This window comes from Dipodomys spectabilis, unplaced genomic scaffold, assembly GCF_019054845.1.
Source record: "Dipodomys spectabilis isolate Male_0828 unplaced genomic scaffold, ASM1905484v1 ptg000127l, whole genome shotgun sequence".
In the NCBI taxonomy this organism is placed as follows: Eukaryota; Metazoa; Chordata; class Mammalia; order Rodentia; family Heteromyidae; genus Dipodomys; species Dipodomys spectabilis.
In genome coordinates, this window is record NW_024870804.1 from 3,165,506 (window position 1) to 3,236,498 (window position 70,993).

Below are 70,993 nucleotides of genomic sequence, written 5' to 3' on the forward strand. Positions count from 1 at the left end.
GGGCGCGGGGCCGGGGCGCAGAGCGGCCTGGCGACAGCAGGTGGCGCTGTGGCGTCGCTTCCCGCTCCGCGCGCTCCGCGGGCGTGGGGGGGGGGGGGGGGGAGGGAGAGGCGCGGTGCGCTCACCTGGGCAGGTGAGGGCGGGTCTGGGGGGCGGGGCGAGGGCGGGGCCTAGGCCCGGTCCACAAGAGCTCGGGGGCCAGACCCGGCCCGGGGGATGCTGGAGGCGAGAGGTCAGCAGAGGCGCAGCGAACCCCGGCCGAGCGAGCGTGCGTGCGCACGGGAGCCGCAGCTTCCCGAGGTGAGCCCAGCGGGGCCGGGTCGGGACCCGGGGCGCCCGGACCGCAGCTCGCCGGCTCCGTCCCGGGGTGACGGGGGTCCCGCTCGCAGGCACGGCCCAGGGCGGAGCCGACCCTTCCACCCCCCGCCCGGGGCCCAGGCTCTCCGCGATCCCCGCGGACCGGACCCCGACTCCGCGCTCCGCCCCGCGCTGGAATGCTTGCTTAGGGGGTGAACACGCGCGCGGGCTGGCCCGACTCCCGCCCGCCGGAGGGCTCCGTGCCCTTCGGGCCACGGGACCGCGCGGGTCTCCAGCCACGTCCCCGGGGGGTGGGGGGGGCGGATCGGGCGCCCGGTCCCCGGTCCCGGACCCCCGTCCGCCTCCTTATGGGGAACCCCTCCCCCGAGGAGCGGATCTCTCCTTTCACCCCCCCCCCCCCGCCCCCTGCACCTCGGTTCAGGGACGACCCGAGGGCGCGCAGGAGACGGGCAGGGTCCGGGTGAACCCCAGGGGTCCTGGAATCCCCACGAATCCTTCGAGTTCCCTCCTGCCGGCGGCGGCGCTGAGACTGGGCTCACCGCCTGGCACCTTCCTTCCTGCACCTCAGTTTCCCTCCCGGTGAAATGGAGATGGTGATGATTGCTGCTGAGTGCATTGGCGGCCAGGATTGAAGGAGGTGTTGGGCAAGAGGGTTCGGCGATCGCTGCCCGCGGGGTTGACAGTTACTGTCATTTGAGGAGCAGCCTAGCTAGGAGAGAGAGAGAGGGAGAGAGAGAGAGAGAGACAGACAGACAGACAGACAGACAGACACAGAGAAAACAGAGACATAGAGAGACAGAGAGAGAGACAGACACACAGAGAGAGACAGACAGACACAGAGAGAAAACAGAGACAGAGAGAGAGAGAGAGGGAGAGGGAGAGGGAGAGAGAGAGAGACAAGACAGACACACACAGAGAAAACAGAGACAGAGAGAGAGACAGACAGACACAGAGAGAAAACACACACAGAGAGAGAGAGAGATGGGTCCTGAGTTCAGTCTCAGCCCCGGGCACTTTTGCATGTGACCTTGGGCAAGCTTAACCTCCAGATGCCTCGGTTGCGTTTTCTGAAATGGTGGCGCTTACCTGGGAGGGTTAAATGAGGTAAAGCACTGGGAAGACTGTAAAGCGTTTTAGAAGACCCAGTGCTGGGTGGGAGTTACTCATCCCACAGCAAAGCCACAAACCTGTTGGGTCTGAAGCACAGTGTTACTTGTGTGAAGCCTTCTTTCCCTTGTGGCTGGTTGATTGATCCACAGGGGTTAGACTTAGTCCTAAGGACGGGATTAAAGGCAGAGGGACCCCAGGAACTGTCATCAATGAGAAGACTGAGAGTTCCAGATAGAAACTTCCAGAATCTCAGCTCCTGACCAACGGTCTCAATGGAGGAAGCCCCTGGGGATAGTGATTTTTATACAGGAAATAGAATCCAGATTTAGGTTGTGATCACAAACACATAGGAATAGGCAATATTTAAAAGGATTTAAAACAAAATGAATTCTGTTCCTCTAGCCAAGAGATGCTTTAAATGCCATAATTTTGAAGGTCAGAGATGAGAAAGATCGTTTTTAATAAAGTAATTTGGCACTTTCTGGACATCTCCTGTTATCATAAACCTGAGAGCACTCTCCCCTGCCCAGTGTTGCCCCAACTTCTAATTTCGGACCATAGTCTGAGTAATTCCACAAGTCTAGAATTTGCTTAAAGAATTTTGGCAAGCTGGGTGCTGGTGGCTCATACCTGTCATCCTAGTTACTCAGGAGGCTGAGCTCTGAGGATCATGGTTTGAAGCCAGCCAGAACAGAAGAGTCTGTGAGACTCTTACCTCCAGTTAGCTAGCAAAAAGCTGGAAGTGGAGCCATGGCTCAAGTGGTAGAGTGCCAGACAAGAAAAAAAGCCCAAGTACAGTACCCAGGCCCTGAGTTCAAGTCGCCCCCCAAAACTTGGGCACATCCAAGCCCTTGTTCCAAACACCCCAGCCCTTGCTCACAGGCATGGATGTCCATGCTGTAGTCTGAACCAGAAGAATGGCCAAGTTGACCTTTGCCACTGTGCAGGGGAAGGCATACAGGAGAGAATTCGAATATGCCTTGGGATAACATCACATTTGTAACTCAGAGTTTGCAAATCAATCTTACCTCCCCCTTAAGCAATTTTTATTGTCATTATAGGGGTGATGTACAGAAGGATTACAGTTACATAAGTCCGGTAAAGAGTCATTTTTTTCTTTTTGAACAATGTCATCCCTTTTCTCACTGTCTCCCAGTTTTCACTCCCATCCCCACCCACAAGTTGTATAATTCATTTTTCACATAGTGCCCACCACTGCATTGTCCCTCCTATCTGTGTTTTCCTCCTTTGTTTAATCCCTGGTACTGTTAATAATCTAGGTATGTTCAGGGAGCTTGCAGGAACAAGAGCGGACCCCTCAAAGACATCGACCACATGCTTAATGGTACAAGGTTCCAATCCCAACAGAAGGCTGTAGCTCAAGTCTGGAGCTCATTCTCCTCCTGTGCAAAGGGGAGTTGATGATCATGTACCTCATGGAGGTGTGCAGCCTCGCCTGAAATACACCCAGACTGTGGTATTGTTTACATAGAGAAAGCCAGATGATCAGATATATGTTATATATGCTATACATATAGATGTATATACATATGTGTACATATATATGTGTATATATATTATAAATATGAGTCTTTATATACATGATATTGTAAGTTTGTTCATTTCTCTCTTCCTTTCTTTCTTTCTTTTCTTTTCTTTGGCTTTTTTTTTTTTTTTTTTTTTGCTTATGTGGTGCTGAGGAATCAAACCCAGGGCCTCATGCATGCAAGGCAAGCGCTCTACCACTGAGCCACCTTCCCAGCCCATCATTCTTTTCTTTTCTTTTCTTTCTTTCTTTCTTTCTTTTTTGGTCAGTTCTGGGGCTTGAACTCAGGGCCTGAGTGCTGTCCCTCAGCTCTTCAGCTCAAGGCTAGCACTCTACCACTTGAGCCACTTCTGGTTTTCTGGTGATCAACTGAAGAAGATAAGAGTCTCAGGGACTTTCTTGCACTTTCTTGGAGGTAAGAGTTCATGGACTTTCCTGCCTAGGCTGGCTTTGAACTGCAATGATCAGATCTCAGCCTTCAGTAGCTAGGATGACAGGCATGGGCCACCGGTACCCGGCAAGGTGTTGGGTCATTTTTGTTGTTGTTTCCTGGTCCTAGGCCTTGAACATGGGCTTGGGCTCTGTCCCAGAGCTCCTTTTTGTTCAAAGCTAGCACGCTACCACTTGTGCCACAGCTCCACTTCCAGTTTTTGAGTGGTTAATTGAAGATAAGAGTCTGACAGGGTCTTCTCTGCCCATAGCTGGCTTCCAACTGTGATCCTCAGATCTCAGCTTCCTGAGTAACTAGCATTACAGGTATGAGACACTGGCACGTGACCAAGTTTGTTCATTTCTAAACTGAATATTAGCTCCTACTGCAAAGGTTCCATAGTTGAGATGCACCCTAGAAACTGATGAATGCAGTCCACTAGTTTTCAATACTCTCCCTGAAAGCTGTTATTAAATCAACATGCCTTTCCTTAAATTAATGGGTTTTGTTTTAACTTTGTTGGTGTCAGTCCTGGGGCTTGAACTCAAGGCTATCATTCTCCCATTAAGCCACAGCACCACTTCTGGCCTTTTGCTGGTTAATTGGAGATAAGAGTCTAAGGGACTTTGCTGCTGGGCTGACTTTAAACCACAATCCTCAGATCTCAGCCTCCTCAATGGCTAGGATGACAAGCGTGAGCCACCAGAACTTGGCTCAATGAATGATATCTTAACATCAAGGAAATGGAACTCAGTGGATGGGGAATATTCCAGAGTCAGTGTGCTTGATGAAGGTGGAGCTTGACTATGAAATGAAACCAAGCTCATTTCATTTGTAGGAAAGCAGCAAGGAAAAGGGCATGGGGGCACGAAGCCCAAGAAAGTAACCTGTTGCTGAGATATGACAGAGTCTGTCTGTTGGGGACACCTTGCTGAGGACCAGACTTGGAGCTAGGCACCAGGGGCTATAATGAGATAGAAGCTGGGCCCTGCAGGAGGGCAGGGGAAGGAGGAGGGATTAAAAAGTACTAAGCATGGGTTACAGTACTCCTTCCTTTTTTTTGTTTTGTCAGTCATGGGGCTTGAACTCTGGGCCTTGGTGCTGTCCCTGAGCGCCTCAGCTCAAGGCTGGTGCTCTACCACTTGAGCCACAGCACCACTTCCAGTTTTCTGGTGGTTCATCGGAGATGAGAGTCTCACAGATTTTTCCTGCCCAGGCTGGGCTTTGAACTATGATCCTCAGATCTCAGCCCTCCTCAGTAGCTAGGATTACAGACAAGAGCCATCAGTGTCTGGCCAGTGTCTGGCTAAAGTACTCTTTCCCGATAGAAGTGCTAGCTAGTCGTACCAAGGGCTCTTGACTTGGCCATCTGGGAAGAGGTCCTTCAGCCAGTCTAGCCAGTATTGACAAGTTCCACTTGTGCCAGTGCTCCCACAGAGCCAGGCCTGGGGGCCTGAAGAGGAGGAGGCAGCTTTTCGGGCAGGCCTGTGGTGGCCAAAAGAATAAATATCCTGGAGAAGGGGCCAAGGCCTGAGAAAAGAGGGAGGTGACTTTGAAGGCTATATGGGCTAGTTTCCCAGGCCCTAGCCTCCGGAGACCTGCCAGCCAGACATAGGGAAGGAGCTCATCTGTTTTTCACTTCTGTCTCTACAGTGCTCTGACCACGTCTACGTCCCATCCTTAACACCATGGCTCCTGGAGAGAAAATAAAAGCCAAAATCAAGAAGAATCTGCCCGTGAGAGGTCCCCAGGCCCCCACCATCAAAGACCTGATGCACTGGTACTGTATGAACACCAATACTCACGGCTGCCGCCGAATCGTGGTGTCCCGGGGCCGCTTGCGGCGTGGATTGTGGATTGTGTTCACACTCACAGCCGTGGCTCTCATCATCTGGCAGTGTGCTCTCCTCGTGTTCTCTTTCTACACCGTCTCTGTATCCATCAAAGTCCACTTCCAGAAGCTGGACTTCCCCGCTGTGACCATCTGCAATATCAACCCTTACAAGTAAGAGGGAGTGTCAGGATTTGAGGCTGGGGGCAGGGGGCAAGGGGGGCGGGGGGCGGGGGGAGCAGGGGGAGGGTCTAGCATGTTAAAGCCTAGGCCAGCTGGAAAACATATTGTCTAGAAATTGGAAGTTCTAGGGGCTGGGAAGGTGGCTTAGTGGTAGAATGCTGGCCTAGCATGCATGAAGCCCTGGGTGCAATGCTTCAGTACCACATACATAGAAAAAAAACAGAAGTTGGTGCTGTGGTTCAAATGATAGAATGGTAGCCTTGAGCAAAAGAAGCTCAGAGACAGTGCCCAGGCCCTGAGTTCAAGTCCCAGGACAGAAAGGGGGGGGGGGGGAGGAGGAGAAGTCATAGCCAGGCCCTGGAAAGCCTATGAGATTCTTATCTCTGGATAAACACCAAAAAGCTGGGAGCAGAGCTGTGGCTGAAGTGGTAGAGTGCTAGCCTTGAGCAAAAAGGCTCAGGGACAGCACCCAGATTCTGAGTTCAAGCCCAGCAGCAAAGAAAAGAAAATTAAAAGAAAAGAAAAGCCATTTCTAAGTCCTCACCAGTGCTGCGGAACTGCCCTTCCCCTGTCCCGAATCTGTACACATTTTTAGTCCATCAGGTACATGTGGGGACAGGCCAGCACAAGGAAGGCAGATCTAGGAAGATACATAGACCAGTTTTGCCTAGTGGTTGGGCCAAGAATGAGCTAGAATACTACCTTCCTCCAAAAGCTCACATGGAGCCGATCAAGCCATTCCTCTCCACTTTCCACACCCTCACTCTTCCCCAAAAGGGACACCCAGGTGACTTCTAGAAGCATCTCAGCGTCCCTGAACCCTCATCCAAGCCCCCTCAGCCTTATTAGTTGAGATGATCAGATACAAGCTTGGAACAGATCTTGATGCAGTCCTGCTGTCAATTGTAGGACTTGTTCTAAATGGGCCATCAGTCCTGCAGATTATGGAAAAGCCATCTGGGAGGCCAGGCCAGAGTCCACCAGACTCTTATCCAAGCAGGAGGCAGGGCAGAGAAGAAGGGAAGATGACCAAGATTATCCCAATGAACTCACTTGCTCACAGTCACCAATGAGTTGGTGGCAAAGCTCAAAACTAAAATGATCTAAGGCTCATTCTCTCCCTCCCTTCCTTCCTTCCTTCCTCTCTCTCTTTCTCTCTTTCTCTCTCTCCCTCCCTTCTTTCTTTCTTTCTTTCTGCTGGGAATCAAACCCAGGGCTTTGCGCCTGTTTGGCAAGTGCTCTACCACTAAGCTATGTACCAAGTCCTAGGGCTCACTTTCTTTGGCAGTACTTAGATCGAACTCAGAGCCTCACACATGCTTAGGTGGCTGCGTGGCTGGTGTTCTACCACTTGAGTCATCTACTTCCAGTCCTAGTTTTGGCTAGTTAATGAGAGATGCAGTCTGAAGAACTTTTCTGCCCAGGCTTGCTTCAGAGTATGAGCTTCTAATTCTCAGCATCCTGAGTAACAAGGATTACTTGTGTGAGTCACTGGCACCCAATTTCTAATACTCTTCTACCTGAGAAGTTTTCTTTTTCTTTTCTTTTTCTTTTTTTTTTGGTCGGTCGTGGGGCTTGAACTCTGGGCCTGGGCGCTGTCCCTCAGCTCTTCAGCTCAAGGCGAGCGCTCTACCGCTTGAGCTACAGCGCCACTTCCAGTTTTCTGGTGGTTTATTGGAGATAGGAGTCTCACCGTCTCTACTGCCCGGGCTGGCTTTGAACCGCGATCCTCAGATCTCAGCCTCCTAAGTAGCTAGGATTACAGGCGTGAGCCACCAGCGCCCGGCTGAGAAGTTTTTCTTTTCCTTATTTATCCCTCCTTTCTCCCCTTCCTCCCTTTTCCCTTCCTTCTTTCCTTTCTTCCTTCTGTTTCTTATCCCATTAACCATGCCCTCAACATCTTCATTATGTCCTGTGTGCTAGCTTCTAGGGCAGAGGCCTAAACAATCGAGTCTTTGCCCTGATAAAGTATGCAGAGTGAACTATTAATACACATAATCACACCACTGTACATAATAATCATGGCTACCTAATTATACATATGCAGGAATACTTGTAGCTGTCTGAGACTTCCCAATAACCTCATTTTACAAAGCAGCAAACTAGAAAACTGAGACAGACAAAGGTTAAGGGATGTATAGCAGGTCAGTCATGTAGGCCATGCTGGTATGGAGAACCCAAACACTGCTAGTTTAGCCCTGAGATTTACACCAGGCAGTATGTGATGTTGTCTATGCATAAAGTGTCAGGGATCAAGATGGGTGCAATTTTCACCAATTGCCTTATGATAGCCCCTGGTCCCTGAGACAATTAAGGTTTCCACCTGAGAGCGGGGAATGGTAGCAAAGAAAAGGGTAACTGTTAGATTCTAGGGATAAAAAATGTTAGACAGATAACCTGCTTCCCGCCATAGAGCTTCTTGTTCCCAAATTGCCCCACGTTCCTGCTCAAAGGATTCTTCCCACAGTGCCCTGGGTTCCTGCTCAAATGCCTCTTTTTCCCATAATGCTCTGGGTTCCTACTCCAATGCTGGTTCTTCCCATAATACCCAGGGTTCCCATTTAAACACTCCTTTTTCCCACAATGCCCTCAGCTTATGCCCAAATACTTCTTCCCATAATGCCCTGAGCTCCTGCTCAAATGTCTCTTCTTCTCAATGCTATGGGTTCCCACTCAAATGCCTCTTCCTATAACTCCCTGGGTTCCTGCTCAAACACTTCTTCTCAGAATGCCCTGGGTTCAAACTCAACCAATGAGAAGAGCCAGGGGAGGGGCTTACACAGCCATCAAGCAATCAGCACAAAGCCCAGGGGAGGAGCGCTGGGAGGGACACTGGGCTGTAATGGCAGCCCTGGAGAGGACACCAGGGGACTCCTCTCTGGGGCCTTCTCCTGATGCGGAGTCTTGCTGCTTTTCTTCTTGGCTTTCATCTCACTTTCAAATAAACTTACTCTGTTTCCAAGAGAAAGAAAAGGAAAGGGAAGGGAGGGGAGGGGAGGGGAAAGAGAGGAGGGAGGGAGGGAGCAGAGAAAAGAAGAAAGCTTTAGAAATGATATCCTGATGGTTTCTGCAGTGCATTCTGTGTTCATGGTGGTCATCAGATGCAGCCCCTCACCCCCCCCCCCAGCACAGACTGGAGACCACCCAGAAGGCTGAGCGTGTTGGGTAGAGATGGAGCCTAGGCCCTGGGGAGACTCTTATTTCCTTGGCTTCATGTGGCTGGTTTATGGGAGGTGCCCAACACTCACCCCGCCAGAAATGCTGGTTGGGGTGAACTCATGAACACCCCCCCCAAGAGCAAGCAGGTGGCAGTGGCAGAGTGTCACTCCAGGGTCACTCATGGGCTTTTCCTGGTGGAGAGGTTTTGCAGGGGGCAAGTAGCAGGCAAGGGCCTTCTAGGTCCCCATTGACCAAGGGAGTGGAGCGGTGACCACATTCTGCCAGAGGGGTCTCCCTTTCCTGACGCGGCCTTCCCACCCACCCAGGTACAGCGTTGTGCATGACCTCCTGGCCGATTTGGAAGGAGAGACCGAAGCTGCCTTGAAGTCTTTGTATGGCTTTGAAGAGGTGCAGCATCGGAAGCGCCGGGAGGCGGGGGACTGGAGCTCAGCCTGGGCAGGCGGCCCACCTAAGTTCCTCAAGCACATCCCTCTGCTCATCTTCAACGAGAATGAGAAGGACAAGGCCAGGGACTTTGTCACCGGCCGGAAGCGGAAGATCAGTGGAAACATCATTCACAAGGCTTCCAATGTCATACACGTTCATGAGTCCAGGAAGGTGGTGGGGTTCCAGCTGGTAAGACTTCCTGCCTAGGTTGGGGTGGGGCAAGGGATAGGCTGGAGACAGGGAGCCCCAAATCTCTCCTCTTGGGCCATATCTTCTTGTAGACCACTGAGGAAAAATGCACCTAGTGAAGAGTGATTTGATTGGAAGCAACTAAAATGAATGAAAGCTGGTTTTTTTGTTTTTGTTTTTACTAGAACTGGGATTTGAACTCAGGACTCGCACACTTGCTATATTAGCACACCACTTGATCGGCATCTCTAGCCTTTTTGCTTTAGTTATTTTTCAGATAGCATCTTGCATTTCTTCACTGACCTCAGAAAGTGAACCTCCTACTCCAGCGTAGTCTGGGGTTACAGGCATAAGCCAACACACTTGGTCAACTGAGATGCTTTTAAGCATGACAAAAATGTCTGGGGCGGTGATCTGTGGCCAAGAGGTTGGAGGGGGAGGGGGACTCTCAAAGGACAGAAATTAGGGAAGATCTACTGATCTAGGTATGAGGAAATTATGAAGTCGTTTTAGCTACTGCTACTAGAGAAGCTATTTTCAGTCTTTTTGTTAATGCTTAAGATTCTGATTCTATTTCAGCGCTCTCTGGTGGGAACCTCATCTCTTCTTGTCCAGGGAGGGCAAAGTTTTCTTACCAGACAGTAGGCAAAGAAAGCAAAGTTTCCAAAGCCAGGTGCTGGTGGCTCATGCCTGTAATCCTAGCTACTCAGGAGGCTGAGATCTGAGGATCGCGGTTCAAAGCCAGCCCGGGCAGGAGAGACCATAAGACTCCTATCTCCAATAAACCACCAGAAAACCAGAAGTGGCGCTGTAGCTCAAGTGGTAGAGTGCTCGCCTTGAGCTGAAGAGCTGAGGGACAGCGTCCAGGCCCAGAGTTCAAGCCCCACGACCGACAAAAAAAAAAAAAAAAAAGAAAGCAAAGTTTCCAAAGCATAGTGGGGTGCAGATAACAGAAAGAGTAGACATATAACAAAAGTCCCAGAGTTTCCTCTATCTATCTATCTATCTATCTATCTATCTATCTAGTGCCAGCAGTGGGGCTTGAACTTACTCTCCCCTAGCTTTTTCTGCGCAAGTCTAACACACTCACATTTGAGCCACAGTGCCATTTCTGTATTTTTAGTGGTGAATTGGAGATAAGAGTCTCACAGACTTCCCTGCCTGGGTTGACTTTGAACTATAATCTTCAGATCTCAGCCTCCTGAGTAGCTTAGGGTAACATGATCCGTCACTGCCCACTAGTGTTTGCCTTTTAGAGGTGCTATGGCCTAACTTTTTTTTTTTTTGGTGGGGGAGGTCTGGTCATGGGGCCTGAACTCTGGGTCTGGACACTGTCCCTCAGCTCTTCAGCTCAAGGCTAGCACTCTACCACTTGAGCCACAGCGCCACTTCCGGCATTTTTCTTTTTGCATATGTGGTGCTGAGGAATCAAACCCAGGGCCTCACGCATGCAAGGCAAGCGCTCTACCACTGAGCCACCTTCCCAGCCCCTGGCCTAACTTCTAATCTCTTCATTTGGCCCTATTTGAGGGGCTCTTTTAGAAAGCAGACATACACCAAAAAATGAATTCTATTACTTTTTCTAGGCAGCCTCCATTTTCTTTGAACCTCTCCAAGCCCAGCCCCCTTGCAACATGAGGCTTACTTGAACACCTTTGCCTTGGATTGCTGATGCAGAGGCTTGTGGCTTTGGTCATAAATCCTACAATATGGTTCTTCATCAAAGTCACTTGAAGCATCTAATCTCCCTAGTTTCCTGGATGTTTCTGAGACTCCTCTTGATGGTAAAGTCTATGATTAGACGTTGGTCCTCTCCAGGAGAGATTTCCTGTCCTGGGTGATGAGATCTTGTAGAAAAGAAGCTTCAGTCAGTTCTGGCCAGAATCCAGATTTCCAGGTTGTCTCTGTAACCAGAAGTAGGAGCAACTCAACAGCCTTAGTCAGCCAAACCCCGGATGTCTGGAGACCCTGTGGAGGCTGGTTTTGCTTTGTGCTGTGGTAGCAGCTGGTAGGCAGAAGTCCTAGGAGTGGGTCCATGTCCTTCCTCGCATACCAAGGTGACTTCTCCTTGCTCCAGGAGTAAGAGGAAACCCATCCCGGCCCCAGGCCTGATCGTAAGACTCTAGCAGCAAGCACCAATGACTCCCCCTCCCAGTCCTTCACATTGGTGGTGACAGGACCTCCGGCTCTAGCCTCGTGTCTCTTCTTATCCATAGTGTTCAAATGACACCTTTGACTGTGCTACCTACACCTTCAGCTCGGGCATCAATGCCATCCAAGAGTGGTACAAGCTCCACTACATGAACATCATGGCGCAGGTGCCTCTGGAGAAGAAAATCAACATGAGCTACTCCGCAGAGGAGCTGCTGGTCACCTGCTTCTTCGATGGGATGTCCTGTGATGGCAGGTCAGGAGGGGAGGGCTGCTCACTCAGCCTTTGCAAACTGCGGGCTGTGACCTCAGGCCCTTTGCACATACAAATGGGCCTTCCCATTGCCTCTGTCCTTGGGAAAACCATGCACATGGGAGCTAGCTCCTTCAATCAGTGAGTGACCTGGTAGCTTTGAATGCATTCAGCTAGACATCACAGCAGTGGTTGGCAAGCTACATAGAATCTGTGTGTGTGTGTGTGTGTGTGTGTGTTCAAGTCCCAACTCAGGGCCCAAGTGCTTTCCCTTAGCTTTTCTTTCTTTCTTTCTTTTAATTTAACTCAAAGCTGGAACTCTACCACTTGAGCCACACCTCTACTTCTAGCTTTTTAGTGGCTCTTCGGAGATAAAGTCTCACAGAATTTCCTGCCCTGGCTGGCCTTGAATCTCGATCCTCGGATCTCAGCCTCCAGAATAGCTAGGATTAGTGCCCAGTTTGCAGAGGGCTTTGTATAGAACTGAGTTGCAAACTCAGGTACAGAGAAGGGAAGGAGGAGAAGGAAGGAAAGAGGGAGGGAAGAAGAGCCTACGTTCACATCCCTGAGCCCTCATACCCTTCAGACTGAGTGACACTCAGATCCCGGAGCCTTGCTGGGCAGTGGGAGGGACGTATCTGAAGTGCTTACTCCATTGTTTATTTTTTTCTTTTGTGCTGCTACCAAGGCTTGAACTCAGGGCCTCACATTCTCTACTGCTTTTTTTGCTCTACCACTTGAGCCATATCTCAAGTCTGACATTTTTCTGGGTAACTACAGATAAAGTCTCTTGGACTTTGCTACTTGGGCTGGCTTTAAACCATGACCATCAAGGTCTCAGACCCCTGAGTAGCTAGGATGACAGGCATGAGCCACCAGCACCCAGCTTTCTGTTCTTTTCAAATTCTAAACCTTCCTCATTTTTCTATATTAGTAGACATATTGTCCCTTGTGTAAGTAAAGTACTTGGCATGATGCCCCCCTGTGGGTTGAGTTGTAAAGGCTCCTTCTTGGGGGCTCATTTCAGAGGCCTGGCCATTGAAAAAACTGTTACTGTTCAACAGGCATCCGTGGCTCATGCCTGTAATCCTAACTACTCAGGAGGCTGAGAGCTGAGGATCACGGTTTGAAGCCAGCCTGGGCAGGAGACTCCATAAGACTCATATCTCCAATTAATCACCAAAAAAGCTGGAAGTGGAGATGTGGTTTAAAAACAAACAAACTCAAGGAAAGTGCCAAGGCCCTGAGTTCAAGCCCCAGAACTGGTACCAAAGAATAAAAGTTACTGTTCAAGTGTTTGGGGCTGATCTGTGGCCTAAGGAACACTAAGTGGGAATAGAGCGCATGGGGAGAGGAGAAAGTTAATCCCAGGACTGGCATCTGCCCAGTGAATGGGCTTGGTTGTCATCTCCTCCAGAGCAGATGGGAAAGTGAGTCATGCTGGCATCCACCGACCCCAGAGAGAGCCAGTGTGGTGCCCACCCCGACTCCAGACTGCAGCGCAGCCCCAGCGCCCATGCCCAGCCGCCCTCTCACACCGCCTCTTCCTCCACAGGAACTTCACGCTCTTCCATCATCCCATGTACGGGAACTGCTACACCTTCAACAACAGAGAAAACACCACCACCCTCAGCACCTCCATGGGCGGCAGCGAGCATGGTAAGGGGCAGCCTGGGGACCCCTAGGCCCCCAGGAGTCAGCAGAATGATGGGTACCCCAAGCTATCCTTTCTCTCTCTTTCTTTCTTTCTTTCCTTCTTTCTTTCTTTCTTTCTTTCTTTCTTTCTTTCTTTCTTTCTTTCTTTCTTTCTTCTTTCTTTCTCTTCCTTCCTTCCTTCCTTCCTTCCTTCCTTTCTTTCTTTCTTTCTTTCTTTTTTTCTTTCTTTCTGTCTCTTCCTTTCTTCCTTCCTTCCTTCCTCCCTCCCTTCCCTCCTCCCTTCTTCCCTCCCTCCTTCCCTCCCTCTCTCTCTCCTTCCTTTCTTTCTTCTTTCTTTCTGTCTGTCTGTCTGTCTGTCTCTTTCTTCCTTCTTTCCTTCCTCCCTCCTTTCCCTCCCTCCTTTCTTCCCTCCCTCCTTCCCTCCCTCTCTCTCCTTCCTTCCTTCCTTCCTTTCTTTCTCTCTCTCTCTTTCTTTCTTTCTTTCTTTGTCTCTCTCTCTCTCTCTTTCTTTCTTTCTTTCTCCTTCCTTCCTTCCTTCCTTCTTTCCTTTTTTGTTGATCATGGGGCTTGAACTCAGGGCCTGGGCACTGTCCTTGAGCTCTTTCATTCAACATGAAAGAGCTCATTCTACCACTGTTTCTTGGGGGGGGTCGGTTGTGGGGCCTGAACTCTGGGCCTGGGCGCTGTCCCTCAGCTCTTCAGCTCAAGGCGAGTGCTCTACCACTTGAGCCACAGCACTACTTCTGGCCTTTTTTTTTTTTCTGCTTATGTGGTGCTGAGGAATCGGACCCAGGGCCTCATGTATGCAAGGCAAGCGCTCTACCACTGAGCCACCTTCCCAGCCCAAAGAATTAAATTCTTTTTTTTTTTTGTTTTGGTTGGTCACAGGGCATGAACTCTGGGCTTGGGCGCTGTACCTGTGCTCTTCAGCTCAAGGCCAGGGCTCTACCACTTGAGCCACAGCGCCACTTCCTCATTCTACAACTTTGAGCCAAAGCTCCACTTCCAGTTCTCTGGTGGTTAATTGGAGATAAGACTCTCACAGACTTTTTTTGCCTGGGCTGGCTTGGAACCACACTCCTCAGATCTCAGCCTCCTCAGTAGCTAGGATGACAGGTGTGAGCCATCAACACCCAGCTTCAGGCTATGCTATCTATGTTTCTGTCAGCTTCTATGTTGATTCTTTCTCTAGTTTTTCTGTCTCTTTTCCTTTTCCTTTGGTTGTAGTAGGGTTTGAACTCAGGGCCTCATGCTTGCTAGGCAGATGCTCTACCACTGAGCCATGCTTCCAGCCTTTTTTCACTTTAATTTGTTATTAGCTAGGGTCTTGTGTTTTTCATTTAGGCCGGCTTTAAATCCTCCACCTGTTTCACAACACAGCTGAGACAGCAGGTGGAATTTGTTATTAGATAGGGTCTTGTGTTTTTCATTTAGTAAAACTCTGTCTGCACAAAGGAGGAGGCTTAAGTAGGCCAAGAGGTTAGAGCAAGGCCCTGAACACACTCTCTGTCTGCTTAAGAGACCATAGCAAAATCCTCCATGATACCTGTGATCCAAGCTACTCAGGAGGCTTAGATCTGAGGCTCATTGTTCAAACCCAGCCCTACCAGAAAAATTCATGAGACTCTTTATCTCCAATTAACCAGCAAAGAAACAGAAGTGGAGCTGCAGCTCCAGTGGTAGAGTGCTGGCCTTGAGCATAAAAGCTCAGGGACAGTGCCCAGGCCCCCTGAGTTCAAGCCCTAGGGTAGAGGCGTGCACACACACACACACACACACACACACACACACACACACACACACACGAGACTTGGTTGCCTAGGTAACAGGCATTTGTTTCTCATGGTGAATTGAAATCAGAAGCCCAGGATCATGGTGCTGGCAAATTTGGTTTCTTCTGCCCTTGGGCTGCAGGCCTCTGTCTTCTCCCAGGCCCTCACCTGGCCTTTCCTGTCACTGCAAGTGGAGGGAGAGAGACAGAGACAGGCGACAGGCGGAGAGAGTCTGCTGGGATGTCTCTCCCTGTGTTAAGAAGGGCACACATGCTATCAGATTGCGGCCACACCTTTAAGACTCCCCTTAATCTTAACTCAAGGGCTTTCTCCAAACCTCCTCCAATTGGAGGATAGGGCTTCAATACAGGGATTGAGAGGACACAGCTCAGCCTTGCATATATGAAACACTGAGTAAGTGCCACTTATTATCATTCTTGTTGAGCACTATTAGCAGTATTGCTATTATACCGTCAGACCCAGGTCACAGCTGTTCTTTTATAGGGAAGTAGTGATAGAAGGAATTCTCAAAAACTCCTACACAAATGGAACGTGTGTGTGTGTGTGTGTGTGTGTGTGTGTGTGTGTGTGTGTGTGTGTGTGTGTAGAGGGGGTGGGGGTACTGGGGCTTGAACTGAGGGCCTGGATGCTTGCTGTCTTTGAACTTTTTGGCTCTTCCACTTGAGCCACAGCTCAACTTCCAGCTTTTGGGCTGGTTAATTGGAGATAGGAGTCTCACAGACTTTCCTGCCCAGGCGGACTTCAAACTGGGATCCTCAGCCTCCTTAGTAGCTAGAATTATAGGCATGATCTGCTAGCACCCAGCAAGTCCTGGGCCTTTCCATTTCTGGAAGCTGTCCAGTCTTGGGTTTGAGCTTCCCAATGTACCAACAAAGAGTGTGTGTGTGTGTGCACGCGCACGTGCACACGCTGGCACTGAGTCTTGAACTCAAGGTCTCACATTGCCAGTTTTTGTTGTTGCTGTGGTTTTGTTGTTTGTGGGCCTTGAACTCAAGACTTGGGCACTGTCCTTGAGCTTTTCTGCTCAAAGCTAAAGCTCCACCACTTTGAGCCACAGCTCTACTTCTGGTTTTCTGGTGGTTAATTGGAAATAAGTGTCTCACAAACTTTCTTGCCTGGGCTGGCTTTGAACCACGATCCTCAGATCTCAGTCTCTTGAGAAGCTAGGATGACAGGCGTGAGCCACCAGAGCCCAGCTAAGCTTAGCTTTTCTTGCTCAGGTCTGGCATTTTATGACCTGAACCACAACTCCACTTCTAGCTTTTTGATGGTTTATTGGAAATATGAGTCTCACAGACTTCCTGCCCCAACTGGCTTTTCACCACAATCCTCAAACCTCAGCCACTATCACTCAGAGAGAATGTTTCCTTTGACCCTGCTGGCTGGTGACCTCTGCGCCCTGTCTTGTCTTTCAGGGCTACAGGTGATTCTGTATATCAACGAGGAGGAATACAACCCCTATCTGGTGTCCTCCACTGGAGCTAAGGTGCTGATCCACCGGCAGAACGAGTACCCCTTCATCGAAGACGTGGGGACAGAGATCGAGACCGCGATGTCAACCTCCATAGGAATGCACCTGGTAAGAGAAAATTCCAGTCTACTTAGACTCAGAGTGGAGGATAGCTAATATGCTCCTGGGGGAAAGAATTTAAGGAAACACCCTTGTGAAAAAGAAAAAAATAAGCTGGGTGCTGGTGGCTCATGCCTATATTCCTAGCTACTCAGGAGGCTAAGATCTGAGGATCACAGTTGGAAGCCAGCCAGGGCAGGAAAGTCTGTGAGATTCTTATCTATAATTAACCACCAGAAAACCAAAAGTGGTGCTTTGTCTTTAAGTGGTAGAGCACTAGCTTTGAGAAGAAAGCTCAGGGGACAGTGCTCAAACACCACAACTGGCTAATAATAATAATAATAACAGGATAGCCAGGCCGCCAATGGCTCACACCTGTAATCACACACTGAAATCTGAGGATCAGAGTTTCAAGTCAGCCTAGGCAGGAAAGTCCCTGAGACTCTTATTGCCAATTAACCACCAAGAAACTGGAAGTGGAGCTGTGGCTCAAGTCAGGAAAGGCCAGATTTGAGCATAAAAAGCTAAGTGGTAGAAAACAGAAAGCTAAGTGGTAGCATGCTAGCCTTGAGAAAAAAAAAAAAAAGGAAAGAAAGCTTAGGGAACAGTGCCCAAACTGCAGAAAAAGAAATGCTAGTACTTATATAACTTACAAGCGAGGAGACACAGCCTCAGACACTTACTATACGTTGGTCCATAACACAAAGAGACCAAATTAACAGCCTTTCTGGCCAGCCAGAGCAAACCAGGGCCAGCTAGGGCCTCTAAGCAACTGCCTAAGATGAATGGGAAGTTCTCAGGCTTTCAAAGGTCTATTTATTTATTTAAACTTTCATTTGTACTTTTTTGGTATTATGTCTAAGTAGTTGTACAAAGGGGTTTGGATTCAACATGTCAGTGTGTGAATTCAGGGCACCTAGATCCATGTCACGCCTTCCAGGGTCCTCCCCCATCTCTCCCGACCCCACCCCTCCCCTCAACTTCCCTGGCTCCATTTTCACATATGTCTATTGAATATTATGACTGCATGCACCCATCAAAGGTCTATTTTGCCTATCACAGACTCATTAGTTTCATCTGTGTTACCCAGAATCCTTTAAGTCTCTGACCTCCTCTGATCCCATTGGCTGTGGAGGACACTCAGATCTATCACTGGAAACATGAATCCAATGGGACTTCTATGCAGTTCTTGGTCAGTGTTCATTCTGGTGTTTGAACTCAGAGCCTGGGCGCTGTTCCTTAAGCTTACTTTACTCAAGGCTGGTGCTCTGCCACTTGAGCCACAACTCCACATCTAGCTTTTGCTGGTTTATTAGAGATAAGAGTCTCATAGAATATCCTGCCCAGGCTGACTTTGAACTATGATTGTCACTAAGATCTCAGCCTCCTGAGTAGCTACGATTACAGTGTGAGCCCCAGTGCTTGGGCTGCATTTCTTCTTAGTGACATTTGTTCACATGTATATGTTTGTTTGTGTGTGTGTGTGCGTGTATGTGTGTGTGTGTGTTAGACAGTTTCATTGTGGACTATCCCTTCATGTTTTATTTATGTCTAGATCTGATGGCTCACATTAAACTATCCAGCATGCCCCACCTCACAAACAGCCTCCAGAGCAATGCTTTCTCAATCTAGTTGCTCATCAGTGCCCATTGGGCTAGCCTGGAATCTTTCTCAAAATGACCCAACCCCCTGCAGTCATTATAACAAACTGCACTCTTGGAAAACTTTAGAAACTTGAGCTGTTTCCTAAAGATTGCAGCTCAGTCACAGAGCACTTGGCTAGCATGCCCAAGGCCCCTGAGATCCATCTAGCACTACAAAAGTAAGCAAACAAACAAACGCAGATCATGCCAGTGTCAGGCACTGGTGTCCCACACCTGTAATCCTAGCTACTCAAGTAGTCTGAGATCTGAGGATCACAGTTCAAAACTAGCCCAGGCAGGCAGGCCCAGGAGAATCTCATCTCCAATGAACCACCAAAAGCCAGAAGTAGAGCAGTGGTTCAAGTGGGAAAGCACTAACCCTGAGGACAAAAGCTCAGGGACAATGCCCAGGCCCTGAGTTCAAGCCCCAGGACAGGCACAACAAAACCAAAACCATGCTAGAACTTGGGAGCAATTCTGAGAGCAGACGTGAGATGATACAAAAGGCCCATCTAGCCCAAAGCACATGGTTTCGCATTGAGTGAAATGACACAGCTGACATCTGAAGCCTGGCTATCCAGCCATCATTTTTCCACTCAGTACTTATTTTTCTGAGCACCTCCTCTGTGTTCGGCCCAGGAACCCTGTGAAGCTCTGTCCCAGGCCTGATGGAGCCTCAAGTCCAACAGAGAGAGAAGATCAACAGTAAGAAAAGACCCAATGAGTTGTCCTCCACCATACAGGCTGAATGCGGGCACACCACGGATGTCTCGATCCGTTTTGTGTGCAAATGCCTTAAACTGGCTAACATATAATGAACAGAGGTTGGTTTGGATGGAAATTCTGGAGGTTGGGACGTTGAGGGTACTGGTACTTGGGAAGAGCCGCAGACTTTACCATAACACAGTGGTGAATGAACCCATTGCTCAAGTCTTCCTCCTCCAAAGACACTAGTGGTGGGGGCCCCTGCCCTCATGACCTCATCTAACCCTAATCAGTGCCAAAAGCCCCGCCTCCAAGTATCATTAATATGTGAGATGGAGGATCAAGTGTCTAATAAATGCATTTGGAGGACATGCTCACCTGGGTGGGCTTTCTGTCTTTCTCTCTCTTTCTTTCTTTCTCTCTCTCTTTCCTTTCTTCTTTCTGTCTTTCTACTTTCTTTTGGTCTTTCTTTTTAATGGAAGAAGGTACTCAAGGAATGCTATTCAGAGACAATGTTACTTTGTGTGTGTATGTGTGTGTGTGTGTGTGAGAGAGAGAGAGAAAGAGAGAGAGAGAGAGAGAGAGTGTCCCAAGGCTTGAACTCAGGCCTGAATGCTGTCTTTGGGTGATTTTTTTCTCTCAAGGCTAGCACTCTACCACTTAAGTCAAAGCTCCACTTTTGGCTTTTTTGGTAGTTGATTGGAGATAAGAGTCTCACGGACTTTCCTGCCTGGGCTGGCTTTGAACCTCGATCCTCAGCTCTCAACCTCCTGAATAGCAGGATTATAGGCGCGAACCATTGGTGCCTGGCTGACAGGGTTATTGTTTTGTATTTGTTATTTACTTATTTTGCTTTTATTATTTACTTATTTTGCTTGTTTGTTATTGTTTGTCCTGGTATGGGGGCTTGAACTCAGGGCTTCCTGATCTGGCTTGGCTTTTTAGCTCAAGACTGGTGCTCCACTACTTGACCCATGCCTCCATTTCTGGCTTTTTGACAGTCTTCATTTGTCTGCTGAGGCTGGCTTGAAACCACAATCCTCAGATCTCAGCCTCCTGAGTAGTTAGAATTACAAGTGTGAGCCGCCAGCACCTGGCATATTCTCTTCACTAATGGTGGGTAAACAAAATTTCTACTACATCAAGTTTGAAATGTAAAAAAAGTCAAAGTTACAGAGCAGGGTCCCTCAGGTCTAGGTATGATTTGTGTTATTTAGGACAATAACAAAAACATAGAGGTTGCAAAGAGATCAGCAAGGGGACACGTCATTATTTTCACATTAATTAATAAATTTATTTATTTATGCATTCCTTGTTTTATTTATCTATTTATTGTGCCAGTCCTGGGGCTTTAGCTCAGAGCCTGAGCACTGTTCCTGACTTTTTTCTTTGCTCAAAGCCACTTGAATTCTACCACTTGAATCACACCTCCACTTCTGGGTATTTTTTGGTGGTTAATTGGAGTTAAGAGTCTCATGGGCTTTCCTGCCCAGGCTGGCTTTGTACTGCATTCCTCAGATCTCAGCCTTAGGAGTAGCTAGGATTACAGGTGTGAGCTACTTGCACTTGGCTGAATTAATTTATTTTTAATAAATGTATTCAGACTTAAGTCACTAGTTAACAATCTTTCCTTATTTTGTTGAAAGCATTGAAAATTCAAACATGAACACAACAGAGAGCCTTCTTGGAGAGATTTTTTTTGGGGGGGTCCGGTCATGGGGCCTGAACTCTGGGCCTGGGTGCTGTCCCTCAGCTCTTCAGCTCAAGGCTAGCGCTCTACCACTTGAGCCACAGCGCCACTTCTGGCTTTTTTCTGTTTGCTTATGTGGTGCTGAGGAATCGAACCCAGGGCCTCATGCATGCAAGGCAAGCACTCTACCACTGAGCCACCTTCCCAGCCTGAGAGATTTTATTTTTAAGAGAGGAGACAAGCTGGGTGCTAGTGGCTCACACCTGTAATCCTAACTACTCAGGAGGCTGAGATCTGAGGATCGAGGCTCAAAGCCAGCCGGGGCAGGGTAGTCCATGAGATTCTTATCTCCAATAAATCACTCAGAAAACCAGAAGTGGCTCTGTGGTTCAAGTAGTAGAGCACTCACCTTGAGCTGAAGAGCTGCAGGACAGTGCCCAAGCCCAGCGTTCAAGCCCTAAGACTGACAAAAAAAAAAAAAAAGAGGGGAGACAATTTTCAGGAGGCTGAGATGAGATGAGAGGACTTCTCTTTGAGGCTAGTCAGGCAAAAGTTAGGGAGACTCTATCTCAAAGAACAAGCCAGGTGTGGTGTTCCTTGCTTGTAATTCCAGTGACTCAAGACATGGAGGTAGAAGGATCAAAGTCCATCCAGGCTGGCCTGGGCAAAAAACCATGAGACTTTATGGGGAAAAATAACTAAAGCAAATAGGGCTGGGGGTAGAATACCTGCCTAGCAAGCACAAGGTCCTGAGTCCATGCCCCAGTAATACACAAAATGGGGGGGGGGGGAGCAAAAATCAATACCTTTGTGATACAGTTCCCATCTCTGTGGAAATGAAGGCTTTGTTTGACTCATTTGAGGCTTAATTTTTATAGTTTATCGTCAGTCAATATTGGATGAATGGATGCATGGATACATGGATGTACTGGCCACATGGGACAATGGATGGGTGCATGCATGCATGAATGGATGGGTAGGTGAATGAATAGATCAATGGGTGGATAGATTAGTGGTTGAGTTGAGTATATGTTTGAATGGATGGATGGATGGGTGAATGGATGTATGGATGGGTAGATGAGTGAATGGGTAGATGGATAAGATGGTGGATGGATGAGTGGTTGTTTATGCAGATATATGGATGGATAGGTGGATGGGTAAACGGGTAGATGAGTAGATGTCTGAATGCATGATTGAGTGGATAGATGGAAGACTTCCGGAAGGTAGCACATTCACAGACTTTCCAGAAAATGGATGAGTTGCTACTAGGAGGCAATGACTGTGAAGATGCAGAAGGGGTGGGTTTGGAGATGGTCCAGTGTGAATGTAGTAGGATGTGAGCGAGTAAAGCCAGGAAAATCCAAGGAGTATTTAAGTCTGCCTCTGAATTAAGGAGTACAAGAGGAGGTCCAGAATACTCAGGGAGATGAGGACTGCTTCCATTCAGGACATACCCAATTTGTTGTGCCTCTGGGAAAACAAAGTGAAGATAAAGTATCCAGTAGCAGGTGCTGTGAGCCAGAACACAGGAGGTCATTCTAGAAGTGGAAATAAATACCCTCACTCCAGACGGACACAGAACCTTTACACAGGCCGACATTCGGGGCTTAGCAGAAGGAAAATGGATGACTGAGACAGAGAAACAGGAACAGGTAGTGTCAGGGAAATGAAAGAAGGCGAGACCAAAGGTGACAAATGCCGCTGAGAGGTCACGCAAGGTCAAGAGCCATCGCTACTCACCTTCCTGGGTTTGGCAAGGGGTCACCAGAGCCATTGGTAGAAGAAATGGGACGGAAAGCAAAGCACAATAGGTAGAATGGTGGATGGTTGCTGAGGAAATGAATGGCATGGACTGATGACTACTGGAGGAAAGGGGAAATGCCACTATGGAGGACACTCTCCCTTCATTTAATCTCTTTGGAGGTTGTGTGTGTGTGTGTGTGTGTGTGTGTGTGTGTGTGTGTGTGTGTGTGTGGCTTCCTGGGTCTTGAACTCAGGGTCTGTGCATGGTCCCTTAGCTTTTTCATTCAAGACTGGTACTCTATCACTTGACCCAAAGCTTCCCTTGAAGCCAACCCAGGGAAGGAAAGTCCATGAGACTCTTATCTTCAGTGAACCACCAGAAAACTAGAAGCGGAGCTGAGGCTGTTAAGTGGTAGAGTGTTAGCCTTGAGTAAAAGGGCTCAGGGACAGTGCCCAGGCCCTGAGTTTAAGCCCACAATCAACAAAAGAGAGAGAGATGATCCCCAGACAGGAGATTTTCCCCATATATCCTCCTGGTCCTTCCTGGTCCAGTCGCATGGATTGGCCAATGGCTTACCTATCCCTCAGAAGGCCAAATCCAGACTTCTCTGCAGGGCTTCATCTGGCCTCCCCTGCCTTCCCCCCCCCCCCCCCCCCCCCCGCACCTCTGACATCATCTCCCTGGGTTCCTCTGTTTGGCTGTGGTGCTGTCCTAGCCTCTCCTGCCTCCAGCCTCCTTCTGCCTGTTCTTCCCCCATCTGTCCACAAGGCTAGCTTTTTCTTACCATTTCACATTTGAGCTGACCACAAGACAAAGCTCTTTGTCAGGGATGCCTGCCCAGTCATTCTATGGATTGATCCGGATCCTCCCAAGCCTTCTAGTCTCCCTACCCAGCATCACGGATGTATCTAGAATGGAAGCTTCATAAGATCAGGGAATCCATCACCTTCGATCTTTGGGGATTTCGCTGTGTCTTGTTTGTGTCGTTGGTGGTGGTCATGGGGCCTGAACTCAGGACCTGGGCGCTATCCTTGAGCTCTTTTTGCTCACATCTACTGCATTAACACTTTGAGCCACAGCGCCACTTCTGGTTTTCTGGTGACTTATTGGAGGTAAGAGTCTCAACGGACTTTCCTGCCTGGGCTGGCTTTGAACCGCCATCCTCAGATCTCAACCTTCTCAGTAGCTAGGATGACAGTTGTGAGCCACCTGTGCCCAACCAATGTCACATTGTTTTGTGAAAGAAACAACAGTATGGCCCCCTGGCTACCAGGGAACCCTCCCATTGGAGACCTCCCTTTCCCCTGCCGGAGAGGGCAGAGATGAATGGGGGTCTCTTTGATTGCAGACGGAGTCGTTCAAGCTGAGTGAACCCTACAGCCAGTGCACAGAGGACGGGAGTGACGTTCCGGTCAAGAACATTTACAAGGCTGCTTATTCCCTCCAGGTATGGCCTGTGGGGGGAGAAAGGGGGGGCGGGGATGTGGTTGAACCTAGTCCTGGTTTGTGGCTTGGACCCAGGAGACAAGTTCTCCCTGGGCTGAGGTGTGGCTGGTACCAGGAACTGGGGTGAGGAGCCCTGGGGTTTGTCCAAAGGCCTCAAAATGTGAACAAATGATGCCGGCTGGTTCCAGTCCTCTTCCAAATCCTCCGTAACCAGAGCTTAATTGATTCACTGAGGTTTGTGGGGAACACAATGTACAGCCGAGACCAGCCGCTGGCTAAATCGAGACCTTGGCAGGTGAGGGGTGGGAGGGAAGCGAGTCGGGGAGTGACAGGCAGAAGGGTCGAAGTGTTTGGCTCACCAGTTGATATGTGTCCCTCATTCATGGGTGGCCAGGTCAAGTCACGTCCCTTGGATCCGCTCTGGGGCCTCTGCCGGCTGCGCATCAGAGTCTAACCTGGATGATAGTTGAAAATGAGGAAAAGTCAGTCACAATAAAAGACCAATTTCCAGCTTGTCTCGGAAAACAAGACGATCTGGCGATTCTGGAGCCCAGATTCCAGCAGGACAAGCAAGGAGAGCACCCATGCCATTAAATAAGCCAAGGAATGTTCTCACCCACTAGTGACTTATATTTGTCACTGGGCCCTGAATGAACTGCAATTTCTGGCTCTCAAATGCAATGAGGGATTTGCTCTTAAGTCTCCTCTCCCATCCTTGGAGAGCTGCAATTGGTCTCCATCTAGAACCCATGCAGATCAATCATCCAGGCACAGGAGAGTGATCAGCTGCCCTCTGCACTGAGCCCCTCCCATCACAATTGTGTAGAGATTGTGTAGACATTGTGTAAAAGGGTCTTTTATAAACCAGGCACCAGTGGCTCACATCTGTAATCCTAACTACTTAGGAGGCTGAGAGCTGAGGATCATGTTCAAAGCCCAGCCCAGGCAGGAAAGTCCCTGAGGCTCTTAGCTCTAAGTAATCACCAAAAAGCTAGAAGTAGAACTGTGGCTCAAGTGGTAGAGCATTAGCCTTGAGCAAAAAAGCTCAGGGACAGGGCTGAGGCCCTGAGTTTGAGCCCCAGGTTTGGTGCATGCACAGACACACACACACACACAACAACAACAACAATAACAACAAACCTTCCCACCAAACTTCCCCTCCAATAAATAAACCTCCCCGTTTAGAAAACTAAATAAGTAAATAAAAAGGAACTGTTAGCTGGAGACTGTTTATAATAGGGACTTTAAGCCCCTAAGGAAAAGTAAGCTCGTTAGAAAAATATATTTAGAGCTAAGCTAGCCAGGTTCAAACTCGTCGATACAACACGTGCTCATACTAATCTGAGGAAAGCGGCATCCTTGCTCTCGTTTCAAAGAGGAAGAAAGGAAAGTATCGTTAAAGTCAAGCGGCTGGCTTAGGGCCACATAGCAGGTAGGTGGCAAGAAGAAGATTAGACCAGAATATCTGACTTCGGGGCGGCTGCCTGCGGTTAGCTTTGATGCATTAATGTCCTGGTAGTTTTGATGGCTTCTGATCTTCTAGCGGGGCGGGCATGGATCTGGGGATTGGAATGTGTTTCTTTCCCTTTGTTCTTTTTCTCTTCCTTTCTTCCTTCTTTTTATTTGTTTATTTATTCCTCCCCCTCTCTCTTTTACTGGTGCCAGAGCTGGGGCTTAAACTCAGTGCTTTGCACTTTTGCTTCCTTGAATTTTTCCACTCAAGGCTAGCACTTGAGCCAAACCTCTACTTCTGGCTTTTTTTTTTTGCCGGTGAACTGAAGAGTCTCACAGATGTGGCTGTCCAGGATGGTTTCAAACCCCCATCCTCAGATCTCAGCCCCCTGAGTAGTAGCTAGGATTACAGGTGGGAGCCACCAGCACTAGGATTACAAGTGTGAGCCACTAGCACCCAGCTTCCATCCATGTCTTGGAGGTTGATACTTTTCTTGATTTGGGGGTGGGGATCAGCATTCTTGCGATAGAGAATGAACCTTGGCTCAACCTGATCTGCACGACTCAGTCCAGATTCTTAGCCGAGGGGGAGGAGGTGGGCGCATGCAGTAGTCCCTGGGCCCCCAGGGATAGGTAGTGCAAGGAGGTAACTCAGAGCATCTTGGGTTTTTCTCTTTCAGATTTGCCTATACTCATGCTTCCAGACAAAAATGGTAAAGAAGTGTGGATGTGCTCAGTACAGCCAGCCTCTTCCTCCAGGCGCCAACTACTGCAACTACCAACAGCACCCCAACTGGAGTGAGTATGCCACCCCCCCCCCAACAGTGTACCTTCCAGGAGAGGGAGCAGCTAGTCAGCACTGGGCTCTATCCTGAGACACACCTCTGCTCTACCCCATTACCTTTTTCCTTAAGATGCTCACTAGATGCTAGGTGCCTGCAACTCACACACCTGTCATCCAAGCTACTGAGGAAGCTGAGATCTGAGGATCACAGTTCAAAACCAGCTGGGGCAGGAAAGTCCATGAGACTCTTATCTCCAATTAACCAGCAGGAAACTGGACATGGAGCTATGGCTCAAACTGGTAGAGCACTAGCCTTGAGGGGGGAAAAAACCCTCAGGGTCAGTGCCCAGAAGTGAAGCAGCTTGCCCGAGCTAACAAAGCCAAGGGAATAACAGAACTGGACTCAAGCCAAAGGCTGCTTGAACCTTATCTCACTTCTTTTGCTACTTTCAATACTAGTGTGAGAATGGAGGTGCCAATCCTAGGGCCTGAACTCAGGGCCTTGGTGCTATTCTTTAGCTTGTTTTGCTCCAGCCTGGCACTCTACCCCTTGAGGCACACTTCTGGCTTTTTGCTGGTTAATTAGAGATAAGAGTCCTACAGACTTTCCTGCCCAGGCTAGCTTTGAACCTCTGTCCTCAGATCTGTACCTTATATATAACTAGGAATGTAGGCCTGAGCCATCTGTGTTCAACGCCACCTGTATTCTGTTTCCCCCAAATCACAGACCAGTGCTGGCTTCCAGAGAGCCAATGTCTGCAGAAAATGAGAGGAGGGTTAATGAAGCAAGGGTGGGATGGGGCTCCTGGGGTGGCCTGGGACCCTCAGGAAAGGTGCCATGACTCTTGGCTCACTCTGCTGTGTCCTGTGTCTATCAGTGTATTGCTACTACAAGCTGTACCAGGCTTTTGTCCGGGAAGAGCTGGGCTGCCAGTCGGTGTGCAGGGAAACCTGCAGGTAAGTGTGGACCTGGGGCAGGGTGTGTGTGTGGGGGGGGGGGCAGGGCTGGGCGCCCTGAGCCGCCCGCGATCACTCTATTCCTCTCCCTAAGCTTTAAGGAATGGACCCTGACCACCAGCCTTGCCCAGTGGCCATCTGAAGTTTCTGAGGTCAGTTCTATTCTTTTTCTGGATGTCCTTGCCATCCTCTGACTTTGGGGTGGCCCCAAGAGGAGGAGGGGGCTCTCTGCCTGAGGAGAGGGGGAGCAGTAGCAGAGAGGGGGGAGGGCAGCGGACATCCCAGGTCCCATCCTCTTTCTTTCTTTCTTTCTTTCTCCATCACAGAAATGGTTGTTGCCTGTTCTCATCCGGGACCAAGGCCAGCAAATAAACAAAAAGCTCAACAAGTGAGTTGACCTCTCTGCCCACTTCCCTCTCGCCTGAGTCCCCCAGCTCTTCCTCTGTTTCCTCATTGCCCAGCCCTCGCCTAGTCTTTCAATCATTCCGTCAACAAATATTTATCAAGCTCCCGATCGTGAGCCAGGCCCAGCTCTGACTTTCCTTTCACCGTGATCTACCTCCTGAAATACTTTGTACATTGTAACGCACTGAAGCCCTAGTTGAAATACAACCGAACTGGCCACACTATTTCCTTCTGATGCACAAAGCACTCAGCAGACGCTCAGATGGTTCCTGTACCTTGGGCCCAACCAGTTGTTCACAGCTGTCTTTGGGTATTCTCGCAGGATTAGTTATGAGGCCCTCTCCCTCCCAGGTGGATACTAAAATTCCAGGATGCTCAAATCCCTCATGCAAAATAGTAGGGTGTTTGCATGGAACCTACCACATCCACCTGTACCTTTAAGGCCAGCATCTCTAGTTTGCTCAGGATACATAACATGATGCAAATGTTATGTAAAGACTTGTTGTATCAGCTTGTTTATTGAAAGTAATGACAAGACAAAGTTTATAGCCAGGTGCTGGTTGCTTACGCCTGTCATCCTAACTACTCAGAAGGCTGAGATCTGAGAAGTTCAAGGTCCAAAGCCAGCCTTGGAGACAAATCTGAGAGACTTTTATCTCCAATTAAACCAGCAAAATGCCTGGAATGGAGACACGGCTCAAGTGGTAGAATGGCATCCTTAAGTAAAAAGAAAAAAGCCAAGCAAGAGTGTGAGGCCCTGGGTTCAAGTCACAGTACTAGAATGGAAAGGGGGGGGGTAGGGAGGGAAGGAGAGAGGAAGGAAGGAAGGAAGGAAGGAAGGAAGGAAGGAAGGAAGGAAGGAAGGAAGGAAGGGTGGAAGAAGGGAGGGAAGGAGGCAGGGAGGGAAGAAGGGAGGGAGGGAAGGGATCTGTACATATATATTCGGAGCAGTTGCAGATTATTTTCTGAATTCTCCCAAGCACTGTCATTTGAACACACAGGTCTGAAAGTTCCTGATGCAGGAGGGCTGAGTGTGTAGCCATTCCAAAGCTCCCACGAGCTAACATGCCTCATTGATACCTAGGTCACCCCAGTTGGCTAATACTTTGATATCCCTTTCAACACACATCTCTATTTAATTTTGCAAAAAATATTGATCATAGCCCAGTAAATGTATCTCATGGTTACTGATATAGCACAACTTAGAAAAAAAATACTCCTTGGAGCCCAGCATTTCTAATCCCTCTTGAGTTATTTCCAAGAGAACGTTAGCAAACACTCAACCAGGCTGGACAGGGGCCAGCTATGATGGGACAGGTCTGGTTCAGACAGTGAGGGCATGGCCTGGACCATCACCATCTCCCAGGGCCCTGTCCTGGGACATGAGGACACTTAAGCATCTGGTGGACACTAGGTGTGGCTCCTGGGGGCACGAAGTAACCAAGCACCCGTGGCATCTTCCCTCAAGGGGTTTGTGTTCTAGTGATACAAATAAACTTAGGTCAGGCTTTGGCAAACTTGGTTTGCAAACCAATGACACCCTAGGCCAAATCAAAACACCCCACTCCCAGATTTCCAGTTTTCCAGAAAAGATCAAAATACCCAAAAAATCGTGAACTTCAATCCTTACACTGTGCCAACCATCTAAGTAATAGCTGCAGCTTCAGAATGAGCCTGGGCATTGGTGTGTGTCACCACACCATGGAGATGGGTCTGAATGGAACCAGAGCTGTGGGGGATTCAATGTTTGTCTCAGCTAAATGTTAGCGATGCAATCGTTGTCAGATTCTTTAACCAACCTGTGCCTCCATTTATACTTCTGTGAAATGGGCTGGTGGCAGGGGCAGGGGAAGATGATTAGAACACACTTCCCTTCCTACGCACAGAGGTGGTGAGACTTAAATGAGTTAGTTCATAGAAAGGGTTTTTAAAAATTGTTGTTTTTGTTCTTGTTTTGAACAAAGCTTGTAAACCCAAGAAGTACTTAATACATGCTAGCTGGGTACCACTCCAATGGCCGTACCCTACAAGTCTTCCTCATTCCCTATACGTATTTGAGATTGCGATCAAATAATTACCAATGTCACTTTGATGAAGAGCCAGCTGTTGCGGGAGATGGCAGGTGTGCTGACTTAATCTGGAAGGTGAAAATAGTCATGGATTACATACCATTATGTATGTAATTCTGAGATCCAGAACCAGGCTAGGGATAAGCTCTGGGAGAAAGGAAAAGCCCCACAGACAGGTTCTTATATTACGGACGCAGGGAACTCAGAACCTGGGGTGCTGAGGGCCGGGTGGGGAGGGGTCGGGCATCCAGCACAATGCCAAGACTCCTGACTCACCTGAGCTCTCCCTGGTGCAATTTTTACAGGACTGACCTGGCCAAACTCTTGATATTTTACAAAGATCTGAACCAGAGATCCATCATGGAGAGTCCAGCCAACAGTGTGAGTTCCGGGCTTGTGAATGTGTGCATCAATCTGGCCAGTCAGGGTGGGTCCTGGTGGCATGGGGCTCCTCTTGAGGGTGGACCTGGGGCTGTCTTACAGATCGAGATGCTCCTGTCTAACTTTGGTGGCCAGCTGGGCCTGTGGATGAGTTGCTCCGTCGTCTGCGTGATCGAAATCATCGAGGTCTTCTTCATCGATTTCTTCTCCATCATTGCTCGCCGCCAGTGGCAGAAAGCCAGGGAGTGGTGGGCCCAGAAGCAGGCACCCTCCAGCTCTGAGACTGCAGCCAGCCAACAGGGCCAGGACAACCCAGCCCTCGATATAGACAATGATTTGCCCACATTTACCTCCGCCATGCGCCTGCCTCCAGCCCCGGATGCCCAGGTGCCGGGCACACCGCCTCCCACGTACAACACCTTGCACTTGGAGAGAGCCTTTTCCCACCAGCTTACGGACACCCAGCTGCCCAGTGAATCCTGAGGCAGGATGGGAAAAGACTGGGTGATCAGGACCACCCACTGTAGGTGGGGGAGAGGGGTCTGAGGACTTAGCCCTGGTTCCCCCGAGCTGAGGGGGCCTCCTGAGAACCAGGTGGGCCCTGCTGGGCTCTGCCTATCATTCTCACATGTGACCAGGCCAAGAGGAGCGAGAGCCTGTGGTCCACACTGAGCATGCCCAGGAGACTGAGGCTGAAGCAATGGGTGTGGGGAGGGTCAGTCTTGGTGGAAGCCAAGCTGAGTGTTCTTCCTTAGGTCTGGAGAGAGAAGGATGCTCTTAAACCCCAAGCTCAGGGCTTCCCCCACTTTCCTGGCCTAGGCTGGGGCTTGAAGATATGGCTTTAGGTAGCAAATCTGGACAGTCGCTGCCTTACACCGAAGACAGGAGGAGGCCTCGCCCCGGCCCTGGCCATAGAGGTTGGGCAATGAGCCCAGCGCCTGGGAGTGTGTTTTGGGAGGGGCACAACAAGAGAGAGGTGTTCCACTCCGGGACTGTGGAGTTCACAGCTAAGACGGTGACCTGGCAGAAGGGACTCGTTCGAGGGCACAGCTGGACACACCCGCCAAGCGATGTCTCCATAGCCTCTCTTAGCTGCTTTTTCCACAGGCCAGCTCAGCACCACCCCAAAGCAGACCTCCCACGGCCACCACCAATGCCTTGCCCCCTTCAACAAGCCACCGTGCAGATAGCCCGCTTTGTGCCCTGTGGACACCTTTGACTTCAACCCCATCCCAAAAGCTGGGGTGTTCTAAGCACTTATGAAGACAAAGGGACAGCAAGGGACTGTCCACAGACTAAACCTTGTCCTTATCCATGAACTAAATATGTGTGTGTGTGTGTGTGTGTGTGTGTGTGTGTGCGCGCGCGTGCGCATGTGCAGTATTGTTAAATAGCTAACAATACCTACTAAGCCAAAAGAGAATATTTGTGACTCATGAAAGGGATGTGAGATTCAAGTGTCAGGGCCTATAAATAAAGTTTTATTGAAACACAGCCCTGTCCATTCATGTGCATATTGCTTGTGGTTGCTGTTCAGTACAGGTGAGTGGTTCAGACACCAACAAATAAATCCTTTCTGGCCCTTTCCAGATAAAGCTTGCTGGCCCTTGGATGAGCCCATTAAGGATGTATGACAGGTCCATCTTGTAGATAAAAAATAAACATCAGGTATACAGAGAGGTTAGGCTGCTTGCTCAAAGCAAGATAGCCAAGAAGTTTGCAGAATTGGGATTTGAACCCAGGCAATCTGACTTCACAGCTCTTCTAGTTTTCCATTGGTTCATTTTTGTGCTAGTATTGGCACTTGAACTCAGCACCAAGGTCCTGTCCTACTTCAAGGTTAACAGCACTCTAGTACTTAAACCACAACTCCATTTCCAGCTTTTTCCTGCTGAACTGGGCATGGATCTCGAGGATTTTCCTGCCCGGGCTGGTTTTGAATTAAAATCTTTAGATCTTAGCCTTCTGAGAAGCTAGGATTACAGGTGTGAGCATTAGCGCGCAGCTTCACAACTTTTCCTAGCGTCTGATAAGGTACTTTGTAATCACTCCACCCTTGAAGTGATGTCATTTGGAGTAGGAAAAGATGTTGGCTCAGCACCCTAAGATCCAGGACAGAAGTGGGAGTCCTTCACCTGGGGATAAGCAAGGTCTGTATTTCAGAGCAAATCCCCATGGAGGAAGGCTGTGGGGACCCTGCCCAGGCCTGTGCACACCAAATTCACTCTCACCTCAGGCCTGCAGCTGGAAAGCAAGGCCAGGGCAGGGCTAGGAGCTGTGCCAGGAAGCAGGCAGGCAGGAGGTCATGGTGACCCTGGGTGGCTGGCCCTCCCCTGGGGAGTGGGCTTCACCGGGAAGGCCGATGGCTGCTCAGGTTTCAGAGTGCTGAGCTTGGGGGCTGAGCCTGGCTCCCATCCAGGCTGGACTGCGGTGGTTGTAGCCGGTGCAGACAGGGAACTGGCAAGTGATCATCTCTTTCCCCAGACAGGAGCTTCCTCCTCCTCCACCCCACCACCCCCAAACCCAAGGCTGGAGGAGGGGAGCTGGCATGGGGGGGCGGGGGGGGGGGGAGGTCACGTTCGTAGAATCTGCCAGCTTTGGCACGATTGCACGGTTAGCAAGGTTTCCAGCAAGGCGGCTGCTGGGCGTGTCCCAAGAGCCTGCCAGCCTCTGGCTTAATTGGCCCCTGGCAGATGGGTGTGCCATGTCCTGGTTCCAGCTGTGTCTGCCCAACTCCTGCCTGGTTCCTACGAGCCCAGCGCTGCCCCTTTCTCCTCTACTCGCCCTCCTCATCCAATGTGCCCCAGGTACTGCCCTGGCTCAGCCCTTCCAGGAGGAAGGGCTGAAGAAACTCCAAGAAGTTGGGAGTTTCTCCTACTATAAAAATTCTACCTCCTGGTAAAATGGTTTTTTTTTTTTATCCACTGATGTTTCTCATTTCAACATTAAGCCCCGTGGGGTTAGTGTCTTATTTCTTTGTCCCTAGACAGAGGCAGGGTTAACTGTAAGTGTGGGCATTTAGGAAACGTTGGTAGAGCTAATAAGAAATAAAAGCAATAACAGTCATGACAGGTGGAGTTTTTTTTGGGTCTGGTTGTGGGGCCTGAACTCTGGGCCTGGGCGCTGTCCCTCAGCTCTTCAGCTCAAGGCTAGTGCCCTACCACTTGAGCCACAGCACCACTTCCGACTTTTTTTCTTTTTGCTTCTGTGGTGCTGAGGAGTCGAACTCAGGGCCTCAGGCATGCAAGGCAAGTGCTCTACCACTGAGCCACCTTCCCAGCCCCTGATAGATGGCATACTTATTGAGCTCTTGTTTGCTAGTGACTCTGCAGAGCACTACATACAGCCTCGGCTCCTGTCATTCTGGCAGCTCAGATCATCTTGCAAAGGAAGACAGGTTCAGCCCAGCACTGGTGGCTCACGCCTGTGATCCTAGCTATTCAGAAGGCTGAGATCTGAGGATTGTGGTTCTAAGCCACCCTATGTAGGATAGTCCCTGAGACTTTTATCTCCAATGAACCACCAGAAAACTGGAAGTAGAGCTATGGCTCAAAGTGGTAGAGTGCTAGCCTTGAGCAAAAGAACTCAGTGCCCAGGCCCTGAGTTCAAGCCCCATGACAGACCAAATTTAAAAAATAAAGGTTCAGAGAGGCCTAGAATGACCTTCCAGCCACCAGCAGCCAGAGCCTTTTTGTTTAAACCATGATGCAGAAGGCGTTTCCTATGGAAGCTTTTTCCCAAGGGGCTGGTCTGTCTAATCCCCCCAGGATCTCTTCTTGGGTCTCTCTTGCTTTAGGTCTAGTCTGCTCAGCCCAGAATCTCCTGATCCCAGGACAGAAGTAATGCCGGGGAAGACTGATAATATTCCAGGAGTCCTTTCTAAACAGCCACTATGGCCAAGACTTCAGGGTTTTCCTTCCTTCCTTCCTTCCTTCCTTCCTTCCTTCCTTCCTTCCTTCCTTCCTTCCTTCCTTCCTTCCTTCCTTCCTTCCTGTACTAGGGTGTGAATTTAGGGTCTCATGCTTGCTCAGCTTGCTTGTTCAGCTGTTACTCTACCACTTAAACCATACCTCTAGCCCTGATTTTTTTTGCTGATTATTTCAGAGAACATTTTTCCACCTAGGCTAACTTTAAACCAGAATTCTTTGGGTCTCAGCGTTTTGAGTAGCCAAGATTACAACTGTGAGCCACCATGCCCGGCTGCCCCTTACCTTTTCAAGCCACCCAAACTACTGACCTGTCTGTTCCCCTGACTTCTCCCAGACGCGTCTCCACTACACATAGACCATCTTTTGAGAGCCAGAGCCCCATCCTCCCCCTCTTCCCCCTCCCTGAATTTAGCATGAATCTTGAGAACCTGAATTGTGGAATAAAAACTCCAACCTTTCCTGGGAATGAAAACTCTGGAGAGAGGTTTGGGCCAGCCCGAGACATAGGGGAGCTAGGAAGGAAGTACACGTCAGATCACCACCCAGGTAAAGGAGGTCAAGAGAGAAAGAGAGGTTCCCCAGAACCCCAATATTGAAGGAGAACAGCTGAGCTTGAGGAGGTCGGGTTCCCTGTTCATGAATGTCCCTGTCCCCGGCTTCCTCCTTCACACACGACATGAGGGCAGAAGGGGCCACATCACGTCCTGCTTCAATGTCTTCCCAACCCCAGCGCCATATTTCCCTCAGCATCATGGAGTGGACTCACCCTATGGGGATCATCTGGGGTGGTGCAAAGACTTACCAGCAAACGTTGCCCATTTCTTTGTCCACTCATCTTCCATATTTGGCCTTCAAAACCGGCCCAGCAAGGTGAAATGTTACATACAATGGACAGCAGAAGCAAACCTTCCCATTATTGTATGGGCAAAACCAAGCCCTGGTTTAGCTCTGTGTGTGTGTGTGTGTGTGTGTGTGTGTGTGTGTGTGTGTATGAGAGAGAGAGAGAGAGAGAGAGAGGGAGGTGGTGGAAGGGCTATACTGGGGCTTGAACTCAGAGCCTTGAGTCTCATTTGGCTTTTTCACTCAAGACTGGCACTCTACCACTTGAGTCCACGCCCTACTTTCAGCTGTATAACGGTTGATTGAAGATAAGAGTCTTGGTGGAATGCTAGCCTTGAGCTAAAAAGAAGCTCAAGAACAGTGCCCAGGCCCCAAGTTCAAGCCCCAGTACTGAAAAAGAAAGAAAGAAAGAAAGAAAGAAAGAAAGGAAGGAAGGAAGGAAGGAAGGAAGGAAGGAAGGAAGGAAGGAAGGAAGGAAGGAGGAAGGAAGGAAGGAAGGAAGGAAGAAGAAAGAAAGAAAGAAAGAAAGAAAGAAAGAAAGAAAGAAAGAAAGAAAGAAAGAAAGAAAGAAAGAAAGAAAGAAGAAAAGATTGAGTTGACTGAAAAAAAAAACCCTACAAGTGAAACTGTGCAGATGCACTAAAGATGAATGAGAGGCTAGTAGAAACTTCCAGGCTGGGCACTGGGATCGGAAGTGATGAGAGGCAGAGGGGGCTCAGGAAACTGGCTGGGGAAGAATTCTTCCCGCCTTCAGTGGTGGCACAACAGGAGGGCGGGATATCCTGTATATTCAGCTTCGCCAGAGGGCGGGATATCCTGCTATATTCAGCTTCACTAGGCTCTTGCCTGCACTCTTCTATCATACGTGGTTTTGCACACTTTAAAAAATGCCAGAAAAGAAGGCAAGTGAGGAGCAAGAGCTCCCCCAGGGCATCATCTGGATCCCAAGAGCAACCTGACACCCCCAAAACAACCAACAAGCGGCGCATCCATGGCTCACACCTGCAGCCCTAGCTACTCAGGAGACTGAGATCTGAGGATCACGGTTCAAAGCCAGCCCGGGCAAGTAAGTCCATAAGACTCTGAACTCCAACTAACCAGCAAAAAAGCTGCAAGTGGAGGTCTGGCTCAAGTGGTAGAGAGCCAGCCTTGAGTGAAAAAGCTATGTGAGAATGTAAGGCTCTAAGTTCAAGCCTCAGTACTGGCACACACACACACACACATCCCACAAATAAATTAAATGGTATATACTCTTTATGTACATACATTTATATATATATATATATATATAGTGTATATTTCAAACCAGAGTATTAAAAATGGCATTCAAAGAAATGCCCACAAGATGTAATGCAGAATGAGCTCATTCTGCCACCTGTCTTCCCTTCTGCACGGAAGCAGCCCTGAGGAATGGCTGCTCTGAAATCATCCTCTGCTCTGCCTAGCTCTGGCCTGCAACAGCCACCATCCCCTCCCAACAAACTACATCTCCTGTCCCAAGGCAGAAGCAGGCCAGGGCGGGGAGACAGCCTGGATCAGCAGGATTCCTGAGACACGTGCCACCTGTAATTGCAGGATGGGGCTGAAGGAGCCTCATTGTGTCCAGCTGGAAGCTGGGAGGGGCAGGAAGAGCAAGCGAAACCACCCTGAAGTTGCTGGGCTCCTTCCCTCCCCTCCCAGGGGAACTCCCAGGGACTCTTCCCAGCCTCCTCTGTGCCCATCCCCAGGCAGACCTGCAAGGTGTCTGCCTGACAAACTCTGTGGTCTCACAGCGGTTTGTCAACCCATTGCACAGACTGAGGAATCTGACAGCTGTCTGAGTGTGTGTGTGTGTGTGTATGTGTGTGTGTGTGTGTGCATGCGCACACACACGCATGCGCCCAGGTGCATGTGTGCACATATGCCCAGTCCTGAGACTTGAACTCAGAGACCTGGGTGCTATCCCTTAGTTTTTGTGCTCAAGACTGATGCTGTACCATGTGAGCCACAGCTCCATTTTTGGCTTTTTGGTGGCTAACTGGAGATGAGTCTCACCTGGATTTTCAGATCTCAGCTTCCTGAGTAGCTAGGATTACCGACAGGAGCCATCGGTGCTGTCTTTTCTTTTTGTGTTTTAAATGGCATTCATTTAAAAGATACTTCTGTGTATATGCTAGTACTAGGGCTTGAACTCAGGGCCTGGGGGCTGTTTCTTAGATTTTTCCCCTCAAGGCCCCCCCCCACACACACACTTGTATGTTTAATTTCAAAAGTAATCATAATATGCCGGCACCTTCCTGGGCCACAGCTTGGGATCTTGGCATTCTGTGCTAGGCTTTGGAAATGATAGACACAGCTCATGAATGCAGACAAGACATTGGGTGTTGCAGCTGCCAACTCTGGCTTTCTATTGAATCTGAAAAGAGGGACAGAAAAGGGACTGGCTCAGAGCTTGGCAAAGAGCCTGAGTCAAGGATCAGCCCATGGCCAGGGAGACGCCCAGCCCAGCGGAGATGACAGCCAGGTCCCTGAGAGGGCCAGGCATCTGGTTGTCATGTCTCTGGGGATAGCAGTTTCTTTGCCTGAAAGTCAAGGTGACCTTGAATTTCTCAAGACCAGACTCTCCATAGCACTGCCATCCGGGCTGTACACCCCTCTTCCTGCCCAGCTTCTGAATCACCTACCACCATCCTGGCCCCTGGGTGACACAAGTCTCCAGGGCTTTGCTGCCCTGGCTTGTAATGGGGAGGGGGCACCACCAGCCTCTCTCTGGCTTTGCCAGAGGAGCAAGCATGAGTGTTGTGTGCTACTTAACTTGGAAAGTGCAGATATGTTCAGATTCAAGTAGGAAGGGCTGAAGTGCTGAGACAGCCAGAGGTTACAGCCGGCTCCTGATCTTGGCCTTATTCTTCTATGGTGAAGACACCCACACACTCTACGGCTGCTTTCCTCCTCCCCCAGCCCCCCCACGTCCTGGAGCTTGAACGCAGGGCCTGGGCGCTGTCCCTGAGCTTCTTTTGCTCAAGGCTAGCATGCTACCACTTGAGCCCCAGCACCGCTTTGGCTTTTTCTGAGTAGTTTATTGGAGATAAGAGTCTCATGAACTGTGCCTGGGAAGGTGGCTCAGTGGTAGAGCGCTTGCCTTGCATGCCTGAGGCCCTGGGTTCGATTCCGCAGCACCGCATAAGCAAAAAAAAAAAAAGAGAGAGAGAGAGAGAGAGAGTCTCATGAACTTTCCTGCCCTGGCTGGCTTTGAACCACAATCCTCAGATCTCAGCCTCCTGAGTATCTAGGATTACAGGTGTGAGCCACTGATAGCTGGCTTGCTTCCTTCCTTTCTTTCTTTCTTTCTTTCTTCCTTTCTTTCTTTTCTTTCTTCCTGTCTTTCTTTCCTTCTTTCTTTCTTCCTGTCTTTCTTTCCTTCTTTCCAGTCCTGGGGCTTGAACTCAGCATAGGCACTGTCCCTGAGTTTCTTTTGCTCAAGGCTAGCACTCTACCACTTGAGCCACAGCACCACTTCCAGCCTTTTCTGTTTATGTGGTACTGAGGAATCAAACCCAGGGCTTCATGAATGCTAGGCAAGAACTCTACCACTAAGTCATATTCCCAGCCCCAAACTTTGCTTTTTTGGAATACAGGTTACAAAGTTATTCATTATTTGTTAGATTTTTCTACTACCAACAATTTTATAAATATAGACCATAAATTTACAGATATCAGCTTCAAGTTCAAGCATAACTTCTTTTGCAGGTCACTTTTTGTTTTCAAGCTTATAACTATTTTTTATCCATTTTATTGTCATTATATTTCCTTGTTATATTTATATTATATTGCTATATTTCTATTTTACATTTTATTGTTATTATAAAGGTAATGTACGGAGGGGTTAAGGTTACATAAGTTAGGCAAAGAGGACATTTCTTTTTGGACAACGTCACCCTTCTCTTTCTGTTTTGTTTTGTTTTTTTTGGGTCCGGTCATGGGGCCTGAACTCTGGGCCTGGGCGCTGTCCCTCAGCTCTTCAGCTCAAGGCTAGCACTCTACCACTTGAGCCACAGTGCCACTTCCGGCTTTTTTGTCTTTTTGCTTATGTGGTGCTGCGGAATCGAACCCAGGGCCTCATGCATTGCAAGGCAAGCGCTCTACCACTGAGCCACCTTCCCAGCCCATCACCTTTCTCTTTCTCTCCTGGTTTTCCCTCTCATCCCCACCCACAAGTTGTACAGTTCATTTTCTACATAGTGTCTAATGAATATCACACTGCATTTGTTCACCCTTTGTTCTCTGCATTTCTATGCCTTCCCTTACCCTCCTCCCAGAGACAGATAAACAAACAAGAAAAAAAAAAAAAAACAGCAATGAAGAAAAAGCCTGTTTCCATTTCCTGGGGTTCATTTCAATAAATATTATTTTATATGATCAGATGAATGTATTGTGTCTTTGTGTTACACTCATAACAAATCATATATATATATATCATACATATATTTAGTTATATATATATATTTGTATATATTACTGCCAGCCTTGAGTGGAAAAGCTAAGAGGCAATGCACAGACTTTGAGTTTAAGCCCAGCAGAAGTTATCTCTTGATTGTCTTACTATGTATTTTCTCCATTACAAGTAGCTGCATGTGTTTTATGTGTTTAGAATTCAATCACATTTCTTTTCTAGTGACCCTGAACACTCTTCAGGACAGCAGTGGTAGAATATAAACCCCTGGTTTTGCCCTTGTTTTTCTTATGCATTTTGACCGTCCTCTTCTTTCCTGGCACCCTGTCCTTTGCTCTCCCTCTCCAAATTACCTTCCTTGGCTTTCGCCATGATTTTATCCTTTGTCCTCTTCCACTCTCTTCACTCTTCACTGGCCCATCACAATCCCCTCCTGACTCATGGGTTAAATGCTGTCTCTTGCCAGAAGCCAGTTGCTAATCCTAGCGACTCAGGAGGCGGAGATCTGAGGATCACGGTTCCAAGCCAGCCTGGGCAGGAAAGCCTGTGAGACTCCTATCTCCAATAAACCACCAGAAAACGAGAAGTGGCGCTGTAGCTCAAGTGGTAGAGCGCTTACCTTGAGCTGAGGAGCTGAGGGACAGCGCCCAGGCCCAGAGTTCAAGTCCCATGACTGACAAAAAAAAAAAAAGCCAGAAGCCAGGTAATGATGATGATCTTTGTGAAGGTTAAAATGTGTTTGTGACTTTAGCAAAGTATAACTATGCCACAGTATTGTGAAATTTATGTAGTCATTTAATTCCATAAAGAAATATTTGGAGGAAAAAAAAGCCAGAAGTAGATCTGTGGCTCAAGTGGTAGAGAGTTAGCCTTGAACAAAAAAGTTCAGGGACAGCACCCAAGCCCTGAGTTCAAGCCCCAGGACTGGCACACGCACACACACACACACACACACACACACACACACACACCAATAATAATAATAATTCTACCTCTTCACATAACTCCAAGACCCTTAGGTCCACCTTTGTTCAGTTGGCCTCTGGACATCTTTGATGCCCTTTGAATACCCAAAGGTCTCTGTGTTTAAACAGGACCTGATACTGCCCCCTCCCAATCTGCCCATCCTTCCCAGATGCCAGCTGGAGTCCCCTCCATCTACCTAGCCAGCTAGACATAGCCCTGGGAGCCACTGTGCCCCTAACCCTGGCCTCATCAGCCACTGGTGCAGCTGAATCTTGATATTCCCCCATGGCCTATGTTCTAAAGACTTGTCTGGATGGTGCCTATTGTTAAGTAGGGCTAGCTCTGGGAGGTGGGGTCTGATGAGAGGTTCTTAGGTCATCGGCACCATGTCCTTGAAGGGGATTATGGGACATTCCACTCCCTTCCTCTTCCTTCTTGTGCTTCTTGGTCATCAGGTGAGCAATTATAGTCTACCTCAGGCTCCTGCCATGAACTACTGCCTCACCACAGGCCCAAAGCTACTGGGTCCATCAGCTCTGGCCTGGAATCTTCCAACTTGTGAGCCAAAACAAACCTTTTCTTCTTTATAAACTGACTTAGGTATTTTGTTACAGTGACAGATAGCGGACTGACACAGTCTCTGAATTCAGGTGTCAAAGAGAGTTGATATCGTAGATTAGACAAGAGCCATAAGAATGTAGACACCAAGACTTTGAGACACAGATCTCAAAGAGCCTTCCAGTGGCCCTTTCAAACCTCTTTTGCTCTATATTCTTCTGCATCTAGACTTCAGAACAGATTCTTTGTAACTAAATCAAGTCCTTTCCTTCCTTCCTTCCTTCCTTCCTTCCTTCCTTCCTTCCTTCCTTCCTTCCTTCCTTCCTTCTTCCTTCCTCTTCTTTTCTCTTCAAGGCATCTAGTATCTCCTTCTGTCTATCTATGATCAGATGTGATGAGCTCTTGTTCAGATCCTTCCTTCTCAGGTGGTTTATCTGTAAACATACACGTTGGAGAAGATCTAGCCACAGAGACATCCAGGAAAGCACTGATCCAAGAAGAGTTTTTCATGTGCTACTACTACTGCCTGCCATGTGCGAGGACTGTAAGAAATAGCCAGAGAAATGCCTCCAAATGGAGAAAACAAATGTTTCTTCTTAACTCCAACTCCCAACTCACTGTGAACAAAGCCAGCAGAACTAGAAGTTGAGACTTGCCAGCATTTATTAAATGTTTACTACCTGCCTGTCACTAGGCTAATGTGCTTTGTGCAGGATCTCATCCAAAACTCACCCTGACCCTCCCCCTCTCCCATGGAAATTAAGTACTAGTTTTACCCCCATTCTGTAGACAAGGAAACTGAAGGCTGGATATGGTGTTTCTTGTAATCTCAGCTACTCAGGCAGCAAAGGATCATGACTGCCCACTCCACCCCCATTGCTCCACAGACTAAAGTTTCTGAGACCTCTTCAAACAATCTGGGCTTGGTGCTGCACACCTGTGATCTCAGTTGCATAGAAGACTTACAGCATGCTGGTCCAAAATTAGCCCTGGGGAAAAAGGATGAAATCTTACCTTAAAAAGAACTGCAGCAAAAGAGACTGAGAATATGGGGCAAATGGCAGAGAGTCTACCTAGTGAGTCCAAAGCTCTGAGTTCAAATCCCAGCACTTCCTATAAAGGAATAGAGAAAAAGCAAAGGAAATGGAGAGTTCCTGAATCTTGAATCTCCCAGGCTGATTGCAAAGGCTAGAACATCTCCCCATACTTTGTAAGATATATTAAATAGGTAGGTTCATTAGGTAGCCGATGAAGAGAACACCACGTGCTAGTCAGGCAGGAAAAGAAGTTTATTTACCGAACTGCTGCCCCCACCATGCATGGTGGAGAAGCATGGCTGAAAAAGAAAGGGGGAGGGGGGCGGATGACCCACCCAACCCAGAACTTATCTAGGCCAGGGACAGGAAGAGGTGTGGCCACACTGGATCCAGACCTCAGGGTCTGGGACCCTCCTAAGGTCAGATGGGAGGCATGTGACCAGAGGTGGCCCGGGATGTGACCTAGCAGGAGGAGAAGATGACTGCTTTCAGGTCTGCCAGTTACCTAGGTAACAGATACTAGGCGGAAACTCAGCCAAGAGGGAGGGAGATGTCCCAGTGCAGACCTTACACACTTGGCTCTGACCCTGCCCCTCCCCTGAGCCCTGGCCCCGCCCACCACCCTTGCAGACTGCAGTGGGCCACCTTCAAGGCACCAGTTCCATTTAGGGGAGCTCAGTTCCCTCCACACAATCACAGGCAGCTTCGTGGGCCCGCCTCAGTGTCTCTCACCCACTGGGGTCCCACAGTGTTTTCTCCTCATCAGGCCACGGACACAGGCCTGGTCCCACAAATCTGGCCATCATCCTTTTTTAAAAATAGCTCATACTAGTTATATGAGTGGAAGGGGGTATTGTTACATTTCCACAAATATTGCAATTCCAGACAATCTCCTGACCTTCTTTCCTGCCTTTCCCAAAATATTATCAACAGGTTTCATCATTCTGTTGTCATCATAAATTCTTCCAGTAAGTAAAATGTAACAGACACTCACTATGCAGGAGGTGAAAATATCTAGCATTGTACTATACCTATCATTCAAATAGATGCATGAATGGATTGATGAATGAATGAATGAGTTGATAAATGTATGGATGGATGGATAAGTGGATGGATGAGTGGATGAATGGATGGATGGATGAGTGGATGAATGGATGGATGGATGGATAAGTGGACGGATGAGTGGATGAATGGATGGATGGATGAATGGATGGATGGATGAGTGGATGGATGGATGGATGGCTGAGTAAAGGGATGAATGAATGGATAGATGATGAATGGATGGATGGGTGGATAGATGGAAGGATGGATGAGTGGATGGATGAATGAATGGATAGGTGGATGAATGAGTGGATGGATGGATGGATGGATGGATGGATGGATGGACAAATGAGCAAGCTCTGCCCATGCTCAGTAGACAGCAGCATACTGGGAATACAAGTCAATAGACAGGACTAGGACCCAGGCAACAAGCTCCCCAGCAGGCACAACACAAGGGTTTCTGGAAGCATAGTGTGGATTCTACCCAGCGATCTTCCTGGAATGCATTCTGGCTGAAGCAGGTTCAAGCTGGGCCCTGAGGCAGCTGTGTGTCAGCAGGTGGAGGATAAGGAAGAGCCCCACCCTGCAGAGAAGGGGCCTCTCTCTGCAACCCAGACACACACGCAGCAGTTTCTGCAGGATACCCTGAGCTTACCTCAGATGAAGAGTGGGTGTGGCTTATTCCAGGAAAGAGAAAAGTTAGAACTAGAAGGACTTCAACTATCCTCCATGACCCCAGTGGACCAGGGGTACAGTGCCTGAGCAAGCCTAGCTGTTTGCCCCTTGGAGTAGCTGTATTTGAGCTAGGACATCCAAGCTTGTTAAAGAAGGTGTCTCTGTCCCCATTAAATCTGACCCCTCCAGGGATCACAAAGAACAGTACTCTGCCACTTCTACCCCTGTTCAAAGCTCCCTCCCCTTACACATTGCTGACTCGTTTATAGCGCAAAGTAAAAGTACAGTAAATATAAACCTTTGCCTCATTTCTTTGTCCGAGCCAAAAATAATTAAACAGACTGTTTAACCTATCTGAACACCCAGTGTTGAACAAACACGGGCCTCCTTATGTAAAAAAGAAAACAGCAAACAGAGACAGACGATGCGAAACGCACCTTGCTCTAGCAGGTGAGGAGGTGCTGATAGAAGAATTGGGCCAAATGTCCTTGGATATGTCACTCTGACTGCCCATAGAAAAATGGAAAGAGAAAAAAGAGGGGGGGGTGGGAAGTTGGCTCAGTGGTAGAGCGCTTGCCTCGCATGCATGAGGTCCTGGGTTCGATTCCTCAGCACCACATAAGCAGAAAAAAGCTGGAAGTGGCACTGTGGCTCAAGTGGTAGAGCTCTAGCCTTGAGCTGAAGAGCTGAGGGACAGTGCCCAGGCCCAGAGTTCAGCCCCCATGACAAAAAAAAAAAATGCCAATTTGTCATCTTCCCAAGGTTACAACTAATGAGTGAAGCAGCCCTTTCTCTTCCTTTGGTGGTGTAGGGGTTTGAACTTAAGACCTTGTGCTTTCCTGCTGGGCGGATGTCCTACCATTTGAGCCACACTTCCAGCTCTCCCTCCCCCTTTTAGTCTTGATCATTTTCGAGGTAGCATCTCATTTGATGTCTGGACTGTGATCCTACTGTCTTCCATGTTGCTGGATGACAGGAGTATGAGCCACCACACCCAGCCATTGCTGCAGGTAGCTTTCAAAGGAGCGTCAGAGAACTAGAGAGTGCATTTTAATACGAGCATGTTCTGATGGGATAGCATTGATGTAGCTAAAAATGGCACAGGAGACGGAAGAGGAGCAAGAAGAGGAGAAGGAGGAGGAGGTGTCTGCAAGGCTCTTCAAGCAACGGACCAAACCTTGTGACCCGTCCTTCCAGAACAGAGCGTGTCTGCTTCCCTCATGAGCTGCCTTGGATGGCTCACTGTGGGGGAGTGCTGTTCCTGGGAAGGGACTCAGCCTTCCCACAGTCAGCACCCAGCTGACAGCTGACTGAGTCAGCACCATGAGAAATGGAGTCTCCAACTCCATAATGTCTCCAACTCCAACGCTGGGGCTTCTGCTGACATTTCCACTGCAAGTTCACAAGAAGTAAGTCAGAGCCTCCAAGCAAAGATGTTCTTCCATTCCTGACTCACAACACACACACACACCAGGCTGATAACAAACCTCTGCAGAAAGCCACTTGGTTCTGTGGTGTTTTGTTATACGACATGAACTGTAAGCACGTGTATTACTATTCTGCCTTGTGGTTTATGCACGATGCATTTTGGATCTTAACTCTGCCATCTTGATCTTTGGATGGGGTTATTTTATTTAGCTTCCACAACTCTGTGGGGGGGGAGGGGGAAGAGAAAAAGAGAGAGGAGAGAGAGAGAGAAAGAGAGAGTGTGAGTGTGTGTGAGTGTGTGTGTGCGTGTGTGTGTGTATGTGTGTGTGTGTGTGTACTGGGGCTTGAACTCAAGACATGGGCTCTGTTCCTAAGCTTTTTCCATTCAAGGCTAGGGCCACTCTACCACTGGAGCCACAACTCCACTTCTGGTTTTCTGCTGGCTAATTGGAGATGAGTCTCATGGACTCTCCTGCTAGGCTGATTTCTAATTATGATTCTCTGTAGCTAGGATGACAGGCGTGAGCCACCAGTGCCTGGCTACAACCACGTATCATACATCTGCTCCCTTATTATTAAACATCTGGGTTGCAGAAAGCATCGAATTTCTGTTTCCATGACAACCAGTGAGTACCCCCTAGGCTGCCTGGTCCTCCCCAGCCCTCAGCATCCTCTAGCAGAACAGAAAGCTCCGGGGCTCACTACAAGGTCATTTGTCTCCCGAGGGATATCCCATGATCCTCTGTTCCCAGTGCAAATTTGAGTCCCTGCCGTCAGCCAGATGGAGTACTCAGAAATACCTCGGGTGGGTCAGCCATTTCCAGGAAGCAGGTCACCTCCAGGTAACAAGCTGGGCTCACTTAGTTCCAGGAGCAGGCTTGATCCTCCCTCGCCCTTGCAAATTTAGCCAGAGTACAGAACGTTCTAGAAAAAGTGCCCAAGAATTCAGTCCTCTGGAGGGGTGGGGGGTGCTCACTGGGGCAAAGGTGGAGAGGAGGAGCTGCCCCAGGCCGTGCCCCGGACATCCACAGGCCCTTCACGCCCTGGCTTATGCCCCCAGGACACAGCCACTGGGAGCCTGGCTCCCTGCTTCTCTCCAAGCCCAGCTGTCCTCATGGAGCCCTAGGAGCGGCCCAGCTCCCAAGCAGGCCACCCCCATCCCGGCCTGCTTTCCCAACATGAGGGATTGGATAGGAAGAGTTCCCAAAGACCCATGTGTGCTGGAGATCTGGCCCTGCAGCTGTAGTTACAGGTGGTTAGATCAGAAGGGCTTTACCTTCACCCAAGAATCAGTGCATTGATTGAGTGGACTTACAAGGAGGAGGGTCCTGAGTGGAGGAAGCAGGTCACTGGAGGCGTGTCCTCCAGGAGCGTGGCTTAACCCCACCCCACCTTGCCCCTGTCCAGGCCCCGCCCCTCTCTCTGAGTCCTGGCCACTATCAGGTGAAGGACTCCCCTCTACCAAGCCTTTGACCATGGTCTTCTAATACCGCAGACCTGAAATCCATGAAGCCAGCTGACCCCGGACTGAAACTGAGCTGGCTCACGCTTGTAATCCTAGCTACTCAGGAGGCTGAGATATGAGAATTACGGTTCAAAGCCAGCCTAGGCAGGAAAGTTTGTGGGACTCTTATGTCCAATTAACCGCCAAAAAGCTGGAAGTGGAGCTGTGGCTTAAGTGGTAGAGAACCAGCCTTGAGTCAAAAAAAAAGCTCAAGACAACACTGCCCACTTGGTTTGCTTGTTCAGTTGGTGCACAGCCCTTGAGCTATGCTGTCAGTTCTGTTTTTACTGGTAACGTGGAGTTGGAGTCTCATGCACTTTTCTTCTTGGGCTGGCCTCAAACTGCTATCCTCCAGATTTCAGCCTCCAGAGTAGTTGACAGGTGTGAGCCCTATGATGCCCAGCACCAGCTATCAACAAAGAGAATGTACCTATATAATAGGATCCACGGTAACAGTGTTGGCAAGCTCCATCAAGCACTCTCATTTACTCTGTGAAAGAAGAAACAAATAAGGCAATTCAGTATTGTTTGCTATCTACCAGCTACTTCGTGTAGATCAGTCACTTCTATCACAAAATTCAACCTTCTACAATAATACAGTAGTGGCTGTGCCTTGATTTGTATGGCCTCAATTGAGTGTGTTGTTCTAAAAAGAGTGTGCGTGGTTGCCACCTTCCAGCTAGCATTTAAAAACAGCAGGGGCCCCTTCTCTTCCCAGCTCCCTGAAGAAGCTGAAGGAGCACATGGAAAATGGCTATCCACACTTGTGAGCAAGTAAGAACTAATAAAGGGACAAGGAAAGCATTTTCGAGCTGGGTATTGGTGACTCACGCCTGTAACCCCAGATATTCAGGAGGCTGAGATCCTCTTGAAGCCATCCTGGACAGAAAAGTCTAGGAAAGTCTTATCTCAGTTAAATATTAAAAAATCCAGAAGTGGAGGTGTGGCTAAGTAGTAGAGCACTCGAGTACAAAAACCAAGCATGAACAAGGCCCAGCTGGGCACCCGTGGCTCACACCTGTAATCCTAGCTGTTCATGAGGCTGAGATCTGAGGATCAAGGTTCAAAGCCAGCACGGGCAGGAAAGTCCATGAGATTCTTATCTCCAAATTAACCTCCAGAAAATCAGAAGTGGCCTTGTGGCTCAAAGTGGTAAAGTACAAGCCTTGAGCAAAAATGCTCAGGGACAGCGCCCAGGCCCTGAGTTCCAGCCCCATGGCCAACACCAACAACAAAAAGAACACGAGTCTCCAAATTCAAGCCCTAGTACCTCCCTCCCTCCCTCCTTCCCCCCACCTCTCTCTCACACACACACACACACACACATACACACACACACACACACACACACACACACGTACACACACACATACATGATACTTTCATCCATTCATCCCTGCCATTCCGTGTCTGGTCCTATTTGTTAATCCTGGTTCGCTTGCTGTAGTATTTGTGAGAAATATGGTCTTTTCTGTCAAAGTAGTTTCATTCCTTTCTGTTAACCTTGAGAGAAATCTTTTTCTGCTGTGGCCAGGTGGCTTGGCCCTTGTTAATTACATCTTAGTTAACATCCTATTCCCTAATACTTCCATTAAGACACCCAGTTAGGAGCCCCTTGAATTTTAGTTGCATCCACATCCTTTTGCAGATTGTGAATCTGAGCCCAGCCAATGGGAGCAGAGGGGTGGGGCCTGCTGTGCTGGGGGTTAAAAGGGAGCAGCCTGCCTGCTCTACATCCTTCCTGGACAGATTTTTGGTCCATGGCCGAGCCTTCTGCAAAAGTAAACTTGGCTTTGCTGAGTTCCTTTTAAGTTGGTGTCTTTATCCCTATGCAACACTCCACATCCGGAGCTATCTCTAACATCGCTACCTAAAGCTACATGATTTTTTTTCCCTCATGGTACGAATTCCACAGCTTGGAGTTGAGTACTGGGCAGACCCATGATAACATATCAGCTTGCCATCCACTACGTGTGTAAACTTGGGACTGTTTCCTCCCTGAGCCTCTCACTAACCTGGACGTACCCTCACCACCAAATCCACCATTTACTGCCTGTCTAAAAGTCAGATTTACTTGTTGGGCATTCCTTTGTATTCTTTGGTTTTACACTGTAATGTTTTTTGACATCTAGCTGTGTCTTTAATGGATGATTCCATGTACTGGATCTTTGCTTTGCTTTTCCTTCTCTTCCTGGAAAGTTCTGGTTATGTAACTAGCACCATGACCTCTTAGAACTGGGGAGGTGCCTTTCAGCAAGCAGCTCCGGGAGCCGGGGTTTCTCAATGAAACACTTAGGCATTATACCAAAGGCTGGCAGAGGGGCACCAGTGTCCAAACCTGATCCCTCTGTGTGTTTTCATTGCTCTGGCTCACTTGAATAAAATTGCCGAAATCTGACACGCTGAAACACCTCTTATGGTGATCTGGGTACCATCTTTTCATTTTTTTCCTCTCTCTTCTCAATTGTGAGCAGTGACCAGCCACTAGTGGCTCACGTCTGTAATCCTAGCTACTCGGGAGCCTAAGATACAAGGGTCATGGCTCAAAGCCAGCCCAGGCAGGAAAGTCTGTGAGACTCTTATCTCCAATTAATCAGAAAAATAAAAAGCCAGATGCAGAACTGTGGCTTCAATGGCACAGTGCTAGCCTTGAGCAGAAAAAGCCAAGTGAGAGTATGAGGCCTTGATTTCAAGCCCCCCAAACCAACTCACACACACACACACACACACACACACACACACACACACACACGCACACACACACGCACACACACACACACACACACCTCTTGTATACAGTAGATTCCACTGGCTTGCATTCTAGCCGAGAGTTCAAGGGCCATGGGTACACACAATTCCCTCACCAGAAGCCAATCGACTACCACCTTCCTGTGGCTCCCTGCTTTTCTGCTCATGGAGCCATTTTGGCTTCTGTGTACCTGGAGTGGACTGAGCATGGTGGCTGCTGTCTGTCTCTGTATTCTTCATGACTGGGAGCCCATGGAGGCGGCGCAGCCCACTGGCAGGTGGTCCTGCATCAGAACAGCGTCCCCTACAAACCACAGGTGAGGTCCACAGACTTCACAGGCCGGGGCATGGGGACCCCTTCTCCCAATCTCCTCTCAGCCAGCAGCACTTGGAAACAGCTAATTTTTCACCAGTGGCCAGTAGCTCACGCCTGTCATCCTAGCTACTCAGGAGGCTGCGATCTGAGGATCATAGTTCAAAGCCAGCCCAGGCAGGAAAATCCATGAGACTCTTATCTCCAGTGAACCACCAGGAAATCAGAAGTGGAGCTATGGGTCCCGTTTGCGATCCTAGGTCACAGGCATTTCTCAGGAGGCTGATATCCAGAGACTCAGAGGGTGAGTCCCCCTTTTACTCAAAAGCATTCCATCCCTCCCTGCATGCCCCCCAAAATGGTCCCCAGTCACTTCTAAAGTGTAGACCTGGGCCCCTTATTTCTGTGCTTGATACAATATGTAACATAAAATGTGTGGCTTCTTGCACTCAGAGAGAGAGAGAGAGAGAGAGAGAGTAGAGTGTGTGTACTGGGACTTGAACTCAGGATTTGGATACTGTCCCTGAGCTTTTTCACTCAAAGCTGGTACTCTACCACTTGAGCCACAGCTCCACTACTGGCTTTTGGGTGTTCATTGGAGATGAGTCCCATGAACTTTCCTGCCTGGGCTGCCTTTGATCTGTGTCTCCCCTGCTCCCTTTTCATTTATTTTTTCTTCCTTCCCTCCTCCTCTTCCTCCTTCTTTCCCTCCTTCCTTTCTTCTTCTTTCTCCTTCCTTCCTTCCTTCCTTCCTTCCGTCCTTCCTTTCCTTCTTTGTAATAGTTCTGGAACTTGAACCAAGGGCCTTTCATTCTTAGTTGGCTTTTTTGATCAAAGCTGTTCATCAAGGTTTGTGCCTTGCCACTTGAACCACACCTCTACTCGTGGCTATTAGCTGGTTCATTGGAAATAAGAGTCTCTTGGATTTGTCTGCCTGGGCTGGCCAACAGCCACGATGCTCAGATCTCAGCCTCCTGAGTAGCTAGAATGACAGGTGTGAGCCACCAGCACCTGACTGATCCTCACTTTCAAATACACACAACCCAAGCAATGTGGATTTTCCTTTGTGAAGGCATTTTTAAACTCTATGTGCGTATATATATATATATGTTTATTTTATTGTTATTATAGAGCTGATGTACGAGAGGAATTACAATTACATGTGTCAGGTAATGAGTGCGTGCCTTTTGTCTGTCCCCTACTCTCCCCCATCCCTCCCTCCTATCTTTACCCACCAGTTATATAGTTCACCTCCATCCGGGCTCAGTGAGCTCCACTGCTGCATCCCCCCCTTTTCCCCTGAGTTCTGTGCCCTCCCTCCCCCGCCACTCTCCCGGAAGATGTCCACTCGATGTGAAGGCATTTTTGCAGGAAGTGGAATCGCCAGAGCCCAGTCTGGTGGAAGTCCAGCTGGAGCCAGCAGCAGCCTGCCAACGCGCTTGCACCCACATGCCTCCTGCCCGAGGAGCCTGAGGGGCCCAAGGCTCCACAAGACCCTCGACCTCCCCATGTCTCATGTGATGGCTGCTCCCCTGAGAACTCTGTGTGTGTGTGTGTGTGTGTGTGTGCACACACGCGCGCATGCGTGTGTACTTTGTTTTATGAGAAACAATCTCTCTGGTTGGCTGTTGGTGGATCTATAGATGTTCCATGATGTACTCTGGCGGACACTTCCTGTAAATCATCATTCCCCATTTACCCGTCTAAAGAAATTTCTGCCAGCCTCCCTGCAGATAGGATGTCCCTATGTCTTATCTCCAGTCAACCAGCAAAAAGCCAGAAGTGGAGGTGTGGCTCAAGTGGTAGAGCACCAGCTTTGAACAAAAAAAGCCAAGTGAGCGCATGAGTTCACGCCACATTACCAGCATGTACACACACACATTAAAAATGTATAAACATGTTTATGCTACAAATATATAACTAATAAATACATATCTAATTCACAAATATATGCAGATATTTAACAAATATGTATTATATATTTATATGTATTTATATATACCTATACATAAATACATCTTTATATACTTTACACAATATTTATAAATTTATATATAAATATATTGCATATTATGTATTATTTATGTGTACATATTTACATATAAATATATATATTTTTTTTTCTTTCAGTGCTGGTCCTGGGCTTTGAACTCTAGGCCTGACCACTATCCCTGAACGTTTTTTGCTCAGAGCTACAGTACCACAACAATACCACCTTTAACATTTTGGTGGTTAATTGGAGATAAAGTCTCACAGAGTTCTCTGCCCAGGCTGGCTTTGAATTGTGATACTCACATCTCAGCCTCCTGAATAGCTAGGATTACAGGCGTGAGCCATTAGCACCTGACTCAAACATGTATTCTATTTAACTTATAATATATATATATATATATATATATATTAAATTTTGTCTACTAAATTAGTGAAGAATAAAATTTAGTAATGTCTAATGTGAGAAAGGATGATGAGATACAATCTCTCTGGTTGGCTGTTGATGGATCTACAAATACGTACAGCCTTTGGGGGGGGTCTCCTAGATTCTCTATTAAAATACCTAATATATATAACAGGGTGCTCTTCTGACATTCCCAGACAATGCCTGATAAATAAGACAACTTAAAAGAAAGAAACACAGGTTCCTCTTATACAGGGCAGGCTGGCCTTGAACTTTCCATCCTCCTGCCTCTGCATCTGGAGTACTGGGATTAGAGGTGGGTGCCACCTTGTTCAGCTGAGTGCTTCATTTAAAATATGTCCCAGCTGGGTGCCTATAGCTCATGCCTGTAATCCTAGCTATTCAGGCAGTGGAGAGATGAAAACCATGGTTCGAAGCCAGCCCTGGGGAAGGAAAGTCTGTGAGACTCTTATCTCCAATGGACCACCAAAAAACCAGAAGAGGAGCTGTGGCTCAAGTAGTAGAGTGCCAGTGTTGAGCAAAAAAATAAAAGCTAAGGGATACCACCCAAGCCCTGAGTTCAAACCTTAGAAGCAGTGCACACACACACACACACACACACACACACACACACACACACACGCCATGAAAGAAATTCTTTCTGGGCTGTTAGGTGAATTTAATTAACAACGAGTGAGGATTCATGAGGCCAGACCAGACAGGTTCGGGCAGGAACACCCTTATCTGCAGTACACCTTGTTCCTGTCCGGGCGTGCCATGTCTTATAAACACTTATTCAATGTTTGGTGAATGAATACATTAATGTCACCCACAAATCACCTCAGGAGACAAAAGTTCAGACTCATCGGAATGCACATCTCTGTTATCGCATAGACTTCCGCTGCTGTCTTCCGGTGTGGCGCCATCTTGAAGGGTCCCAGTCTTCACCATCCATTCTTTCCTCAAAACCCAGACTGTCTCTTGGTTTGGTCTTGGGAGACTGAGCAGCCTCTGATAGCCCCTCTCTAGGCCATATTGACCCCCTCCTCTGAGCCCGTGGCCCCCTTGCTCCTCATCCCATTTTATTTTATACATTACATTGTTTCTTCTGCTGTACATGCAAGGGATGTGTGTGTGTGTGTGTGTGTGTGTGTGTGTGTGTGTGTGTGTGTGTGTGTGTGTGTGTACATGTGCCAGTCCTGGGGCTTGAACTCAGGGTCTGGGCTCTGTCTCTGAGTTTCACTTCCCACTTTTTTTTGGGGGGGGGGGGTAAGGGGTTGGTGGTTAATTGGACCTAAGAGTCTCACAACCTTTCACGTCTGGGCTGGCTTCAGACTACAACCCTCAGGTCTCAGCCTCCTGAGGAGCAAGGATAACTGACATGAGCCACCAGTTCCTAGCCTGCAAGCCTTTAAATGCACACACACACACACACACACACACACACACACACACACAGTATTATCTTTAACTAGTTGTACAAAGGGGTTACGATTCAACATGTCAGTTTGTAAGTACAATGCATCTTGACCACTATCACCCCTTTTCTCATTCTCCCCCATCTCTCCCAACCCCAAACATCCCCTCAGTTTTCCTAGTTTCATCGGATAGACATTAATCAATATGACTGCATTCTTCCCACGTGCCTCTTATTATTTTTTTACCCTCTAACCCTTAGCACACACCCTCATCTCAAGTACCAATTTCCTGGTATTCATTTTGTTGGATCATGAGTTAGTCTTCCTTCCTTCCTTCCTTCTTTCCTTCTTTTCTTCCTTCCTTTCTTCCTTTCTTCCTTCCCTCCTTCCTCCCTTCCTTTCTTCCTTCCTTCTTGGTTGGTTGTAGGACTTGAACTCAGAGCTTGGTCCCTGTCTCTGAACTCTTTTTGCTCAAGGCCAGTACTTTACCACTCTGAGCCACAGATCCATTTCCAGTTTTATGGTAGTTAATTGGAGATAAGAATCTTATGAACTTCCTAGCCTGGACTGGCTTTGAACCACAGTCCTCAGATCTCAGCCTCCTGAGTAGCTAAGATTATAGGTGTGAACCACCAGAGCCAGGCATGAGTTAGTTTTTCTAAAGAATTGCACCATTTGAATTCTCCCATGCATATACCCTACTTTAGTAAATACATCTGTGCACACTTGGGTTATACTTACTTGGGTTAATATGTCTGTGCACATGTGCATACAATGCATCTGTGCACACATGCATAAATACAACGTGTATTTATAAATTAGACCTAACTTCCACATATGTACATGCAAGTCTTGTCTCTTTAGAAGACATATCCAGCTAGGTGCTGGTGGCTCACACTTTTAATCCTAGCTATCTATTTAAGAAGCTTTGATTTGAAGATCATGGGGCTCAAAGCCAACCCTGGCAGAAAAATCTGTGACTCTTTTCCCCAATTAACCATCAAAAAGCTGGAAGTGGAGATGTAGCTCAAGTGGTAGAGCACCAGCTGTGAGCAGACAAAAGCCAAGTAAGAACACAAGTTCAAGCCCCAGTACTGACACCAAAAAAAGAGACAAAGGCACACCCAACGAAGCTATCTTCCTCTATGTGGTTGGTGACTAATCAATACTTCCTAATTTCTCAACTTACTATGTTTTTCCTTCTGGTTGTGGAATCATTTTTGTCACAGGCAGGCCTGGGGACCCAAGATGGAAGCTGAATTTGAACGGGATTTGAGGAGAGCCAGTGAGAGGGTTGGTGAGTGGGTGGGGAAGGGAAGGAGGAGGGTGGGGAAGGGTGTGTGAGCAAGTCACGGGGTAGATTGCTAAGCCTCATTGGGGTGAGTTCTAGCTCAGGCCCCTGGGCTGTCCCAGCTGGGCAAAGGATCTGGAGCTCCAGCCTCCACAAGGCCGGCCGTGGATTAAGGACAGTCATTGGGGCAGGTGGACTCTTAGGTGGTTGGGTTTCCTGAGGTCATGCAGGAAGAGCCTGTCCACCAGCCCGATCGGTAGAGCCTTCTACGAGAAAGACACTGCTGTTAGAATTCAGAAGCAGCATAGCGGAGCACCAGTGACTCATGCCTGGCATCCCAGCTACTCAGAAAGCTGAGATCGGAAGATCGCAGTTCAAAACCAGCCCAGTCAGGAAAATCTGTGAGACTCTTATTGTCAATGAACCACCAGAAAACCAGAAGTGGAGCTGTGGTTCAAAGGGGTAGAGTGCTAGGCTTGAGCTGAAGAGCTGAGAAACAGCACTCAGGCCCTGAGTTCAAGCCCCACAACCGATCAAATAATAATAATAATAATAATACAATTTAGAAACAGCAAATAAAAAAGTAAAATAATCAAGAGAATGAGGGAGGGCGGATGCATCTACGTGTTCTTTCAGTCGCCATGAACTGAACGTCTACTGCGCTCTTCTCTCTCCGGATAGCCTGCTCTGCCATGGGCCTCCACTAGCTCCCTCCAGGAGGGGAGTCTCAGCTGTAGAAACAGGTGCGAACCCAGGGAGAAGCTGGACCAACTCTGCCCCTGAGCATCCTGGGGATGAGGGCGGATGGTCGTGGTCAAGGATGAGGAAGAAGCAGAGGGAACTCCAGCTGAAGGAACAGTACGTACACAGGGAGAAAAACAAAGGTGTACTTGTTTGGAAATGGGGAGTAGCTGGCTGCGATCAGAACACAGGGTGTGGGGCAGAGGAGGGAGCTGGAAGCTAAGGTCGCGAAGAGAGGTCGGATGAGGCGGGGCAGAGCCTCTGACCTCAGCTAAGGACATAGTTAAGTGCTGTCAGAGGAGTCTGGCCGGGCTTGGGGGCTCAGACCCTTAATCCTAGCTACCCAGGAGGTTGAGAGCTGAGGACAAGATTCAAAGCCAGCCCAAAGGGGAAAGTCTCTGAGACTCTAATCCCCAATTAACCCCCAAAGAAAAGCTGGAAGGGGGGCTGTGACTCAAGTGGTAGAACACTAGCAAATAAAGGGCAGGGACAGTGCCCAGGCCCAGAGTTCAAGTCCCAGGACCCCCGCCCCCCCCCCCACATATATGAGGGGAAAGGCGTTTCAGGCTGAAGATGACAGAGAGTTCACGTATAGGCGACATCTTTGACCCTTCCACTTTTCAGGCCATGATGACTGGAGCCAGTCCGGGTCTAAGTGGAAGGAGAGCAAGGGAGGTAAGGACCAGGGTACACTGGAGATGAGGTGGGGGGAATACAAAGCAACCCAGAGATACAAAGCAATGGATGGAGACACAGCACCCCACACAGCCAGAGACATCAATCGTCATCCTCTCCCTATTTATTTCCTATGTAAATATAAATATCAAATAATCCCATTCATGTCCTTTTCCCCCTATTTTAAACCCCTTTGAGTCAGATTTTTGTCATGTTAAATGAATTGGTTTTCTCACAAACACCAACATATGTTTCTGTGTGTGTGTGTGTGTGTGTGTGTGTGTGTGTGTGTGTACGCACACTCACTGGTACTGGGGCTTGAACTCATGGCTTCATGATCTTTCTTGGCTTTTTCACTCAAGGCTAGTGCTTTAACCACTTGAGCCACAACTCCACTTTCAGTCTTTTATAGATTGGTTGGAGATGAGAGTCTCATGGACTTTCCCGCCCAGACTGGATTTGAACCAGAATCCTCAGCCTCTTGAGTCGCTAGGATTCCGGGTGGGAGCCATCAGCACCCAGCTTGAACATATATTTCACACCTGAAATTTTAAAAAACCCAACAGCCTTCCCCAAGTCTTGTGAGAGGAACACCTGTCTCAAGGCCAGTTTGGAAAGGGCTCGACAGCATAACACAAAATGCAGAAAAACAGTCAACCGTTTAGACCAAACAGGAAAAGAGTGTCCAGCACTCATTGGGCCCCATATCTGGTCCCCATCCATGGAAGGAATTCTCCAGACAAACAGCAAGAGCCCCTCAAAGGCCTGGTCAGTGCCCAGGTCCAGGGGCTGGAGACACAGCCAGGCTCTGAGAAGGGAATGTGGCATTTGATGTCTGCTCTCCAACAGAGCCTGTCATGGATGCTTGTGGCCAAAAACTGTGCTCTCACACTTCCCCTGAGGCATGCCCAGCACGTGAAAGACTTTAGGGGTGTGGTTCAGCCTGCCACACCCAGGCCATTCTCACAAGCAGCATGACACCAATGGCTTTCTAACTGGAGGAGTGGGGAGGTTGCCATCCAAAGGCCTGTGAAGACTTAAAACCATGCGCTGCTTTGTAGAATGCAGCCAAGGTGGCATTCAGAGGCAAACACGTAGCCTTAAACCCTTGTCTTGATAAACAACCAATTCAGAAAGAAATAGACTATGCATTTACCTCAAGAATAAAGAAAGCACTGCCAGGAAGTGGTGATGTGGCTCAACTGGTAGAGTACTTGTCTTGAGCTGAAGAGCTGAGGGACAGTGCCCAGGCCCAGAGTTCAAGCCCCATGACTGACAACAACAATAACAAAAAAAAAAAAAAAAGAAAGAAAGAAAACACTGCATGCCCACAGCTCACAGCTGTAACCCTAGCTACTCAGGAGGCTGAGAGCGGAGAATCATGGTTCAAAGCCAGTCCCAGGCAGGAAAGTCCATGAAACTTATCTTTAGTTAATCACAGAAAAAGTCTGAAGGCACTGTAACTCAAGTGATAGAGCACTAGCCTTGAGCAAAAGGAGCTCAGAGCCAGGCCCAAAGTTCAAGCCCCAGAAGCAGAAAGGAAGGAAGGAAGGAAGGAAGGAAGGAAGGAAGGAAGGGAGGGAGGGAGGGAGGGAGGGAGGGAGGGAGGGAGGGAAAAGAAGGAAGGAGAAAGAAGAAGAAAGGAAGGAGGGAAAGAAGGAGGAGGAGGAGGGAAGGAAGAAAAAATAAATCAAAAGGGAGCAGAGGAGACAATGTATAAAATTACAAAAATAAATTGAGGAGGGGAAAACAGAAATTCAATATGTAAAGCCAGGAGCTACTTATATATTTAAAGAAACATCTGGTGAGTGTGTGTGTGTGTGTGTGTGTGTGTGTGTGTGATTCTCTGTGTTGCATGATTCTCTGTGTTGTATATGTATTTGTGTGTTGTATGATCTTGTGTGTTGTGTGTATCATTTGATTATGTGTGCTTCTGTGTGTGTTGTATGATTGTGTCTATGTGTGCTATGTGCATTGTGTGTGACTATGTGCATGTTGTGTGTGTGTGTTGTGCGTATTATGCACATGTGTGTGATTATGTATGTGTGTGACTATGGTCTTTTTTTTTTTTTTTGGTCGGTCGTGGGGCTTGAACTCTGGGCCTGGGTGCTGTCCCTCAGCTCTTCAGCTCAAGGCGAGCACTCTACCACTTGAGCTACAGCGCCACTTCCAGTTTTCTGGTGGTTTATTGGAGATAGGAGTCTCACAGTCTTTCCTGCCCAGGCTGGCTTTGAACCGCGATCCTCAGATCTCAGCCTCCTGAGTAGCTAGGATTACAGGCGTGAGCCACCAGCGCCCGGCGACTATGGTCTTTTTAACCCACCTATAAAACTCCTGTCTTGGTGGCTTTTCCATCTGGATCCTTCTCTGTATTCTAACTACAACAGACACATGACGGTCACTAGTGATTATAAGTGTTCTAATGATGAAATGCTGGGACCAAAAGAAGAACAGATGAGCTCACATGAGTAGAGAGCTATGGGCAGCAGGAGCGAAAGCCGGCTGGAAGGGCAGTGGAGAGGAGGGACATGGCAGACTCCCAGGATGGAGCAGCACGGTTAGACTCCCCTTCTCAACCAGGTGTGGTAGTGCATGCCTGTAATCTCAGCCCTCAGGAAGCTGATGCAAGAGGCTATTGAGCCTGAGGACAGGCTGAGCTATGCACTCAGATCCTGCCTCACTGATGATTTTATGCCATTAATTTGAAAATAGGGATGAAAGAGACTAAAATCGATTAAATCCGTGTGTGTTCCTCCATTGGGAGCAAATCGGACATCATTTCCAAACCAAAGCTCCTCACTCGCGATCACGTGTTATACATGAAAACCTTTCTCTGTGTGGTTTTATAGTTTTCAGAAATATCTCACAGCGTTTTTATTGTTTGTTCCTGGGATATCTTTGCATTTTATAGCTGGGGAAATGGAGTGAAGGAACGAGTCACTTACAAGAACAGCCCAAGATAAACATGGAGACATTTCACACAAATGGAGGGACGGAGGGTAAACAAAGGCAGCAGTGGTACTTACTGGACATGATATGGAAAGTGAATGATGCAAATCATAGGTGGGAATGGGAGGGGAAACTGGGAGAAATTGAGGGAATGGGTGACGCTGTCCAAAAAAAAAAATGTACTCATTACCTTACTTATGTCACTGTACATCACCTTTACAGTAACAATGTAAAACTTTTACACAAATAGCCACGGACTACATACCAAAAGAAAATGCCCAATGGAATTCTATGCCTCCATCAGAAAGAATGACATTGCCGCATTTGTTAGGAAATGGAAAGACTTGGAAAAAATTATATTAAGTGAAGTAAGCCAGGCCCAAAGAAACATAGGTCCCATGATTTCCCTTATTTGCAATATCTAGTATATGTCTGAGTCAAGCAGAAAAGGTCAGATAAGTTGATGTTAGGGAAATGAACCCTAAGATATGTATTCAAATGTTTATTTCTTTCATGCAATTGTTTCTAACACATTTATAAGATTACTTCTTTTTTTCTTTGTATGTCTCTCCCCAACAGTATAACCCCTGCTTTCACTGTATTTGATGTTGGTATAATTTGTGGAGGGGAAGGGAAAAAACAAATCGTTTAAATAGGGATACAGGTGGACCCATTGCAACAATGAGATGTACAAGTCGTTATGTCGAAAACGAACTTTACAACTTTGGTGGGGGAGGAGGAGGGTTGGGTGGGGAGGGCGAGGGGAGGGAGGGAAGGGATGGGAAGGGGAAACAAAGGAGGAGGCTACAATGCTTGATGAGAAATGTACTCATTATCTTGCCCATGTAACTGTAACCCCTCTGTACAGTATTTTCACAATAAAAAAAAGAAAATTCTGGGAAAAATAGATATTCATACATACAAATATATTCACATGTTATTAATATTCATAAAAACCTGGAAACATTTGATTGTTTAGGGAAAATGAAAACCAGTCTTCTTTTGAACATTTTAAGAAGGCTGGCTAAATAAATTTAACATAATAAGACCTAAAAGCGGGTAACCTCGTCTCCCTAACTTCTTTTTTTTCTTCTTCTTGAGACAGTGCCTATCTTTATTCCCAGGCTGACCTCACACACCTGGGCTCAGGTGAGCTCCCCATTTCAGCCTCCCAAGTAGCTGAGACTACAGGTATACTCCACTGTGCCCAACTTATGGAAGGCTTTGAAACACTTACAGGAAACCCAGAAGCCATAAAGGAAAAAGAGCATAGATTTGATGACATAAAAATTCACACTTTAGGATAGTAAAAAAAAAAAGATATATAATGAACAAAGTGATTAAAAGTGAAACTCAAAGAGCCAGGTGCTGGTGGCTCACGCCTGTCATCCTAGCTACACAGGAGGCTGAGATCTGAGGATCGAGATTTGAAGCCAGCCCAGGTTGACAAACCCACGAGACTCTTGTCTCCATATAACCAGCAGAAGGCTAGAAGTGGAGGTGTAGCTCAAGGGGTAGAGCTTCAGTCTTTAAGAACTTAATCCAGCATCTCTAGAAAAGAGATCAAAGGAAGTCCATGCTAGGATGTTTGGACTAGTTCTGCATCTTGGAGGTTAAATCCTCCTTAAATTCTCTGCCAAGCTCATTCAAGGTGACCCCGGGGCTCACTGCCTCCTCTGCGTGGAATGGAAGGCAGATGGCAGGAAGCAGAACACAGCACCGGCTGGTCCAAGTCAGGACCTGCAAAGTACTAAGAATGCCCAGGCGGTTTGTGGGAGCCTTAGGCCTAGAGGAAACCTTCTGGCGGTAATGGTTGAGCTAGATCTTGAAGGGAAGGAAGAAATTACCAGGTCTGGGGGGATAGAAGGGAAATAAACAGCCAGGAAGAGGGCTCAGTATATAAAAATGCACCAAGCACAGATGGACAGGGCCAGACTGAGGGTGAAGCAAGATGTGGACTCTTTTCCCAGGGCCCAGGAGGAGGAGTGGGGGGGGGGGGGAATGGGTGTGGCCAAGGTGATGATCTCAGGCCTGGGAGAGACTGAGGGTGTTTAAGCATCCTCTAGTTAAAGGCTCATGGGCTGGAAGAGGCTGACCCACCCATCCTTGTTTCAGAAATCCCTCCCTGAAGCCAAGAAGCAAGCACGAGGCCCCGGACCGTCCACACCTCCCTGTCTGCGAACACTGGATGTATTCGTTTCCTGTAGTCACTGTAGCAAATTACCGTCAGCATAGTGGCTTAAAAGCAACAGAGAGTTACTACTTTAAAATTCTGGTAAACCCGAAGTGGTGCTGTGGCTCAAGTGGTAGAGTGCTTCCCTTGAACTGAAGAACTCAGGGACAGCACCTAGGCCCAGAGTTCAAGCCCCACGACTGACCAAAATAAATAAATAACTAAAATAAAGTTCTGGAGGTCAGGAAGCTGAACTTGGTCTCACTGGATGGAGGTCAAGATGGCGACAAGGTATGTCTTTTGAAGACTTCTGTGTAGGATCTGTTTTCCTGCCTTTCTCAGCTTCTAGAAGCTTCCTGCATTCATAGACTCAAGATCCCCTATCTGATCTGTGTGTGTGTGTGTGTGTGTGTGTGTGTATGTGTGTGTGTGTGTGTGTGCGCGCGCGCGCGCCAGTACTGGGGCTTGAACTCAGGGTTTGCATGCTGTCCCTGAGCATTTTTCACTCAAGGCTAGCTGTCTACCAACTGAAAAACAACTCCACTTCAGCTTTGTACTAATTAATTGGAGATTATAGTCTCATGACATTTTTCTCTACCTGAGCTGGCCTCCACAGGTGATCCTCAGGTCTCAGCCTCCTGAATAGCTAGGATCATAGGCACGAGCCACTAATGCCTAGCTAGATTTTCCTGATGGTGTCTATCCAGTAGTAGTAGTAGTAATAGTAGTAGTAGTTGGTGGTGGTGGTGGTGGTGGTGTGTGTGTTTGTGTGTATGCTATAGTTTGAACTCAGGGCCTGGGGTCTGTTCCTGAGCTTCTTTTCACTCAAGGCTACTGCTCTGCTACTTGAGCCACAGCTCCACTTCAGGCTTTTCTTTGGTGGTTAATTGGAGAGAAGAGCCCTCAGCCCTTCACTCCACCCGCTGCTTGTGTCTTTGGGTGATCTCCCCACCACACTGTGCCAGGATGGAGCTTTGAGTTAAGCAGAATCATGGCCAGCCAAGACCAAGCTTTGGGACCCGTGAATATACCACGTCTCCTGACCGGGGAATGGAGAGTAGAGATGGAATTAATCAGTTGGCCTTGAGATGGATTATCCAGGTGGACCCCAAGGTCATCACAAGTGTCATTACACAAAGAAGCAGGAGACAGAAAAATCAGAATTAGAGGAAAAGCTAGACTCGGGTAGCTACTCAGGATGTTGAGATCTGAGGATATAGGTTCAAAGCCAGCTGGAGCAGGAAAGTCTGTGAGACGTTTATCTCCAATACACTTCCAAAAAGAAAGGTAGAAGTGGCACTGTGGCTCAAGTGGTAGAGTGCTAACCTTGAGCAGAAAAGCTCAGGGACAGTGCCCAGGCCCTGAGTTCAAGCCCCAGGACTGGAATCAAAAATAGAGAGAAGGAAATTAAAGCTGTCGGTGGCTCACACCTGTAATCATAGTTACTCAGGAGGCTGAGATTGGAGGATCACAGTTCAAAGCCAGCCGGGGCAGGAAAGTCCATGTGACTCTTTTTTTTTTTTGCTGGTCGTGGGGCTTGAACTCTGGGTCTGGGCGCTGTCCCTCAGCTCTTCAGCTCAAGGCTAGCGCTCTACCACTTGAGCCACAGTGCCACTTCCAGCTTTTTCTGCTTATGTGGTGCTGAGGAATGGAACCCAGGGCCTCATGCATGCAAGGCAAGCGCTCTGCCACTGATCCACCTTCCCAGCCCTCCATGTGACGCTTATCTTCAATTAACCAGCAGGAAACAGGAAGTGGCACTGTGGCTCAAGTGGTAGAACACTTACTTTGGACCGAAGAGCTCAGAGACAGCACCCAGTCCCAGAGTTCAAGCCCCACAACTGACGAGAGAGAGAGAGAGAGAGAGAGAGAGAGAGAGAGAGAGAGCAGTCACACTCATCCAGCCCTGTCCTCTTGCTGATCACTTGACCCAGAAGAAGATTCTCACCGTGCTGGGGGCAGGGGCGGGGGAATTCCGGTATCACAAATCTCCACCACAGCCACCTGGTCCCTTGTCATCACACCTGCTTCTCCCAAGTCAAGGTGACTGGAGAAAGTGCCCAGGTGACCTTCCCCTTCCCATCCCTTCCCACCCCCCACCCCCAGAGCCACAAATCCATCCTTTGTCCCACACAGTGGACAAAACAAAATCACACACACACACACACACACACACACACACACACACAGAGCAGGTGGGAATTGAAGGAAGGCTCAATGTTTAGGACAACTCACCTGGGAGGGGGAGTTGGCGATGTCCTTGTCAAGGTGACAAGCTAGTGTAATTTCCCAGTCTCATTAGAAGATGGGTCCCGGTGCCCGCTCGTATTCCAGTTCCCCTCCATTGACACTCTGTCCAGCTGTATTTTCAATAGGAGTTTTCTGGTTGGGCAATAAGCACCCGGGCAGATGGAAACAAATCGGGCAGGAGGGAAGGTCAACAGGAGGCCCTGGGCTCCATCCAACCTTGGGTGACGTTTGCCTCACCCTAGGGTACCCCCTAGCCAAAAGAGAGAGAGAGAGAGAGATTTCAGCCCAGCACTGGTGGCTCACGCCTGTAATCCTAACTACTCAGGAGGCTGAGATCTGAGGATCACCATTTGAAGCCAACTCAGGCAGGAAACTCCATGAGACTCTTTCTTATCTCCCTGAACTACCAAAAATAACCAGAAGTACAGATGTAGCCCAAGTGGTAGCCTTGAATGACAACACTGGGGAATAGTGCCCAGGCCCTGAGTTCAAGCCCCAGGGCTGAAGAGAGAGAGGGGGGAGGGAAGGAGGAAAGAAGAGAGGAATGAAAGAGAGGAAGGGACAGAGAGACAGAGAGAGAGAGAGAGAGAGAGAGAGAGAGAGAGAGAGATTGGATTTGGACTTGGAAATTACTTTAATACACTCCTTTGCCTACTACCAAAACCCCAGATCAATGTATCAGCCCCCACAAAGGTGCCTGGTATATGTCTTATCTTCATTCTCTCAGCTACCACTGGAGCTCAGAAAACCCATCTAACAAACAGCCCTGTATCGCCCTTTCCAGGCTCTTAGCCAGAGGATCTGTGTACATACAGAGCCTGTCCCCAGGGTGGCCGGTATGAAGCACCCCTCCGCAGCCTCACCGGCTGCATCTGTGGAAAATGAACCAACTTTGGATGGAAAAAGACCACCGTGCCTCCATGATGACATGTCAAGATTCTGTTTTCCTGTCATTATTCCCTCAATGATAATGACTGATTTTCCCAGCATCCCCCAGGGGGTGGTTTCAAAGATGCAAGGCACACTGGAGGTGAGATGGAAACACACCGTTTGGATGAGGGCCTGGCGTGTCTTTGGGATTTGGGTTTTGGTGGTGGAGTCCTGGACCATCTCCCCATGAGCAAGACACTAAGACTAACCTAAGGTCTTCCCATGCTCTCAGTCTACAAAACCTTCCATCCCTTTATGACCCCCGAGGACGCTCTGCTCTTCTCTCCAGGCTAGGGAACTTCATGGCTGAAACCAGGATGCCTTCCACAAACGTTGGCGATGTTACTTTCCCATTGCTGCTGTAACAAATCACCATCACCACAGTGGCTTAAAAGCACCAGCGATTCAGTATTTTAAAGTTCTGGACGTCAGAAATCTGACATGGGGCTCACCGGATTGAGACCCATGCGCTGCTCTTCCTTCATCCCAGACACTTTCTGCCCATGTCTGGCCAGCTCCCCAACCACCGGCACTTGATTAATTTTGTCTGACGTCAATCAACCTGCCTTCCCTCCCCCAAGGCCTGAAACAATGATTAATAAGGGTTGGAGTATTAAATACCCCAGATCCCTTACCTGCTCTGAGTGGCTTGTTCCCACATGGGGTTCACATCGTCTATGAGCATTAGCTTGGCATCTAGGACAGGATTGTAGGAATCCTTCCTCAGATCTTAGCCTGTCAGCCTGTAAACTTACCTCCCCCCACCATCAAAAAGGATCATTTCTTCTTACAAAGAAATGTCTGAATCCATCCATCATCTACCTACGCCTGTTTTGTATAGGGAGGTAGAAAGTAGACTCCTTTAATGAATACAACAATGCAGATGGATGATATATAAAAGGGAAACAGATGAGAGATTTGCAAAAGAAGCTCATGGACAGGCCCAGGCCCTGAGTTCAAGCCCCAGAAGTAGCACATGCACATGCACGTGCACACACACATACCACACACACACACACACACACACACACACACACACAAATACATCATATGATCCTATTTCTCCCATTTACAGGCTTTCCTTTGCTGGCTTCATTCTCTTCCTGGTATCTTCTTTTCATTATCCTATTTGCTCATCTCCCAGATAAATTACCTGCACATCTCAGGTCTGCTTCTGGGAGAACTCATCCTAAGCACCTTCTTCAGTTTCTTAAAAGTATCAGGCAGGGTCACTAGTTTTGCAATTTAGGATTGTTTAATTGGAATCTGTGTTGTGCGTGTGTGTGCCAGTCCTGAGGCTTGAACTTGGGGTATGGGCCCTGTCCCTGAGCATTTCACTGTTTGAGTCACTGCTCCATTTCGGCCTTCTTGATGGTTCATTGGAGATAAGTGTCTCATGGACTGACCTGCCCGGGGTTGGCTTTAAACTAGGTTCCTCAGATCTCAGTCTCCTGCGTAGCTCGGATGGCAGGCGTGAGCCACCAGCGCCCAGCAGGTTGGAATCATTTTAGTGGGCTCCCACCATGGTTCCTAGCTGCAAGCGTCTGCCCCTGAGATGCGGAAGAATTTTGCATCCTGAGGTGGTGAGGCTGGAGGAAAGAGACAAGACTTGAGATAATTGGTTAGTTTGCAAGTCAAAGGCTCCCAGCTGGGCCCTTGGAGATCTCTAAGAAATTAACTGGGCCCAGGAATCCACAGGCCCTCCCCAAGCCAGAAAGGTTTCTAAGAGGTCAGAGCATGATTATACACAGGAGATAAAATACATAATAAACATAATAGAAGGTTTACTCTCCATTGATTCCTGGCCAGAGAAGGCATGCAATAAATATTTAGTTAATGGATTTTCAGGATAAGTAAAGAGCTTCTCCCTGTACCTGCTATCTAGGGGCTGTTGTAAGGAGTATGTGGATAGTGTGGGAGAGAACCAAGCCAGACACAGAAGAATATAAGCAAGGCAGACTATAAGACATCAGCAAGCAAAGGAGAGCATTCACACATACATCATTAAAAAGAGAAAGCAGGGGCTGGGTAGGTATCTCAGTGGTAGAGCGCTTGCCTTGCATGCATGAGGCCCTGGGTTCCATTCCTCAGCACCACATAAGCAGAAAAAGCTGGAAGTGGCACTGTGGCTCAAGTGGTAGAGCACTAGCCTTGAGCTGAAGAGCTGAGGGACAGTGCCCAGGCCCGGAGTTCAGGCCCCACGACCGACAAAAAAAAAAGAAAAAGAGAGAGAGAGAAAGCAACTAAGTCAAATGCTTTGTGGTTGCTAGAGGAAACATAAAAAAATGCCCATAACAAAAACTAGTAGAGCCAGCGCCAGTGACTCACACCGATCGTCTTAACCCTAGGCTGAGATCTGAGGGTCAAAGTTTGAAGTCAGCCCTAGCACACAAATCCTTGATCCCATCTCTCAGAATATCAAGGTGTAAAAATGTCCAGGCATATGTTTGGAAAGTCACTCTTCCTGCCAAACACTTAGAAGATTGCAATGAAATGAACCATGATCCTCAGATTCAGCCTCCTGAGTAGCTAAGATTACAGGTGTCAGCCACTGGTGCCTGACTAAAAATAAATTTTTAAAATGAAAATGGGGAAGGGAGGAGGGGAGCCAGGAGGGGAGAATCTGGGAGAGAAGGAGGGAGGGGGTGACACTGTTCAAAAGGAAATGTACTCATTACCTGACTTATGTAACTGTAACCTCTTTGTGCATCACCTTTATTAAGAAAAGGAAATGGGAGGGGGAATAATACCTTACCTATGGGGCAAAGAAAAGTTGAAATAATAGTGGATTTCTTAGCAAAATCTAGGAAGGTCAGAAGAAAGTAGCAGAGTATATTTCAAGTTTTTTTTTTGGGGGGGGTCCGGTCGTGGGGCTTGAACTCTGGGCCTGGGCGCTGTCCCTCAGCTCTTCAGTTCAAGGCTAGTGCTCTACCACTTGAGCCACAGTGCCACTTCCGGCTTTTTTCTTTTTGTTTATGTGGTGCTGAGGAATCGAACCCAGGGCCTCAGACATACAAGGCAAGTGCTCTACCATTGAGCCACCTTCCCAGCCCTATTTCAAGTATTTTTATTCTAGAAAAATGAAATTTTTATGTTCACACAGAAACCTAAACATGAATGTCATAGTGTGTGTGTGTATATATACATATGTATACATATATGTATATGTATATACACACACACACAGACACATATATACTATATGTATGTGGCCCTCAACAGATGAATGGATGGACAGACCGGTGCATACCTATCTTGGAATACACTCTTCTCTGTAAATTATAATGGTACACAAAAATCTGGATGAAGCCCGGTGCCAGTGGCTCATCCCTGATTCTCAGGAAGCTGAGATCTGAGTATCGTGGTTCAAAGCCAGCCTGGAGAATGCAACTTCGTGAGACTCTTATCTCTAGTGAACCACCAAAAACCGAAAGTGTAGCTGTGGCTCAAAGTGGTAGAGCACTAACCTTAAGAAAAGAGCTCAGGGACAATGCCCAAGCCCTGAATTCAAGCCCCATAATAAAAAAAAAAAAAAAATCTGCATCAACCTGCACAGCATCATGCTAAGGGGGAGAAAATCTCCAAAGATTGTATACTGCACAGTTTCATTTATCTCATGTTCTTTTTTAAATGAATGAATTAATTGTTTTTGTGCCAGTCCTTGGGCTTGAACTCAGAGCCTGAATGCTGTCCCTGAGTTTTTGTGTTCAGGGCTAGCACTCTACCACTTGAGCTCTACTTCTGGCTTTTTGGTGGTTAACTGGAGATGAGAGTCTCAGGAAAGCCAGGTCCTTCAAACCTCAGCCTCTTGATAGCTGGGATTACAGGTGTGAGCCACTGGTGCCCAACTGCCACATTCTTTAAACGACAGATTCTGCCGTTGGATGAAATGGAAATTCCTATTTCTTACAATTGCATGGGAACCTATAATTGTCTCAAAATAAACTGTTAAATTTCATTTCAAAAGACACAAATATTCCCAGGGACCAATGGCTCATCTCTGTCATTCCAGAAACTCAGGAGGCTGAGATCTTAGGATCACAGTTCAAAGTCAGCCTGAGCAGGAAAGTCCAATTGACCACCAGAAAGCCAGAAATGGAGCTGTGGCTCAAATGGTAGACCACTAGCCTTTTAGCGAAAAAGCTAAGGGACAGTACCCAGGCCCCAAGTTCAAGCCCCAGGAAAAGGAAGGAAGGAAGGAAGGAAGGAAGGAAGGAAGGAAGGAAGGAAGGAAGGAAGGAAGGAAGGAAGGAAGGAAGGAAGGAAGGAAGGAAGGAAGGAAGGAAGGAAGGAAGGAAGGAAGGAAGGAAGGAAGCGGCCTGGGAAGATGGCTCAGTGGTGCTTGCCTAGCATGCATGAAGCCCTGAGTTCAATTCCTCAGTACCACATACACAGACAAAGCCAGAAGTAGTACTGTGGCTCAAGTAGTAGAGTACTAGCCTTGAGCAAATGAAGGTTAGGAACAGCGCCCTGAGTTCAAGCTCCAAGACTGGCAAAAAAAAAAAAAAAAAGGAAAGAGAGATGGGTTTGGGGGGATACAAATATCTCAGCGCCTGATTGCAATAAAATTAACCAGCCAGGGGCTGAGAAGGTGGCTCAGTGGTTAAAGCGCTTGCCTTGCATGCCTGAGGCCCTGGGTTCGATTCCTCAGCACCACATAAGCAAAAAGAAAAAAGCCGGAAGTGGCGCTGTGGCTCAAGTGGTAGAGCGCTAGCCTTGAGCTGAAGAGCTGAGGGACAGCGCCCAGGCCCAGAGTTCAGGCCCCACGACCAGACCCAAAAAAAAAAAAAAAAATTAACCAGCCATGGTGAGTATTAGAATTTTTTCTCCAGTTGCAATGCGGGGCCAAGCCGGAAGCTTCTTACCTAAGGCTGTTAGTTTCCGAGTTCAGAGAATTCTGCCCCATGATTAGCCGTGGTGGTGTTGTATTTCAGTAGATGAGTGCACAGAATCTGTTTAAACAGTACCCTACTATTTGACTACTTGTTTTCCATATACCACTATTATAAATAAATATCCTTCAAGATGAATGTTTGGACACATCTATCATTCTATCTTTTATTAGAGCATGAATACAGTTGAGGTTTTTCAATCCATCTTGCCAAACTGGCACCCAGAAATGTTGAGCAATCTTGCCAGCTCCCTGTGCTATTGTTTCCCCAGAACACAGCCATGGGACCTCACATCAATCCTCAAGCCCTGGGCTTGCCAGGGCTTGGTGGCTTACGCCCGGCATCACGAGAAACAAGGTTTCATCCATCCAGGTCAAAATGTAAGAGCTTACCTAAAAGAAAAAGAAATAATAATAACCACAGCAACCAGGCATTGGGGGCCGACACCTGTCATCCTAGTTACTCAGGAGGCTGGCATCTGAGAATCATGGTTCAAAGCCAGCCTGGGCAGCCTGTGAAATTCTTATTTGCAATACCAAAAAGCTCGAAGTGGAGCTGTGTGGCTCAAGTGGTAGAGAGCTAGCCTTGAATGAAAAAGCTAAAGGAGAGTGTTCAGATCATGAGTTCAAGCCCCTGGACTGGCACAAAAAGAAGAAGGAGAAGGAGAAGGAAGAGGAGAAGGAGGAGTTGGACAAAGAGGAAGAAGAGGAGGAGGAGAAGGAGGAAGAAGAGGAGGAGGAAGGAAGGGAGGAAGGAAAGGATGGAAGAAGGAAGGAAGGAATATAGAGAGAAAGAGAGAGAGGAAGGAAGGAATGAAGAGAGAAAGAAAGAGAGAGAGAAAAGAAAGAAAGAAAGAGAGAGAGAAAGAGAGAGAGAGAAAGGAAGAATGGAAGAAAGAGAAAGGAAGGAAGGAAGAGAGAGCAAAAGTGAAAGGAAGGAAGAGAAAGGAAGAAAGAAAGGATGAAATGGGAGGAAGGAAGGGAGGGAGGGAGGAAGGAGGGAAGAAAGGTTATTCTTCACAAGCTGCACAAACGTGGTGGGTGTAGTTTATCTGAATGTATGAAAATAGCACAGCGAAACCTGGGGAACTGTTTGGAGAAAGGGCAGTGGGAGTCGGGAGTGATTGAGGAGGAGGAGGTTGATCAGGACACATGGTGTGCATGGGTAGAAATGTCGCAACGAAACTCTCGTGATATGCTCTAAGATACGCTAATCACCCAACCCAACCCAAACAAAACAAATGTCAGTGTAAGGAGAAGATAGTCCCCAAACAGACACAGGAGACTTAAGAATTGGTGATGTGATAACGCTGGCACTGAGAAGCAGAGGAAGCTAGAAGTTGGGCACCAGTGGCTCACACCTATAACTAGCTACTTGGGAGGCTGAGAAAATGGAAGGATCTTGGTTTGAGGCTAGCTCAGGCAGAGAAGTGCTTGAATTCTCTTCCAACACATAGCTGGATGCAGTTCATCTCAAGCTACTGGAGAGGCTGAGAGCAGGAGGATGATGATATATAGCCAGCCTGGGTAGAAAAGTCCACAAGACTCCATGCATACAGAAAGAAGCTGGGCATGGTGACGCACACCTGTCATTCCAGTAATGGGAGCCTAAACGTAGTTGGATTCCAGATCAGGTGCCTGATCAGGTGACAATCAAGACTCAACCCTAAAAAGAACCAGTGAAATCAAGGCTGGAGGCATGGGTCAGTGATATCAAGCCAGTTAGCAAGCATGAGTCCTTGAGTTCAAACCCCAGTACTGATTAAATAAATAAATGTAACATATTTCATTTCACATTTCATGTTGGAAATTTTATTTGTGTGTGAGTCCACGTGAGCACTCGCCAGTACGGGGGCTTGAACTCAGGGACTGGATGCTGATCTTGAGCTATTTTTGT

The 70,993-nt window shown here is 48.1% G+C and overlaps 1 protein-coding gene across 2 annotated transcripts; it reads left to right on the forward strand.

Annotated features, from left to right (window-relative positions):
* Positions 1–214: 214 nt before the first annotated feature.
* On the forward strand, positions 215–31,406 carry Scnn1g (sodium channel epithelial 1 subunit gamma). Of its 2 annotated transcripts, none has more exons than XM_042689828.1 (13): positions 215–300; positions 5,058–5,409; positions 8,904–9,213; positions 11,430–11,620; positions 13,173–13,276; positions 16,482–16,645; positions 23,767–23,865; positions 25,997–26,114; positions 26,979–27,057; positions 27,152–27,209; positions 27,384–27,445; positions 29,837–29,912; positions 30,015–31,406. In XM_042689828.1, the coding sequence occupies exons 2-13, from the start codon at positions 5,093–5,095 to the stop codon at positions 30,393–30,395; spliced, it is 1,959 nt and encodes a 652-aa protein (XP_042545762.1). In that variant the 5' UTR covers positions 215–300; positions 5,058–5,092; the 3' UTR covers positions 30,396–31,406. The 2 variants fall into 2 exon arrangements, with proteins under 2 accessions (XP_042545762.1, XP_042545764.1); XM_042689830.1 differs by lacking the exon at positions 215–300 and adding an exon at positions 3,353–3,389.
* Positions 31,407–70,993: the final 39,587 nt, after the last annotated feature.

Excerpts from the sequence above, each read along its gene's own strand:
- Scnn1g (XM_042689828.1), top strand. The coding sequence starts at position 5,093 with ATGGCTCCTGGAGAGAAAATAAAAGCCAAAATCAAGAAGAATCTGCCC. Across the intron at positions 13,277-16,481 it reads CATGGGCGGCAGCGAGCATG|GGCTACAGGTGATTCTGTAT; the intron begins GTAAGGGGCAGC and ends CTTGTCTTTCAG. Across the intron at positions 16,646-23,766 it reads CCTCCATAGGAATGCACCTG|ACGGAGTCGTTCAAGCTGAG; the intron begins GTAAGAGAAAAT and ends CTTTGATTGCAG.